Source organism: Schistocerca gregaria, chromosome 1, assembly GCF_023897955.1.
Source record: "Schistocerca gregaria isolate iqSchGreg1 chromosome 1, iqSchGreg1.2, whole genome shotgun sequence".
NCBI lineage: Eukaryota > Metazoa > Arthropoda > Insecta > Orthoptera > Acrididae > Schistocerca > Schistocerca gregaria.
Window position 1 is genome coordinate 1167302845 of NC_064920.1, and position 72089 is coordinate 1167374933.

The window sequence follows — 72089 nt, forward strand, 5'->3', positions numbered from 1 at the left end:
CCTCATGTCAGCACGTTGTAGGTGTCGCCACCGGCGCCAACCTTGTGTGAATGCTCTGAAAAGCTAATAATTTGCATATCACAGCATCTTCTTCCTGTCGGTTAAATTTCGCGTCTGCAACAAGTCATCTTCTTCGTGTAACAATTTTAATGGCCAGTAGTGTACATTTTTGTTTTACTTAGGTTGTGATATTGCAGAGATTAGTTATATTGAAGGGCGTACTACGTTCAAGGTATCTTTTGTGTAACCCACGGAACCTGTTAATTTATCAGAATTTAGAGGAAACTGTAAATAGACACGTTTGTTACCAGTGAGATGTACGAGGGCTATTCAGAATGTAGGGAACGTTTCCGTCTGACGCCGTTAGGCGCGCGCCGATCGCTTATATTTCGGTATGGCAGCTCAGTCGGCATCCATCCGTGACAGCAGGCACATCTAGTTGTTTCGATATTTGAATTTGAAATGTGCGCTACAATCGAAAATCCCGCCAGTTGTGACTTGTGGTCTGTGATACTGTTTTTGTTGGCAAAAACCTATACAAATTTACCGTGTACTGTGCTGAGTGTGCGGAAACAACGTAATGAGTGAATGTTCCGTCCGGAAACGATGCATTCGGTTTAAAAATGGCCGAACCATCGCTCATGATGAAGCGAATAGTGGACGCCCGAGCACTGCGGCTAACGGTCTTGTCGCTAAAGTTGATGAAACGATTCGTGAAAACCGTCGCTTCACAATAACGGAGCTTTTGATTTCTTTTCCACAACTTTGTTGTTTGAAACTGTCACTCTAAAAATAGGTTGCAACAAATTTTGTGCACGATGGATGCCCAAAATGCTTACAGAGCATCATAAAGAACAGCGAATGGGGGTAACGTTGACGTTTCTGGAGGCCTACCACAAACATGGTGATTCATTACTGGATCGAATGATAATTGATGCGAGACAACCATAAATTCTGCCCGTTATTGTCAAACAGCCTTAGAAGAGCAGTTCAGAACAAACACCGAGGAAAGCTGACGTCCAAAATTTCGTTTTTTGCACGACAATGCCTGAACTCACACGGCAAACCGCACTAAAGAACTCCTTACTTCATTCAAATGGCAAGTTTTCCGTCATCCGCCCTACAGCCGCGCTCTTGCACCAAGCGACTTCCTCTTGTTTCCGAAGATGAAGAACTGGCTTGCAAAGCAGCGCTTTGATGACGACGCGGAACTCCAGACTGGAGTGACTCACTGGCTGAAGTCTCAGGCGACAATATTTTACAAATAAGGTCTTTCAAAGAATGTCCACCGCTATGATAAGTGCCTCAATGTGTTTGGTTACTATGTGGAAAAGTAGTATGTCAGACGCTCTTTCAGATAGTAAAATGTATTTATTGTACTTAGTTAGTGCCAAAACGTTTCCGACTTTCTGAATTGGACTCGTACTATATGTAATTTAGCGGGTCATAGTGAATCATGCAGTAAGTTCGTACCAGTAACTTGTTCTACTTGTAGACTGTGTAGTCACCAGCAGACAAATGTAGTGAGTGTCGCCAGGCGATGATCATACGAAAGAAGTAGTTGAATTTAGTTTCGTATATTGGAAGCTGTATTTTGTCGTTTGGTATATGTTGCCGTGTTAGAGGCACGTATTTTCAGTATAAAATTAAGTTAGTGGTATATTGTACAAAAATGTTGAGCTCAACGTCAGCCAATACCAGTCAAAGTACAACCGCTCTGACGGAGCAAGTGTCACAATTGTTAGAGAAAATGCTCAACAAGAAATTCGCCATAATCAATTAATGGTTCAGTTAGAATATTTGCGGCCTTTAGAAGATCACAGTTGGGTTCGAGTGAATTGAAGGTTTCAATGTCCCACTTTTTAGTAGATCCTACAGTTGCTACCCTGATCACACCCTTCTCCGGCAAAACAACAGAGGACGTAACAATATTCATTAGTAACATATTGACTCCAGCAGGACGAGTATAGGTCAAATGAAGTTACTCTGGGGAAGGCCAAATAAGCCTTACAGGTGATGTATCACGAAACTCCGAGCAACGCAAATATATTTGACTAATTAGTGGAAGGTCTGCGTCAGAGATACTGTAATAAACATAGTGCTAGGTTTTTTATAGTAAAGTTGAGTGGGTTCACACAGGAGGCAAATGAGACTGTAGAAACTTTTTCAGACACAATCTGTAAAGTAAATGCGCAAACAGATGAGTTGACAGGGAATCCAGAAGCGGATCACAGCCTACTCAGGGAGGCAGAAAACAGAGCATTCGAGATGTTTTTGAGAGGAATTCCTGCGGATTTTTCACTAAGAGTACACATGGAAAATCCAGAGCATCTGGCTACAGCACGTTGTGCTTCCATGCACTTGCAGGAAACAGGTATTGCTACACGAGTATGCAATGATAAACAAATTCTTGCTTCCGAAAAGCATTGTTATCGTTGTGGGAAGAAAGGGTATCTGAAAGGCGCGGTGCAGTCAACCACCACGCTACAGTTATGGGTGTTTTGGCTAAAAGGTAAACGAAAGTGGGACTAGAAAGCAGGGTAACGTGAACAAGCAACGGAAAACAGTAATCATAAACAGGGGTGTTTGTCCACCGGAAAACATTTCTAGTAAGTCAGAGTACTGCAGACACTAATCCAGAGACGGATTGTTGTTTGATGGGCTTTGTAAATGGTAAAGAATGAAAATTTTTAGTCGATGCGGGTGCACGTGTATCTGTGATTAGTGTAGACATCGTGGGTAGGAGAAGGTTAGGGATTACACTATAAATTACGCAGAGTGGGAAATAACGATCTTGTGTCGTTGGGGACGTCTTAGTTCGTTTTTAGCGTTAACTACAGAGTTTCTTGAGCACGTGGAAGTATTTCCAACTGTGCGACAAGGGTACTGCGCGATTCTTGGAGTTGACTTGCTGGATATCGAGCAAAAATTAATCTTTCACAGCAGAAAGTTGGTGGGAAATTGTTTCCGATGAGTCCAATAGCCGTAAATGTTTCAGTGTCATGTGGTACACCGATTGCTAAGGTGTCACCAACTGAACTGTGTACACGTGCGTTAAAGATAATTACACATGGCAAAGTACCTGCTGGTACAGGGAAGTTTTGGTATCTGTGGAACTGTAGGTGCCGACGTGCCACAACCGAGATTATCAGAGATTATATGTGGTTGAGCCACTGCACAACAATGAAGCATTAGATGAAATGCATTGTAGTATATGAAGAAACTTAGTGCACGTAACTAGCGTTGATGGGGAACTGATGATTCTGATATGCTTTGATAGTTTCGGGACAGATGAAGCGAATATCTGGAAAGGGTTAAGTATAACGTGTTGAGAGAGACTGGATGATGAGGATGTAGACGAGTCACGAGATGATCGAAGCATCAAACAAGCCTTTAGTGCATCTATACATTGTGCCAAGCTTCGTCACTTGAAAGACAGTCAACAGGAAGCCATGGAAACGTTGTTGTTAGGTTATTAAGATTTATTCAATTCAGATGGTCCACTATCAGCAGCTCCTGCAACACAAAACCGCATACCAGCAGGCGATAATCCACCGGTCTATAGAAAACCATACAGAATAGCAAAACACTTACAGCCGCTAGTAGACGAATTTATAGATCAACAATTACGTAAGGGTACTACCGAGCACAGAACCCATGGTCAGCAAATACTGTTACTGTACCAAAGAAGTCAGATGATGGTACTCGAAAACATCAATTTTGTTGTGACTATCATTACTTGATAGCATGAATCACAATGGATGCTTATCCGATCCCGCACATCACAGATACATTAGACAAACTAAAACGAGCACTTTCCTAACAGACCTCGAAGGCCCAACGGTACCGATCGATCGCCATGTCGTCCTCAGCTCTTAGACGTCCCCAGATGCAGTTACCGAGGGGAATGTGATCAACACAGCACTCTCCCGGCCGTTGTCAGATTTCGTGACCGGTGCCGCTACTTCTTAATCCAGAAGCTCCTCAATTGGCTTCACAGGGGACGAGTGCACCCCACTTGCCAATAGCACTCGGCAGCCCAGGACGGTGACCCATCCAAGTGCTGGCCAAGCTTAACTTCAGTGATCTGATGGGAACCAGTGGTACCACTGTGCCAACGCTTGTTGGACGACCTAGGAAGATGTAAAGATTTTTCAGTGATTTGTCTTTCGTTGTCGCCAACTGAAAGTGTTTCCCGAAGACAGCCCAAGTTCCAACACCTGTTAGATGGAATACTTTGTGGATTAAAACTAAGAATCCTCTGCGGTACACCATGACGATACAATTGTCTATTCAAGAAATATAGAAGATCATGTTAAACGACTAAATGAAGTATTTAGTAGATGGAGGGCAGCACATCGTACGCTTAGTGTGGAGGAATACCATTTTTGTCAAAGTAAGTTATCTTGGGTATATCATCACCCATGACGGAGTGAGGACAGATCCTCGACTAGCTTCTGCTATATGTGATTTTCTGACGTCACAAATTACTAAACAGTTCCAGTCTTTTATAGGATTATCCATTTATTATCTTCAGATGGTGAAGAGATTTGTTGAAATTTCACAGCCATTAACTAAATTATTACGTGAGATACTAGTTTTCAGTGAACAATACAGTGCTAGAAACATTTTAGAAGCTCAAGAAGATATTAACATCAGATTCTGTATTCCCCAAATTTCAACAGGAATTCATAATTGGGGTGTATTTTAAGTCAGAATATCGATGGGACAGAACATTCAGTGGAATTTGCCTCCAGAGAGTCTAATAAGGCTGTAGGTAATTGTTTGACAGTTGAAAGAAATGTAACAGCTATCTACGGAATCTCTTATTTTCCTTGTTGTTTGTATGGTTGGAAATTCAAAGTGATTACAGACAATGAATGTTTACAATGGCTGTTAGTTTTGAAAGATACAACAAGTCGGTTGACGTGATGGGCATTAAAATTAAATGAGATTGACTATAAAGTAAGGCATAAGCCAGGAGTCAAACACACTAATGCAGATGCGCTAAGTAGGAAGACATGAGTTTCACAAGTAGTAGGTGGAAGCCAGAAAGATTGGATAAAGGCAAAATCAGCTGACAGTGAGTGTCAATTTTTCCAAATGCAACCTCAATTTGAGGCGCAAGAAAGCTTAGTATGCAGATCAACGAAGTGCAGACTTTGCGTTGTAGTTCCTGCAACGCTGAGAATGGTATTATATCAAGCAGATAACCACGTTTTATCAAGTTACAGAGGGAAAAGAACAACTGATAGAGGTGTAGCTGAAAGATTTTGATGTAAAATGCATCGCTGTGATGTAGAACAATGTGTAATAAACTGCACTCCATGTACGCAAAATCCGGCCGGTGTGGCCGAGCGGTTATGGGCGCTTCAGTCTGGAACCGCGCGACCGCTACGGTCACAGGTTCGAATCCTGACTGTATGTGTAGTCCTTAGGTTAGTTAGGTTTAAGTAGTTCTAAGTTCTAGGGGACTGATGACCTAAGACGTTAAGTCCCACAGTGCTCAGAGCCATTTGAACCATTTTAATTTTTATGCAAAGAAGAGATTGGATTCATTAGAAAATTCAGTTAGAGAGACTATCAGAAGCTGACAAACCATTTTCTATGTTAGGGTTGGATGTTTGAGAAACTTTTAATAGAACACAAGTGGGTAATAAATATGCCCTTACAACGTTAGGTCATTTTCCACAGTGTTTAATTATGGTGATTATCCCAGATCATAAGATGAATGCACCTAGGTAAACAATTGGTGACTGAAATTTCGCATGCCAGAATCCATTATTACGGACCAGGATACTAATTTTGTACCGAAACTAATGAAACATGTATGTCGCTTACTGAAATTAATAAGTTACATACCAGCCTACTCTGTCCTCAAACAAATGGATGGACAAAACGAGATCATCATACTTTATCCAAAATGTCAAGCCATTACATAAATTCATAGCATTCAGATTGGGACATATACTGTGTAAGTAGGCTGTTTAGGTTTTTTTATTGGTAACGCCGCCGCCACGTAGCGCTCTGTATGAAAATCACTGGCTGTGCCATGTGCAGCCTGTGGCTGGTTTGCATTGTTGTCTGCCATTGTAGTGTTGGGCAGTGGCAGCTGGATGCTAACAGCGTGTAGTGTTGTGCAGTTGGAGGTGAGCCGCCAGCAGTGGTGGATGTGGGGGGAGAGATGGTGGAGTTTTGAAATTTGTAAGACTGGATGTCGTGAACTGATATATATATATATATATATATATATATATATATATATATATATATATATATATATATATATAATGACTCTTAAGGTAAATACATTGTTTGTTCTGTATTAAAATCTTTCATTCGCTAACTATGCCTATCAGTAGTTAGTGCCTTCCGTAGTTTGATTTTTTTTTTTTTTAGCTCGCAGTAGTGGCGCTCGCTGTATTGCAGTAGTTCGAGTAACGAAGATTTTTGTGAGGTAAGTGATTTGTGAAACGTATAGGTTAATTTAGTCAGGGCCATTCTCTTGTAGGGATTATTGAAAGTCAGATTGCGTTGCGCTAAAAATATTGTGTGTCAGTTTAAGGACAGTTATGTATAATTGTTCTAAGGGGACGTTTCATATGGCGACCGTGCCAGGAAACTCCCCCCCACCTGATACCTCATAGGTCGCAAGTAATGTCACTGGACAAAAAAGTTGGGCGCCAAAGCTAGCAGTGGAATCTCAGCTACTGCTGCTACATTAAAACTGAACTTCAAACTCTGAAGATACCATGCAGTATGTACCACCAAGAGGTCCTCTTGTGAAGCTTCATTTGGTTGTAACACCTTATCCTCTTATAGGTGCAGCTCATCTTTCAGGTACTTGAATATATTACCCCATTTATTATATATTGGTCAGAAAGTTCTGATTAAAGCTCATTCATTGTCACATAAGAAGAAACACTTGAGTCACAAATTCTTTCTAGTTTACAATGGACCTTACAGAATCCGACGTATACCACATGATAATTGCGTTGAAGTTGAAACTCTGCGTACTAGGAAAAGTAAAGGTTTACACCACGTTTCACATGTAAAACCGTTTATTGAAAGATAATCTGCTTTTTAACTTTGTCTTTGCCATAAAACATTTCACTTCACATCTCTAGTATGCTTTGTCACACTGAGAAACTGTTTACATGCAACAATGTTTTGAAGTTAACTATCCAGTCTAGAACCTAGGGAACATTTTTAAACAGAAATTACAAATGCATTGTTATAGTGAACAGACGACACATTGTTGTTATTTGTACATTCTTACTTGTTAGTTGCACGATTATGTAACGACTATAAGGCTTACATACTTAGAATATATACTGTTAATGAGATTTTAATGCAACGTTTTGGTTTAGTTGAAAAGACGTTCTTTATTTGAAGTACTTTCTGTGAGATTAAAGATGACTTAGCATTTGGTTTCTTTGATAGCTACATGATTATATCACGACGCTACTAATGTGTGACACAATTTACATTTTGCTTTTGCGGTGTATCTGTTTCATATCTGCACAGTTTTTCTGAATTCTTCTGGAAAGGAAAACATGTTTTAGTAGTAACTTTGTGGTATAGCTACAATGAGACAGCCTTTTCTGTAGCACAACAATACGTTACAGTACAGCACTTACTTCATCACTGCAATAAGCGTAGTAACTACGATATCTATACGCAAGGCGTTTCACTTTTGTTTATCATGAGGTAAGTACATTGACTTCTGTAGAACTTAGCTTTCGGAGGACGATAACTACGACACTTCCACAGAGATTATCTTACAATACGACGCACAGTTTAGCGCTACAGTACGCGTATTTGAGTGACTAATTTTGTACTTAAACCATTTATTTTTAAAGATATTTGAAGTACAATGATACAAAGGTTTTCCGTGATACATTTCATTCCCTTGCTGTAATCTGTAACACCTAAGGATATAATTACATTAATCCTCAGGGGGGACACGCTTACTTTGTGTACCATGTGTGTGGCAAGCACAAGGAGCCCTAGCTAATATGGCATTTGCATATACAACTTTACACATCCGTACCATATTTCTCTAACACATAAATTACACAGTGATCTGATTATTTAACAGAGAAACAAACTTTTTTTTACTACGTCAGTGACACATGTTTACGCAATTACGCAGGTGGATAACTTCACACTTATGAAATTGTACATTGTCTGTACTTTGTGCACTGTTCATACTTTTTCGGAACCATTGTTATACTATGAGAGCTTTGAATGATGTATTTGCTATGGGATCATGAATTTTAAAGTACGTTTGAGGCAGATGACACTTTGACATGAGTAGAGAATTTTTTTTTTGGTTTTGAAATTATTGCAGAAAGCTATGACGTTTTTGAGATTTGACTGAGGTGTTATTATATTATTACGACGACGATGTGAATTATGCTGCTGAGGTATGTTTAAACTGATGCTATATGAGTTATTTGGTTATGCTATGTATCTGTTATGATGAAATATTGAAGAAGTGTCGACGAATATGTATATGTGTAAAAAGGTAAGGAATAATGAGTAGTGGTTAGGGACTCTGGTTTGTGAAAAAGGATGTTGGAAACCGAGAATCGTACTTTAAGAGTCATGAAATGTATGTAAATACGTGAATGTATTACAATGCCGACCATAATTTTTTGTGCACTATTATATTTAAAGGAATTTGTTTCTACAGATTAGTAACGCAAATTCTTGACCTGTGCAATATTTTTATATGAGACTGTCACTGTGGCGGAAACTGCTGTCGTAAATATTTCGGTAAGAAAGTTAAGTGACTACCTGCACGTAATGCGTCGTGGGCACCCAGCTGCGCGACTGACGCCTTGAAAAAAGCCATTAGTGTGTGCCTGTCAGAGGCACAGGTGGAGAAAAAAAAAGGAGGCCATTATCCTCGCTATTGACATTCCTTTGTACAAAGCACCGCAAATACGACACGCTCATTACTTGGAAACATTCTTACATCTGCACACCTGCTAATGACAAGCGTCTTTCTACGAGAGTTGAGAGAATTTGTACTAACTTATGAAATGTCACATGACTATTGAATGATATTTTTATGCTTTGCCTTTCATAGTTGCTTATTTCATTTGATATCTGGTTTCCAGCTGTGTTGCAGCATTGGTTTTATAAAATAAAATTAAATGCATTTGCTAATGTGAACACTTTCTGTCAACAGATCTATTAATAATCATTTTATGATCCACGTTCTTCGAAAAAGGAGCACTTGGAAGGGAAAGAACATTAAGAAGGGATTAATAACAGTTACTGCATACTTAATTTTCTTTTCAACTACTTGGTAATGTCTTTTGTAGAATTAGTTTTGTGGTGCACCACTTTAATGACATAGATATTAATATGTGAATAGACATTTCCCTTTTCTGCATTGTTGTCTTTACTGTAATATTTTTTCTGCTTGAGCTTTGTCATGTTTAGATATAAGTTATTGCATTTGCTGCTGCTGTTTGCCAGGCATAGTGTTACTGAATTTTACTTTGTATTACTCTGTTAAGCCAGTTTTACTACTGATTTATTTTTCTTGTTGCTGTTCATTGCTTCATATTAGTTGTAATGTTGCATATGCTTTGCTAAGTCCTATATTGCTGCCTTCTTTGCCAATTTGCATTTTTTTGTCATTGCGATTTGTGTTAATTGTTTTGTGCTGCTGCATTGCTTGGTCCCTTAGTTTAGCATCTGAGCTCAGTAGGTTTAAGTTAGCTTAAGAGGGGGTAGACTATATAAGAAAGTAACTATGATGAATTGGAAGAAAAGCATTGAGAAGCTATAAGAAAATGGTTTGGCAAAAAAGTATTGTACAGTGGAGAAAAACTATTTTTGAAAGAGGATGTGAACAGAATACAGAAAACATGCTTGGATAGGATTTTTTTTGGCTGGAGAAAATGTTGAAATAAGAGGGAACGATCCATGGAATGAAGTTTTGGGTTGGACTGCAGAACCAAATGTTACACTGAAAAGAAATGCTACCCTTTCTTTTGTGTTATCCCACTATGTGTTTGTGTACCCTTGTGTATTTGTTTTCTTCCTGTCTCTGTGTACTGTTTCATACAATTTTGTCTCTTCTAATATTAAGCTACATTCACTATGATGAGGAATACCGTTATCCTCAAATATAATTTGCATTAATAACATGTTATTTACTTTGTAAAGATGTTTACACATAATTTAGTCTGTTTTGTTCTAATGCTCATGTGTGAAGTTAATGTTTCAAAAGTTATTCTGATCTTTTATGTATGTACTTATGTCATAATTTTTGTAACCCTGATGTAATTGTTATTTCGATTCTTTTGTAAAGCCTGTATTACTGCAAATGTTATCTGTACTATTATGTTCTTTAATGATATATTTTGTACCTTTGTTATTGTATCCTCATTTTATAAAACTGTAATTGACACCAGTTCATCAAATTAAGTAGCTTGTAAATTACATTTCACTGCACACGTTTCTGTTGGTCATAGTATATGGACAATATGTGAGAAGTAGGGACTGATAGCGTTTGCACGTATGTTAATAATTCAGCAAGGGACTGGATAACAGCATTGCTGGTTCTAAGGATAATTCCAAAAATTTGTGAGTGGACAAGTGGTGGTTTATGGACTTGCTATATTCTGCGCAAGACTCTTTGATGGGGATTGTGCACTTGCACAGTCGCAACAGATGGCTGCTGGCCGTCTCTACATGGACTACATTGGGTCTGCATCTTTGATGGTCCACCAATACCACTATTTCTACAAGGACTGCAGTGGGCCTGCACCTCTGGTGGCCCACCATACCATAATCTCTACCAGGACTACAATGAGTCTGCTCTGTGATGATCTACCTACCAATAGTCTTCAACTTCGACTGACTGTGCTGTGGGTTTGCTTTGTTGTTACCTGTCTGCATGTCAAGAGTTAGCACTGTCTGTCCGTTGGAAGGACAACACTATTTCTTCAAGACTGCATGTAAATCCACTACTTCCGTGTGCATTCTCTTTTACTGCTCAGATTTTGAGAAAAACTCTGCAGTTTTACTGTGATGAATGATCAGGACTGTCTTTATGGACTGTGAAAAAATTTTAGCTTTTGACCAACATTGTATCGATAAGTGTGTGCATTTCATTTCTTTTTTATTGTAATTATGAAAATTTTTTTCAAATCTGTATTGGCCACTGCTCAAAACAATTTGTAATTTTTTTTGTGGGGAGCATGGGGCTATGTATGTAGGCTGTTTAGGTTTTTTTTATTGGTAACGCCGGCGCCACATAGCGCTCTGTATGAAAATCACTGGCTGTGCCATGTGCAGCCTGTGGCTGGTTTGCATTGTTGTCTGCCATTGTAGTGTTGGGCAGCGGCAGTTGGATGCTAACAGCGCGTAGCGTTGCGCAGTTGGAAGTGAGCCGCCAGCAGTGGTGGATGTGGGGAGAGAGATGGAGGAGTTTTGAAATTTGTAAGACTGGATGTCATGAACTGGTATATATATTATGACTCTTAAGGTAAATACATTGTTTGTTCTGTATTAAAATCTTTCATTCGCTAACTATGCCTATCAGTAGTTAGTGCCTTCCGTAGTTTGAATCTTTTTTTTAGCTGGCAGTAGTGGCGCTCGCTGTATTGCAGTAGTTCGAGTAACGAAGATTTTTGTGAGGTAAGTGATTTGTGAAACGTATAGGTTAATTCAGTCAGGGCCATTCTCTTGTAGGGATTATTGAAAGTCAGATTGCGTTACGCTAAAAATATTGTGTGTCAGTTTAAGCACAGTTATGTATAATTGTTCTAAGAGGACGTTTCACACTTCAGTTTTGTCTTTTGCGCATATAATCCAAAATATCATGGTGGACTGGCCTCTCGTCATACGATGTAGTACAGACTGAACCAGTGATCAATTTTGAGACGAAACTGAGAGTTATTTGGCAAAGGGTAGCACAGACACTTTAGAGAAAGAAGAACATATTTGACAATGGATAATTAAACTGCCACAATATAAAATAAGACAGTGGGTATTGCTAGCTAATCCATATACTCCAGAGGGCAACAATAAAAAGTTTTTAACGAAATACCGTGGACCTTACCAAGTTATAGAAATGGCTACGCCAGCCAACGTAAAATTACAGTTGCCAACTAGAGGTTCTACAGTCTATGCGAGTAGAATCAAACCATTTATAGGTGAGATTGATGCTTTGAGACAGATTATTTCAACCATGGCGAAAATATTATAATTATCAAGGCAAAAGGAACATCAGAGAAACATACCTTTTGCACTTAGGTCTAGGAAATAGCATAAATTTCATGTAAATACAGATATGGTATTTGCTAGTTACTTAGGTTGTTTTAATTTTATTTACATCTCATGTCCTGTGTTTATGCACCTGTATAAAGGAGGGAGGGTGTTTACGGTACTTCCTTTTCTGTCAGGTGGCATATGAAAATGTTACCCAGAAACTTTTTTCTGAGTATAGCACTCTTATACTATAGCAGAGGAAATGTGAAAAGGGATCGGCCTCTGTACAATGGAAATTTATTTGCTATGCAGTCAGATATTCGACTGAAGAGACAGAGATGGACATTCGCGTTTACATCAAATGTGGGAAGACGGGAATGACGTACAAAGACCACAGGATAGGTTCACAGCGTTACAACAAGAAGGAGAGAAAGAAGGATTATTGGAAGATATGCAGCAGTATTAAAATTCTTGTATGAGAAATTGAGGACTCAGTTGCAACAGTTAACAGAAGTAATACGAAGAATGCTAATACGTAAAAAACGAAGTTGGTTAGGTGCAGGAGGAAAACTGTTAAAAACAGTGTTTGGAACAGCGGATAATGATGTTATAAAAAATTTTAACAGCACACTTGGAAAAGTACAAGAGTTAGCGGAAGATACAAAAGTAGATTGACACACAACAGTCGCAGGAAACGCAGACCAAGGAATACTCCAACTTACTAAAACAGAACGGAACTCAACGATAGAACTAGAACAATACGTGAAGAACAGAAGCAACGTTTTAAATAGTTATCTAGAGAAAACAAAAACCCTGCTAAGCACAATAGATGAGAAAGTGGTAACAGCTTCATTGCTACGAACCTTACTAAACAAGTAAGATAATGCAAGATTGGAGATCATTGAGGTTGAAACTATGCATGAAGCAGTGCAACACGCTTCTCCTGTACAACTGAATGCAACGTTATTAAATCCACAGTATATTTTGATGGAATTACAAAAAGAACAGAGAGACCTTCCAGAGGAACTGTAAAACGTAGTGCCTATAGCCAGTAATAATGTTGTTGTATTTTATTACGTACCTAGTGTAAGGCTGAATACTGTTCAAGCCAGATTGCACATTAAAATACAATTTCAAGTTGCTGATATAAATGCGCATTGCCAATGTTACACGATATATTCATATCCTATTAAATGGAATACAATTGGAAAATGGGTACAGATACAAACTCACAAACAGCTTTTAGTTTCTAAACAGACAGAAGCTCTGGCATTATGTCTGTAGCAGATTTTAAAGATTATGTTACTATTTATCCACCGAGGGCGATACAAACAAACAACCAGTCATGTGGAATGCAATATTCTCAGGGGAAACAGAAGTAGTAGAGTGCGAGAAAAAAGTATTATTCCTCAGCCAAAATTGTAGAAAATTGGAGATCATTGGATTTATTCCATATTTACATCTGAGATAGTAATTTTCATGCTATAAAATCGGTAAGCCAACCGGGATGATGAAACTAGAATTTCGGGACAGTGGATTGTTAACCAATGGAACTAGGTGTGAAATAGCAAGGAGACAATTTCACCTCCGAGCTACCATCATGAGCGCAACAATGATTAACGTGTTCCGACCAATGCTGTATTGGCCGGAAGAAACATCACAAATACTAACAAAACCTAACCTTCATTAACGATACCTCAGACTCGACTTAGCTACAGTCCCTAGAATAATTATTAACTTCAGAAAATAGACGAATTTCAGTCAGTCGAATAATGCAATATGTGATGCAATTTCGTGAGAAACGTGGAAAAATACAGTTATTTTCAATGTATCACCGGCAAAGATAATGTTGATTCTAGTGTTCATTTGTACAACTTAATTTCGTGTAAAGCGTAAGAAGTCTCATTCAATTGATGCCACCATCCAGCAAATATCTGCGGAATGGATACGAGCTAGCAATAAGTAATGTAAGTGGAAAGTGTAAATAGTGTATTCAACCAGCAGAATACTAGTCAAAGTAAGACACTATTGCAGTCAGTAAATACTTTTGAAACTGTAATTAGTAGACGCTTTTGCCATTCTTTGTATGACTTACAGGTCAGAAGGTATGTGACGACGGGTAGATAAGAAAGCTGACCGCATATCACATTTTTCTCGTCGTGACTGCTGTGCAAGTTAAGGTTTCTGGTTTCTAGGTAGAAAGTGTTCAGTTAACAGACTGGGCCACGTAAGCCCATTGCACATAATTGAAGTGAGATGGTTAGAAGTGATGAGTACCATAAAATTCATTTAAATATTCATTACACCCGCTGGTCTTTCCCTTGCGTCTTTCTGTCTTTCTGACTGTTAAAAATCTCCTTTTCTCAGATGTTTGGACGTATCGGGTTGAAATTTATGTCTCTTGATGGTACAAAAAAATCTAAGCTTTTAAGTCAGTTCAGTCAAAAGATACGGTCTTTATCTCACATAGTTTGATACTTGCAAACTCGCACATCGAAAACTATTGGGTATTTCTTGTTGACTTAGAACCATGTTATCTGGCAATAAGCAAGATTTCACAGTACATCTAAAGGAAAAAATCCGAAAACTTAATTTTTAATTATACCCCAAGACATTTTTTGTCATTTGTTATCTGACTGATTGTCTGTCCGTCAATAACGAGCAGAAATATAGAGTTGAAATTTATGTCACTTACTAGTGATGACCTTGCTATGGACTGAGAGTAAATCGAAGAACGACGAAAGTAATGAGGAGCAGTAAAAATGCGAACCGCGAGAAACTTAACATCAGACTTGGGAATAGCGAAGTAAGCAAAGTTAAGGAAATTTTGCTATCTGGGCAGCAAAATAACCCATGATGGACGGAGCAAGGAGGACATAAAACGCCGACTAGCTCTGCAAAAAGGACATTCCTGTCCAAGGGAAATCCACTAGTTTCAAACTAGAGGAAGAAATTTCTGGCAATGCACGTTTGGGGCACAGCATTGTATGGTAGTGAAACATGGAGCGTGGAAAAATCGGAACGGAAGAAAGTCGAAGCTACAGACGATACAGAAGAATGTTGAAAATTAGATGGACTGATAAGGTAAAGAATGAGGTGGTTCTCGGCAGAATTGGCGAGGAGAATAATACGTGGAAACCACCGACAAGAAGAAGGGACAGGATGATAGGAGACCTGTTGAGACATGAGGGAATGACTTCCATGGTAGTAGAGGGAGCAGTAGTTGGTAGAAGCAGTAGGGAAAGACAGAGATTGGAATACAGCCATAAAATAATTGAGGAGGTTGCAACTGCTACTCTCAGGTGGAGAGGTTGGCGCAGGAGAAGAGTTCGCGGCGGGCCGGTTAACCAGTCAGAAGACTGATGAAAAAGAAAAAGAGATTTTACACAGGATAAGTGACTTATTTCCGTCATCGTGAATTTTTAAACAGCACTAGTGGAGTATTTCCCCGGGAGAAATCTAGGTTTGCACAAGACGAGGCAATGGTGAAGAGAAGAGGGGATGTGGAAATCTGGCGACATTGCAACGCTGGAACCTCCCAAAGATAACTACTTGGATTATTAAGTCTGTGCGATCTATGTGCTACTATGGGCATTATTTTGTTCTATTGGCTGTCTTTACGAAGTACCGAAGCATCTTAGGTTCTTTTGCAAGATCTGACGTGATTTGACGTGAAATGAGAACATCTAAGCAAACCTGCCTAAAAAGTTAGTCATCCTTAGAAGACATAACGCAAATACCGCCTTACATCACATATAGACTAGGTAATAGCCTTATTTCGGCAAGGAAGGGAGTGCACAAGATTATTTGTGTGTGCCACATCTAACCGAAGCTATGCGTTAATGACCAGATGCCGTAGAACTACCAATTTGCTACGCTGCACCTGCTATTTCAAATAGCCCCAGATGTTTCCCACGGGATTAAAATGGGATGCTTTAGGGGGCTAGTCGAAGTATGACAGGCTGCTTAATTGTTCGTCACACAAGGAACATCACGTACAGGAATGAGAACGCGGCTGTCATTTTTGGAAGATGGGAATTTCCACAGCATACTCATCATGATTATGTAGAACAACTGGCGGATTGCGAGTAGATTTCGCGCACTGTTTATTCATTCATGCTGGGAATTGAGAATCTCAGCGATTTTCGTCTTTTATCGATATCGATGTTGGCAAGTAAAGCGTTTCTGAAGAAGAGAAATTTGTTAACATCGAGTATAGATTTAAGTGTCAGGAAGTCGTTTCTGAAAGTATTTGTATGGAGTGTAGCCGTGTATGGAAGTGAAACGTTGACGATAAATAGTTTAGACAAGAAGAGAATAGAAGCTTTCGAAATGTGGTGCTACAGAAGAATGCTGAAGATTAGATGGGTAGATCACATAACTAATGAGGAGGTATTGAACGGAATTGGAGAGAAGAGAAATTTGTGGCACAACTTGAGTAGAAGAAGGGATCGGGTGGTAGGGCATATTCTGAGGCATCAACGGTTCACCAATTTAGAATTGGAGGGTAGCGTGGAGGGTAAAAATCGAAGAGGGAGGCCAAGGGATGAGTACATTAAACAGACTGAGAAGGATGTGTGTTGCAGCAGGTACTGGGAGATGAAGAAGCTTGCACAGGATAGAGTCGCATGGAGAGCTGCATCAAAGCAGGCTCAGGACTGAAGACCACAACAACAACATTGGCAAAATATTGGTCTTGGGAATTCCAAGACCGTGTCAGAATCTGTACAGCAGTTCCCCAAACTAGCCCGGCCATAGAGAAAAGATTTAACAAATGTTTTTTATTTGCTTACTAAAACCTGACTACAACTTACAATTTATATTTGCATGCTGTAATGTTTGGTTCAAATGGCTCTGAGCACTATGGGACTTAACTTCTGAGGTCATCGGTCCCCTAGAACTTAGAATTACTTAAACCTAACTAACCTAAGGACATCACAAACATCCATGCCCGAGGCAGGATTCGAACCTGCGACCGTAGCGGTCGCGCGCTTCCATACTGTAGCGCCTAGAACCGCTCGGCCACCCTGGCCGGCAGGGAAGAACAGGTAACAGGATTGTGGAAAGAGTCAAGGGTTGAGATCGGTTAATGTTTCTAATTGTCATTTATTGTAATTTAGCAGCTCTTTCACAGCTGAAGACCTCCAACAATAAATCTTAACAAGATAAAAATGCAATTAAGATAGCAATAAATTAATTCAAAAACAAAATATGCAAAGTGCAATACAAATGGCTGAGGGCCACAATTAATTTCCAAAATTTTGGAATATATTACCACAGATATTTAAAGGCAAAAGGCCAACAAGAATTTCTAAAAAAATCGAAATTCAATTAAGATAGCAATAAAATAATTTAAAACCTAAAAGGCAACATATGCAAGGTGCAACACAAATGACTGAGGGCCACAATTAAACTTCAAAATTTCAAAATATGTCACCATAATCTTTAAAGGCAGAAGGCCGCAGTGTTTAAGGTTAAAAGATAAATTTAAAAATTAATTTATCAAAATTTTATGAAACCAAGCAAATAAGCGTAAGCCTAAAATTTAAAATAGCTGACAACAAATAATTAAACACCGGTGGCACTCAGAAGGCCTCCAGGGAGGATGGTCTGTCCTCGTTCACTTAGGTGAGACAGGTGGTGAGCCCAACTACACTTGATCCGTTGGAACCCAACCAGGGGGCAACCATGGACCGACCGACACAACAACTTGCTTCCCGTCAATCAGTATATGAGAACCCCAACCGGCAATGTTACAAACGTGGTAATCCACAATGGAGTCTGTTCTAGGCGCGCAGTCCGGAACCGTGCGACTGCTACGGTCGCAGGTTCGAATCCTGCCTCGGGCATGGATGTGTGTGATGTCCTTAGGTTAGTTAGGGTTAAGTAGTTCTAAGTTCTAGAGGACTAATGAGCACAGCAGTTGAGTCCCATAGTGCTCAGAGCCATTTGAACCACAATGGAGTACGTATTTGCTTTCAAAATTACACACTATGTTGGACAGCGACAATAGGTGAGGAAAGGACGCTGCCTGAATTTACGTTAGTGGCCAGGTTAGGCAGCCGGAACGCTAAAGGCCACTACACAGAAAATTCCACTGGTGCACTCAAATCATAGTCGACCAAAATAGAGAACTGCACAGAATGGCGGCTTAATCTCAGCAGTATAACCTCTCGGCGTTGCCCACCGGAAAACCTCCCCAACAGCAAACCACCGAAACGAACCACCACAACAGGAATGGACGTGGCTTGGGTAGTTCAAACCACTACTCAACTTTGACGTCATGAGTCGGCGAACCACGAAGCTCGTAACGATCGGACAGCTCCACAGACGCTTCGACACTGCGCAGGGGCTGCCAGCGGCCCCAGCCGACTGCACCACGTGGAGAACTTCCCTCGTCCGCAACCACCGACCGACTCCTCTCATAATGCCGACAACATCTCATAGAGTCATCAGTGGAAATAACACCAACTATGCACACAACCTGACAAACACCTGCACGAAGACCTGAAAAATTCGCGACAGTAACTGAACACGCACGAAGACAAATCGGGAGTCGATGCACACACACACGCAGCCGACTCATGAACGATCGACGAGCCACTACGCGTCGTCCGGTAGGACGACCGACCGACGATCCACCAAGACCGTGGCCCGGCTCGAGCGATGCGTGGCGGCAGTGGTCGGGCGAGCCATGTCGACGCAGACCTCACTGCTCCAACCCGACTGCACCAGTGACGCATTGCAACTCCCCGACTGGCAGGTCCGGACTGCGCTCCAGACACGTTCCAACTCACTGGCAGCCCCAACTCTAGACCCGAAATCCCTTACGACAGACTATCACTGGGTAATAATAGCAGTCGAGCAAAGATACTACTTGAGGGGATGAATCGATACGCGCTGCTAACGCCGCTTACAGTCAGGAAAAGCAGTAACTCAGTGACAGTAGTAATTTAAATTAACGTAGTGAGGTGGAAGTACATTTAAAACAGGGTGTAAAATAGATGATGGCGGGAAGATGAGCCATTCACGGCTCAATATCTGCTCAACTTCGCGTCGTACAGTGATATAATTTCTCAGGGACATCCAGAGACATATGTGGATACTATCTGCGAAATGTGTTCCGAATAGACTTAGTAGTAAAGAAGTAAGAAATTAAAACGTCGTGGATTATGCAACTGTATTCCACGCATCTCATTATTTGACGTCATATCTCCTGAACTATGTGTCGTACAATGATATCTTTTGGTAGGTATATTCAGTGTCATATGTGGATACAGTCTGCGAAATGCGTCGCGAATGCAGTTATTAGTAAAGGAGTGATAAATTTAAACAGTATTCCTTGTATGAACAGCAAAAATGTAGTAAGCGATGAACTTTTTTCCTTTCATCATCCTGTGGGGGTTGTCAGCGAGAAAAAGTGTGGTAAAAGTTCGAAATTATGTCTAAAGTTTGCTGCAAATCACTGAGTGCTCTCATACTCCAGTAATGGGTGAATGTAGTGTGGGTGCGTGCGAGCCAAGAACTACTCTGCTTTTTTTTCCCCACCCTACCTCAACCCTTTTTGGAAGGCCCACAGCGACTCTATCCACACGGTAAGTGATATGTGTACCAAGTTTGGTTGACATGGGTCTAGTGGTTTAGGAGGAGATTTGGGCCATAGATAGATATATACATACTTAAATAAAGACATCAGTTTTTATAATATATATGGATATATTACAGAAGAATTTCTTCTGGATTATGCATATGTCTGTCATCATTTTTAATTTAAGACAGTCACAACAGGAAACTGTTCTACTAGTCAAAATATCCACGGGTGTACTGCCGGTCTATAGTGTCCAACGGGCACAATATTTCGGCGATCAAACATGTCGCCATCATCAGGTGAACTGACGGCACGTTCACAGGAGCTCAGTCCGTCAGTTCACCTGATGATGGCGACATGTTTGACCGCCGAAATATTGTGCCCGTTGGACACTATAGACCGGCAGTACACCCGTGGATATTTTGATTATCAAATACGCCGGGAGAAACTAAAGAATGTTCTACTAGTATTTATGAAGTGTAGAATGATTATGTACTGTTGATATTGTAGTTTCTCGAAAGATGAGCGATGATTAAAAATGTGGTGGTTGATATTAAAGTTTCCCGAAAGATGAGCGATGATTAAAACCGGAAATATTTCGCCCCCAAAAGTATTACAGGGTGCTTAAACTATCAATTTTCTGCAGGCCATAGCTACAAATTAGACGTTTTCTGGACGCTTTCACTTTAGCGTACATGGAAGTCATTTCACAATGCCTCAGCAGTGTACATTATTGAATCGGATTTGTTGAAACAGAGGTTGTATAAATTTCAGTTGACCAAAGACTTTCGAATGAAACGCGCTGCTGAACGCGCGGAATAATCTGCTTTGGGAACAAATGAAATTAGTGAATGCGTTGCCTGAAATCAGCTCCTGGTCGTACTGAAATCCAGCGGTGGTGCTCTTCCGACCGCACCATGTGGTGGTTCATCGTTTCCGTCTTGGCTGGTTATCTCATTACTTTCATTATCCTCGAGGTGGTGAGTGTGCACATAATTGAACTTACCCATTAAGAGATGAACAGAAACTTGAAAACTGACTAATATATTTCATTACGTATTGTCAAGTGTGAAACTTATTTTTATATTTAGATTCATGTGTTTGTGTTGCCATCAAACCTTTAAGGTCAAAATCGTACACAAAGTATCGAATTCTAAGTTGTGTGTTTCGATGTAAGGTATCATTAGGAAGAAACGAGTGTCAGGTGGCGCGACGCCTTGAATGAGCAACGCATATGAGACAGGTTTAGAAAGAGCTTCTGCTTTACAAAAACTCTCCTCATTCGTGTGTGATGTATCCAGGACGAAGTTTACCGCCGCGGAAGAGCACAAGAACTAGCAGACTTGCAATTAATCCATGTTGTAGCAGGATGTAATGTCTGGAATACCGAACGCATTTTAGGAGAATAATTTCGGAAAAACCGTCACCCTAATTGGAAGAACTTTACCGCCATGGGCAGAAACAGAGCGAAACTGGGTTCTTAAAGCCACATAAAGCTGACCAAGGATGTCGACAATGAATTGATCGCGCAGTCGAATTGTAAAAGTTGGCGTTATATGATGTGTGAGAAAGCGTGCTAGTAAATTGAACTAGCTATTTCTAATATTAATGTGAACCGTAAGGTGAAAGAAAGTATGATAGGAGAGTGTATTTTCGGTACCGTTGATTGCTGTTGTTGATAATGGTTTGATTGATAAACGATGTTGATAATTGTTTAATTGATAAAAGTTGCGAAATGGTCAAATCGTTAGTGGCACCTAATGGGAAAGTGTATTTACGATACCGTTGATTGCTGTTGTTGATAATCGTTTGCTTCATAAATGATGTTGATAATGGTTTATTCGATAAATGATACGAAGTGAATGCACAAATCGTGAGTGGCACCTGGGTAGCCAATCACATTACTTGTTCGTAATTTTCTATGTTTTGTTAATGAAGTTAACAGATATTTTGTTTCACTCATAGCAATTTAAACTGAGCCGTTGCGTGTCACCCTAACCAACACCTTGGAAATGGTAACATATTCCGAATAAACAGTGAAATATTTATGACAATAATGACTAGAAATATCATTGCTGCCAGTTTCAGTCATAATAATTTAAGCTGTGTTATTACGACCGAGCATAACCACAACCTCAGAATTCGTGACATGTTCGCAAGAAGCAGCCAAATATTCGTGGCAACCAAGATGAGAAATTTCATGACGATTCTGACTGCCTGCCGTATACTATCACCTCATGGACAAAGATCAAAGATAATGAAATTCCAACAGCAGCAAGCAAATGGAGAGTCTGAAGTGCACTTTAGCAAAGTGTTTTGAGATGATGTGGTAGAACGTCCAGAAGGATTTTAATGAGTGACACCGATCGTGGAGGTTTACATATTTGTATCGAATGAGGAAAGTTTCATTAGTAAAAATATTGCAACTTTCCCATCAGATACACAATTCGGAGAATATATTGTGATGAGTATTGATGTATCAGCAGTTACACCGCAATCACAAAAAAAAGTGAGCAAGTAACACGGCGCGGATTCAGGGTTCGTTTCTCAATAGGGGAGGGGGTCTCAGTTTGTTGTTACGTTTTAATATAATAATGATAATAATTGTTTGCATCAGTACTTAGTAGGTCGCTTTACGATAAAACGGCTCGTAGGTCCGGCGACCCGAGTAGCCCCTTACACAAGCAACTGGAAAGTATGTTATTTGTGTTAAATGTAGCTTGTAATCTAGAGAATTTCTTGCCAATTTCGATACCCTTAGTTTTAATAATACTTTATTTTTCGAAAGGTAGCAGTGAAAATTGGAAATTGATAGATATAAACATATATACGCTTCTGCTGAAACGTGCGCGGATCCGCCCTGCTAGCAGTAGAGACAAATGATTTTTGAAAGCACAGTTTATTTCTGTCAGTGGATTAGTTACAACTCATGCATTGAGACTGGCCGTATCTCAGAGTACTTTACGATACTCTGCCACATTTCAGACAGCTGAGAGTACAAGGAAAGGAAGCTTTTCTCACGTACTTTTCAAAGATTTAACATTCGACACTGACTGTAGAACATATTTATTTTCACAATTGCAATTTTCACTTTAAGGCTTTTGTCAATTGGTATCATGCAGACGACTGTGCTTCAGCGTATCTCAAACTTAAAAATCCTCCAACATGTACACATGTCATTGCCATACCCAAGCCTTTTGCCGACGTTAACATCCTTAATATAAATTCCAATAAACTACTGTCCTTTTACATTGTTTACATGTGAACATCTCTTTTTACTGAAACTATGAAACGAAAGTCAGTTTATTGTTTCTCAGAATTTTCGCCTGTAATATTTTTACATCTCTGCATGCGTACGAACCATTTTTCGAACAATTTTTTCCACTTGAAAGTAGCCAAATAATTTCTACTTTTATTTTTTGCCTACAATGTTTTTGTTTTTGTTTTACTACGAGCTTATTTTGGCAATGCTTTGCGTGTTTGTGCTATAGTCACCTTCGATTGTTCGAAACAAGCTCTTTGAATTATCTCTTGCGTCCCCCCTGACATTCGTATCTTTGGAAGCATATTGAAGCCATCAGCCAACGGGAAACGTTCGCGAGTGTTGTACCACTAGAAGATACAGTTTCGTTTTCTGTTTGGAAGTTAGTCTGATCAATTCTGTTTCTTCTTTTGCTGGTGTCGATGCGAAATGGTTTGAAGTTTCTGCAATTATTAAGACTGTGGATGAGATCTTTGCAGTTACTTGCCGTGGTGTCAATAGGCGTTATGCAGATTCTTTCAGTCGTGCTCTCTAAATGTTTGTACGGTTACTTTACGATCATTACGCGTACAGAACTTGTAAAGGTATGATTCCGCGTGGTGAAACCAATTTTCACCTTTCTCGAAATGGAAGCTCATTGTAGGATCAAACGATATCTTTTCACTCTGAGGCCTAAGCCGAAGTGGAAACTGCCTGAATAACACACACACGTTGTCCACAGTACCACCCCAATAATCATTATAATCTTCCGCGCGAATTTGTTCCGGGTGTAGCTCACCTCGCTGTCTCGAAAGCTAGATCACTGTGCGTTAAGCTATGCGAAATGGTCGGTCACTGATGACTAAAAAAACAGGAGTGACGCGGTTAACACTTATGAAGTCGAGTGCCAAAATCCGTGTCGGCTAATACCTAAGACCGGTATTTTGCCTGGAAGCCGTGTATGTGACTCACACAAGAAAACTTAATCTGCTTGGGGTATTACTTTGAGCATGACGTGTTAAAACATTTTTGCTTAATTCGCTGTAACTGCGCGCACGCTCTTCAAAGCACCATCGCGAGTAACGTTTTCATCTGCGCCTTTTTTTTTCGGAAGAGGAGGGAGCTCATCTGGTAGTTACCTTAATGAATCCACCTGTGTGAAACAGATTACGGCTCCTTAATTAGGGGAGTGGCGGCTCGTGAAGGGGGGATGAGCGACACCGGCTTTTGTTATTTGGCAGACCCTCCCACTGGCGTGGTCCGCCCCTCACGACTCGTTCCCTCTCGGTATGTGACGCCGGTGGGCCGCTGGCCCCTCTGTGGTTTAACATATTGCTTCGCATTCCGGCCCAGCGTCGTACCAGTGGAGGGTGCGGGCTGTCACATGTGAGGTGCCAAGGCGCATCGGAGAACTTTATTGCATACGGTCTATTGATGACGCTGGACATCTCCCCATCGACTGCAGGGGTGACGATGTATTGCGTCTCGGTGAATGCGCCGAGCCGCGACGGATGCGATCTGTACAAAAGGCACAATATCACCGATAAGTGTGGATATGTAAATCTTCGTGCTTTCACGGCGTACTGCTTGTTCTATAAAATCTCACGGAATGCTGCTGTATCCAGTAGCCCTCCACTGCTGATTAGCCGGGCGGTTATCGCTGAAACAACCGCTTTTCGTTATATCGTTTTTTTCATCGCTAGCTTAACCAGACCACTAAAACCTCTCAAATAACCGGTTTCTAAAATAACCGATTTTCCTTTTTTTTAGTCCTATTATTTCCTATATTAAACATAGAAATCGAACGAAGACGGAAAAGTGTTGACTCACTCAGTTTTAAGATACATAGAATGTATATATTAACTTAACGCCTTGGAAGGCCCAACGGTACCGACTGGCCGCCGTGTCATCCTCAGCCCACAGACTTCACTAGGAGGGATATGTGGTCAACACACCGCTCTCCCTGCCACATGTCAGTTTACGAGATCGGAGCCGCTACTTCTCAATGAAGTTTTTTTTTGGTCATCAGTCTACTGACTGGTTTGTTGCGGCCCGCCACGAATCCCTTTCCTGTGCTAACCTCTTCATCTCAGAGTAGCACTTGCAACCTACGTCCTCAATTATTTGCTTGACGTATTCCGATCTCTGTCTTCCTCTACAGTTTTTACCCTCTACAGCTCCCTCTAGTACCATGGAAGTCATTCCCTCATGCCTTAGCAGATGTCCTATCATCCTGCCCCTTCTCCTTATCAGTGTTTTCCACATATTCCTTTCCTCTCCGATTCTGCGTAGAACCTCCTCATTCCTTACCTTATCCGTCCACCTAATTTTCAACATTCGTCTATAGCACCACATCTCAAATGCTTCGATTCTCTTCGGTTCCGGTTTTCCCACAGTCCATGTTTCACTACCATACAACGCTGTACTCCAGACGTACATCCTCAGAAATTTCTTCCTCAAATTAAGGCCGGTATTTGATATTAGTAGACTTCTCTTGTCCAGAAATGCCTTTTTTGCCATAGCGAGTCTGCTTTTGATGTCCTCCTTGCTCCGCACGTCATTGGTTATTTTACTGCCTAGGTAGCAGAATTCCTTAACTTCATTGACTTCGTGACCATCAATCCTGATGTTAAGTTTCTCGCTGCTCTCATTTCTACTACCTTCGTCTTTCTCCGATTTACTCTCAAACCATACTGTGTACTCATTAGACTATTCATTCTGTTCAGCAGATCATTTAATTCTTCTTCACTTTCACTCAGGATAGCAATGTCATCAGCGAATTGTATCACTGATATCCTTTCACCTTGTATTTTAATTCCACTCCTGAACCTTTCTTTTATTTCCATCATTGCATCCTCGATGTACAGATTGAAGAGCAGGGGCGAAAGGCTACAGCCTTGTCTTACACCCTTCTTAATACGAGCACTTTGTTCTTGATCGTCCACTCATATTATTCCCTCTTGGTTGTTGTACATATTGTATACGACCCTTCTCTCCCTATAGCTTACCCCTACTTTTTTCAGAATCTCGAACAGCTTGCACCATTTTATATTGTCGAACGCTTTTTCCAGGTCGACAAATCCTATGAACGTGTCTTGATTTTTCTTTAGCCTTGCTTCCATTATTAGCCGTAACGTCAGAATTGCCTCTCTCGTGCCTTTACTTTTCCTAAAGCCAAACTGATCGTCACCTAGCGCATTATCAATTTTCTTTTCCATTCTTCAGTATATTATTCTTGTAAGCAGCTTCGATGCATGAGCTGTTAAGCTGATTGTGCGATAATTCTCGCACTTGTCAGCTCTTGCCGTCTTCGGAATTGTGTGAATGATGCTTTTCCGAAAGTCAGATGGTATGTTGCCAGACTCATATATTCTACACACCAACGTGAATAGTCGTTTTGTTGCCACTTCCCCTAATGATTTTAGAAATTCTGATGGAATGTTATCTATCCCTTCTGCCTTATTTGACCGTAAGTCCTCCAAAGCTCTTTTAAACTCCGATTCTAACACTGGATCCCCAATCTCTTCTTAATCGACTCCTGTTTCTTCTTCTATCACATCAGACAAATTTTCTCCCTCATAGAGGCTTTCAATGTATTCTTTCCACCTACCTGGTCTCTCCTCTGCATTTAACAGTGGAATTCCCGTTGCACTCTTAATGTTACCACCGTTGCTTTTAATGTCACCAAAGGTTGTTTTGACTTTCCTGTATGCTAAGTCTGTCCTTCCGAGAATCATATCTTTTTCGATGTCTTCACATTTTTCCTGCAGCCATTTCGTCTTAGCTTCCCTGCACTTCCTATTTATTTCATTCCTCAGCGACTTGTATTTCTGTATTCCTGATTTTCCCGGAACATGTTTGTACTTCCTCCTTTCATCAATCAACTGACGTATTTCTTCTGTTACCCATGGTTTCTTAGCAGCTACCTTCTTTGTACCTATGTTTTCCTTCCCAACTTCTGTGATGGCCCTTTTTAGAGATGTCCATTCCTCTTCAACTGTGCTGCCTACTGCGCTATTCCTTATTGCTGTATCTATAGCGTTAGAGAACTTCAAACGTATCTCGTCATTCCTTAGAACTTCCGTATCCCACTTCTTTGCGTATTGACTCTTCCTGACTAATGTCTTGAACTTCAGCCTACTCTTCATCACTACTATATTGTGATCTGAGTCTATATCTGCTCCTGGGTACGCCTTACAATCCAGTATCTGATTTCGGAATCTCTGTCTGACCATGATGTAATCTAATTGAAACCTTCCCGTATCTCCCGGCCTTTTCCAAGTATACCTCCTCCTCTTGTGATTCTTGAACAGGGTATTCAAGTAGCTCCTCAGTTTGCCTCACAAGGGCTGAGTGCCCGAGCTTGCCAACAACGCTCGGCAGACCGTATGGTAACCCACCCAAGCGCTAACCCAGCCCGACAGCGCTTAAATCCGATGATCTGACGGTAACTGGTGTTACCACTGCGTCAAGGCCGTTGCCATTAAATTAAATAGGCAAATAAAAGCAACCTTTTCTCGAAAAGTGATAAGTGGTTAACTACCACAAAGAATCACCAGTACTCTCTCATTGATTCCAATTTTTTGATTCACTGTTAAAAAAAAAGGTTCCAATGTATGTGAAATCTTATGGGACTTAACTGCTAAGGTCATCTGTCCCTAAGCTTACACACTACTTAACTTAAATTATCCTAAGGACAAAAACACACACCCATGCCCGAGGGAGGACTCGAACCTCCGCCAGGACCAGACGCACAGTCCATGACTGCAGCGCCGTAGACCGCTCGGCTAATCCTGCGCGGCCACCGTTCAAAAATCATGTTGTAATCGGACTTCACGAGTTGTCACTACTAAGGAGAGAAAACTGAGACCAAAGTATTTTATTTTTAGCGTTAATTTGTCCGTTTTAAGGGTTACAAGCAGCTAATACATTTCATTTTACTGATACCGCGCTTCGCAAAAAATTCGTGACTAGGGATGATGCCATACTGTAATACAACTGACGTGCAGCGACGACAGTCAGAAACTACCATACAGACCAAATGGGGCTAGTTATGCACACCGCATGTACACCTTACTATCTAAAACGTCACATCACAAGGTAACAGGTATATTATTGCCTTAGCAATGCTGTACCAATTCTTGTCATGTGTTTGTAGCTCATTTCTGTCGGATTTATAATTAAAATAGTACTCATCGATTTTGCCATTTTCCATAATAACGCAGTATTTCAAGGCAGTGCAAATTTTACTGACAAAACTTACTCGTTCTTTAAAAAATATTTATTTAAAAACGAAAAATTTTAGCACTGCTGCTATGACTAATTGGTATTTCGATTCCAGAAAGACATTTTCACTATGCAGCGGAGCGTGCGCTGGTTTGACTATTTTACCGAGTTATAGCAAAAAATACTGTAAAAACACTTTTTATAACCGAGAGAAAAAAAATCAAAGAATACCGGATATTCCGAACTCAACAGTTTTAACCAGTCGGTCTGTTTTTCCCATCCCTACTACAGACATTTGGTTTGAGAAGCATCCATCTGTCTTCGGAGCCGTAGGATTGACGGTGATCTCGCCCATGGATTGCCTTGTTTGTATTACAGAAGCAGTTATATCTCATGAGACCCTACAAACACCATTTCATTAAAACCGTTTATATTTTTTACACATATTTTTTCCAGATTACTCAGCTAGCTTTCGGAAATTAATATTATTCATTTTTCGGATGTGAGGTAGGTGCACCTTAAGAGTGTGGCCACACCTGCTGCCAGCTACAAATTTTACGTAGTTCGTGTGCCCACAGATGGAGCCAACAAAGCACAGCGAGTCGAGTAAAGTAAGGACGAACGGAGAAGACGTCTCACTAAGAAAAAAATTGAAATGGGGCAGGTACTAGAAGATGAAGTTCAATTTTGTACCAGGAAAGCCTTTTTTTTCAAGGTTCAAATACCTAATTTTATTGTTAATAATGCCCTAACCAATTATAAGAATTTCAGTGATACCAGTTTACAGAAAACTCGAAAGTAACTTTACGCTTTGAATTACACAAACACCTAAGATCTATAGCAATATATAAACCCAACAGATATCTTTCTGTCTGAAGCCTTTGAATTATGCGAACACATAAGACTTAAACAGAAGGAAAAGGGTCATTAATACATTTCCAAGAACACAAAATGGAAACCGAACAATTAGTTCAGATCAGGTAATTATAGATCATGAGAACAGTGGGGAAAAAAAACCAACATTTATAAATTACAATCAAGCAATGGCGCCCCCTTAATTGAAAAACCCACATAACGGGCAGTAAAGTCTTAACACCATATCTCTGTCCCTAATGATTAATACAATCAAAATGTGTCATGTGCACTTTTGAACAACCAGACATGTGCCATGTCTTAAGTTTCCAATCAATAGCCTAAGAAGAAAGAGTCTTTTAACTCTGTGCACTTGATTCAAACGAAACAAAACGCCCCTGTAGGCTCACTTTATACAGCGAGAAGACATTGCACTCTGCTTCACAAACGATCGTGGTTTGTGCATAACACACGGGGCTCAATCCGCTGTCGCTCTATAACCACAGGCTGAATTCAAATTCACCAATATAGCCACGGGAAAACCCATCTTATGAGTTGGGGCTTGCTCCGCGGGCTACAGTCAGCTCCACAGCACTGAATGCGATGCGCACCAGATACGCCCTCTTGTTTGTACCACTCTACCCTGCCGTCGCTGCTGCAGGTAACCGACCACACGGGCAAGGAGAACTATCTTGCGGTACTGCCGATGTCTTTTTCGGCCGAGCTCTGCAACCTGGACTCGCACTTTGGACGCGGTTGGTGACTCACAACCACACCTCCCCACCAAGGCGCTGCTTTATCTTACTGGACGTAAGCACCGAGTAACTTCTTCAGCCAGCCTAGAGAGACCTTAGGCCAGCTCGGCAGGACACAAGTGCGCTACATTGAGCCAGAGGTCGCGAGTCAGGGGCTAAAGAAGTTATCTCGTACTTCGATGTATCGAAGCTGCGCACGGTTCAAAAATGATTGAAAGACTGATTTACCGAAGGTAGGCTGAAACGGTTGCAAGACCCAGCTTCCCCCCCCCCCCCCCCCCATTTACATGCGCACAACACTATAGTCTGCAGATCTGTGTCCTCATTCTTAGTGCTACATGAAATACAGATAAAGGCGGATGCATAATTCAATTTTATCTACGCGTGTTATAAATTACAGTCCCCCCGCCCATTTTTCAGTCTGTATGCTACGGTTAATCTCAAGAACTAATACAGCGATTTTGAAACTGTTTTCACTAACACATATACTGATTCATGACTAAGGATTGTCTACATCATTTATTCTTTATAGTAATGACGAATGTGCAATATATGTTTTGTGATGTGTACCACATTTAATTGGCGTTTGCAGTGACATTTCGAATCAGTGACGGGAGCTATAGGCTAGTCAGCTGCCTGACGAGAAAAGCAATAATCTGAACAACCTGCGCAGCTCCAGAGAGGCGTGAAACTTTCAAAAAAAAAAAAAAAAAAAGGTTCTAATGGCTCTGAGCACTATGGGACTTAACATCTGAGGTCATCAGTCCCCTAGTACTTAGAACAATTTGAACCTAATTAACCTCAGGACATCACACACATCCTTGCCCGAGGCAGGATCCGAACCTGCGACGGTAGTGAACGCGCAGTTCCAGACTGAAGCGCCTAGAACCGCTTGGCCACACCGGCCTGCAGGTGAAACTTTACCAGAATCAGTACATACAGGGTGTTTATAAATTAGTTATACAAAAGTAAACTTTAATTGTGAAAAGGCTAAATAACTTATCGACATGTTTGATACAGCAAGGAACGCATTATGTCTTCAACTTTTATTCCCGCCTAACACTCTTCGTTCTCTGTGGCAAGGGCAAATGTATTTTTCCAACAGTCATCGCGGAGTCGTATGACAGCGCGGAAAGTGCGCAGTACCTGAAATTGTACCACTGATATTGCCTAGGTCAAAGAAAAGTTGCAGTAATACATAGTATTAGTCAGTAGTAAGCAAATTAACATAATTGACATTAGGTCACCTATTCTTACAATTGAATTTTCAAATAATTTTTTTTATATTTGCAGAAATTCTTTTACAAAATAGATACAGTGCTTTGCAAGAAATGCTTTTAGTTTAATTTTAAATATTGGTTACGTGGAATTTCTATTCTTCTGGTATCTTATTATCTAGAGTTTCACTAGTGTTAATTATGCTCCTCTTGTAGGCTGTTGTTCAGTGATATTTGATTTCCCTCTCGTACGGTAATTGTGTACCTTTTTGCCCTGCAGTAGTTTGGCTGTTTTCAAGAAGTAGTCTCTAATGAACAAGACAATTTTATAAATGAATGAACTTGGAGCATTCAGAAAACCAAGCTCAGTAAAATGAAATTTAGTGGACTCCATCTTTTTAAAGCCACAAATTATACTTAGAGCTCTTTTTTGCATTCTGAAATCCTTTATGCTATGGACTGTGTGTTCCCAGAAAATGATGCCATACCGAAGTAGTGAGTAGAACTTCACATATTTTGTCTGGAGCACTGTTATTTTGCTTCTAGTCGACTTTAATATTCTTAGACCACAGCACACATATGAGAGTTTCCTAGAAAAGTTATTTATGTATGTGTCCCATTTTAAACTTTGCTGAATTCACAGACCCAAAAACTTTGTGACACAATTTGTAGGAGATCATTTGTTAATTGTGCTTGAATAGACATTTGATTAGCTGGAGGAAATAAATGAAAGTTGACACAGAAAATTTTCTTAGTATTTATAATGAGTTTGTTTTTGGTGAACCACTCAGAAACTCTTTTCATGGCACTTTCTGCTGTTCGCTGCAAGGTTTCTGGGCTGGATTTAGAAAGCAATATGCTGGTGTCATCAACAAATAGGTTAGGTTTTTGGGGACTCAAATATTCAACAAAGTCGTCCACATAATTCAAGAGGAGTAACGGACCTAAGATTGAGCCCTGCAGTACGCCATATTTCATTGGTAATTCAGTGTAAAGGAATAAGTTGTTTCTCATTTCATTCTTAGTGTTGAATTCATATTGAAGTGAAACCTTCTGCCTGCAGTTTCTTAGTTACAAACGCAATGAGCTATGTGCTACAACTCTTGCTCTTTGTCTTAATTTTTCGAGCAGAATTTTATGATCCAGGACGTCTAAAGCTTTTGACAAGCCTAGGAAAAAACGTGCAGCCGATTATGTTGATGAAGGGATTTTAAAGCACAGTCTAAGAATTCAAAAGTCGCTGTATGTGCGCATTTAGAATTTTCAAAACATGTTATAGTACGTGTTAAAGTGCTACATACTCATGAAATACTGTAGGAATTTTGATATGGGTATCATTAACAGAGAGACTGATTCACAAGGAAGGTCTATATATATCAATACATATTACAAACAAGTCGTCCAGTCGTATACACTTAATGCTATCCATGGGCTGGGTCCCTACTGCATTGTAATTTATGAAGGTATAACATTTGTAAGAATGATTACAGTCCTTAAATAATTGCGTGACACAAGTACTTTTTAATTTTTGTTTGTAATTGTACATTTTTCTGAACTGCAGTTGCTTGGAAGTTATGTTAAAGTGATGTGTTAAATATTCTGCAGTGATGTAAGTGAGTGGGGGGGGGGGGGGCGGTGCAATAGTGGTGGTTGAGTTCAGGAGGGGGATATTAATTATAGGGATATCAACTGGGAGAAGATGGTGGTCTTGGTGAATGAGGGATGGATTGGGAGAGGAGGTTGATTGGATAGTGAGTGGGTCACATAGTTAGAGGCATGCTCATATGTCTGTAGACAATATTGTACTAAGTGGTTTATTAACTTCAAAAGTGTACCGGTTTCCAGGCAGATCTGATCATTTATGAGTTGCTCATTTCCTGTTATCGTTTTAGGAATGAGGTAGATTTCTTGTACTGTGAGATGGTGTTTTTTGTTGTTTATCTTCATGATTCCCATGTTTATGTCTCTGGTGGTAGTTTCGTGTGAATATTGGAGTAAGAATTCAACAAACTCTCACAAACAAGTAGCACTTACATACAAATTCATTAAACGGAAATGCAGATGGTTTTTCGTTATAGTGTGGTACAGGTGAGTATTTTTGTTGTTCTCAAACCCAGATGGCTTGTTGTAACAAATTTCGCAAGTGGATAAATGTGCTATGAGTCTGTTTTTAATATTTCTTGTTGCTTAAAGACATGCCTACAAAATGCAAATGTGTGAACCATAGTTATATTTTGCAGTGCAATGAATACTTGTTGCGAAAGTGAGGAGTTCTTCCAGACCGTTGTCCTCATAAGACCTCACTGGAAGAAATTTAGCAAAACCTCGTTAACTATTTTCTCTATTTATGCTTCTTTGCTTGACTTTAACAGTATACCCCTCTGAGGGACAGTCTCCTTCCCTTCAGGAGGGTAAAGCCATCCCTAGATTTAAGTGGATTTGCACCTTGTGTTCCTGGGGCATATATAGTTTTCGTCAAGCTGAAGAAAACTTGAATGTTGTTAGTTTCTGCTGGATGTTGCATTTTTTGAAATATCGTCGTCCACCACTTCTTTTTCAGAGCACGAGTTTCCCTCTGCACTTCGACCTTCGCTTTTCGATATTCTCTTTGATTGGTGATTGACTTAGGATTGCTCTACCAACACTGGTGTGCCTTTCTCTATTTGTTTAGCAGTGTCTGAATTTCTTGCCATTTTCGTCAAACCAGTTTTTGGCGTTTGGACTTGCAGTACCCATCCGATATTTCAGCAGCCGACGTTACTGCATCCTTCAGTGTCTCCCAGTGTTTTTCAGTGCTTCCAGGATATTAATCCGGTAGCCTTTCATTCAAGAGTTTCTGGAATTTTTCTTCGTTTCTACTATCCTTAAGACGGCCTGCATTCATTTTAGGTCTTGCAAGTTCTTTCTGAATGTGAAGGGCCATCACAGACCGAATTAGTCAGTGGTCCGTCCAGCAGTCATCAGATCTTGTCAATGCTTTCGTGATAATGACATCGCGTTAGTCTCTGGCGCGCAAAATTACGTAATAAATCATGTTCCGGTTTTTTGACCGTGGATGTTGCCATGAGGTCTTAAATTTTTCCTTCTGCCTGAAGATTGTATTAGTGATAATTCAGTTGTGGTCAGAGCATTTCGTGAGCAGAAGCGTTCCGTTTGAATTGCACTTCCCTACCCCCATTTTTCCATTTAGTTTGGGCCATAGTGTTGAATCTCTAAGTCTCTACCAACTTGTGCATTGAATCTCCCAAGAGAATGGTTTCGACAGCTTTGGGTATTCTTCTTCGAAGCATTTCAAGTTGGGAGTAGAAGGCTTCCTTTTATCGTCTCCGTGCGCGCTCGAATCTCTCTAATTTTACATTCGTGATATCCTCGGGAGGTAGGAGTAGGAGGAAGCAATATATTCGACACCTCATCCAGAAACGCACCTTCTCGCGACCTGGACAGCAAGCTACACCGCGATGCAGAGCGCTTTTCTCGCAGAGTCTGCCCCTTGAGTTTGCTAAACACCTCCGTAACGCTATCACGCTTACCAAATAACCCTGTGACGAAATGCGCCGCTCTTCTTTGGATCTTCTCTCTCTGTCAACCCGACCTGGTACGGATCCCACACCGATGAGCAATACTCGAGTATAGGTCGAACGAGTGTTTTGTAAGCCTCCTCCTTTGTTAATGGACTACAGTTTCTAAGGACTCTCCCAATGAATCTCAACCTGATACCCGCCTTACCAACAATTAATTTTAGATGGTCATTCCTCTTCAAATCGTTCCGTACGCATATTCCCAGATATTTTACAGAAGTAGCTGCTACCAGTGTTTGTTCCGGTATCATATAATCATAGAATAAAGGATTCTTCTTTCTATGTATCCCCAATACATTAAATTTCTCCATGTTAAGGGTCAGTTGCCACTCCCTGCACCAAGTGCCTATCCTCTGCAGATCTTCCTGCATTTCTCTGCAATTTTTTAATGCTGCAACTTCTCTGTATACTGCAGCATCATCCGCGAAAACCGCATGGAACTTCCGACACTATCTACTAGGTCATTTATATATATCGTGAAAAGCAATGGTCCCATAACACTCGCCTGTGGCACGCCAGAGGTTACTTTAACGTCTGTAGACGTCTCTCCATTGAGAACAACATGCTGTGTTCTGTTTGCTAAGAACTCTTCAATCCGGCCACACAGCTGGTCTGATATTCCGAGGCTCTTACTTTGTTTATCAGGCGACAGTGCGGAACTGTATCGAACGCCTTCCGGAAATCAAGGAAAATGGCATCTACCTGGGAGCCTGTATCTAATATTTTCTGGGTCTTATGAACAAATAAAGCGAGATGGGTCTCACGCGATCGCTGTTTCCGGAATGCATGTTGATTCCTACAAGTAGATTTTACCTTTCCAGAAATGACATAATACGCGAGCAGAAAACATGTTCCAAAATTCTACAACAGATCGATGTCAGAGATACGGGTCTATAGTTTTGCGCATCTGCTCGACAACCCTTGTTGAAAACTGGGACTACCTGTGCTCTTTTCCAATCATCTGGAACCTTCCGTTCGTCTAGAGACTTGCGGTGCACGGCTGTTAGAAGGGGGGCAAGTTCTTTCGCGTAGAATCGAATTAGTACCCCGTCAGGCCCAGTGGACCAGAACAGAGCTTCCACGCTCGGTTCTGTGTTGACCTCCACGCGAATACGGGTTACGGCGCGTTCGCAGGACGAGAAGGCGCGGGAGCTGGACCGGCTGCAGGAGGAGGCGTCGGCGAGCAGCTGCCGCTGCGACCCCCGCACGCCAGAGCGAGCCGACGTCCCCGCCACGGAGGCCTGGGCCGTAGAGACGGCGCTCACCCGCATCGCTCAGCTCGTCTCCAACGTGAGTCTGCCACGCAAACTCTTACCACTTACCCACTACCTGTCTGTGGACGGGCCACTGCTGGTGGAGTGGCAATCATCCACACCAGTAGCCCTTCACGGATAGAACTATGAAGCAATAAAGAGAAAATATTCGAAGTGCTATATTTGTGTTCCTTAAGCGTCACAATTAAGTTACGTTTGTACATTTTGTACCGTTACCTATTTCTTACATTAGACATTTAAGGAAGCAGATGAATTAAATGTTGGACTGCGAATAATTACACTGCTGGCCATTACAGTTGCTACATTACGAAGATGACGTGCTACTGACGCGAAATTTAACCGACAGGAAGAAGATGTGATATGCAAATGATTAGCTTTTCAGAGCATTCACACAAGGTTGGTGCCGCAGATGACACCTACAGCGTGCTGACATGAGGAAAGTATCCAACCGATTTCTCATATACAAACAGCAGTTGACCGGCGCTGCCTGGTGAAACGTTGTTATGATGCCTCGTGAAAGGAGGAGAAATGGTTACCATCACGTTTCCGACTCTGATAAAGGTCGGATTGTAGCCTATTGCGATTGCGGTTTATCGTATGGCGACATTGCTGCTCGCGTTGGTGGAGATCCAATGACTGTTAGCAGAATATGGAATCGGTGGGTACGGGAGGGTAATACGGAACGCCGTGCTGGAACCCAACGATATCGAATCACTAGCAGTCGAGATGACAGGCATCTTATCCGCATGGATCGTGCAGCCACGTCTCGATCCCTGTGTCAACAGATGGGGACGTTTGCAAGACGACAACCATCTGCACGAACAGTTCGACGACGTTTGCAGAAGCATGGACTATCAGCTCGGAGACCGTGGCTGCGGTTGCCCTTGACGCTTCATCACACACAGGAGCGCCTGCCACGGGGCATTCAACGACTAACTTGGGTGCACGAACGGCAGAACGTCATTGCTTCGGATGAATCCTGGTTCTGTTTACAGCATCATAATGGTCGCATCCGTGTTTGGCGACATCGCGCTGAACGCACGTTGGAAGCGTGTGTTCATCGTCGCTATACTGGCGCATCATCCGGCGTGATCGTACGGGGTGTCATTGGTTACACGTCTCGGTCACCTCTTGTTCGCATTGACGGCACTTTGGACAGTGTACGTTACATTTCGGATCTGTTACGACCCGTGGCTCTACCCTTCATTCGATCCCTGCGAAACCCCACATTTCAGCAGGATAATGCACGACCGCATGTTCCAGGTCCTGTACGGGCCTTTCTGGATACAGAAAATGTTCGACTGCTGTCATGGCCAGCACATTCTCCAGGTCTCTCATCAATTGAAAACATCTGGTCAATGGCGGCCGAGCAGCTGGCTCGTCACAATACACCAGTCAGTTCTCTTGATGTACTGTGGTATCGTGTTGGAGCTGCATGGGCAGCTGTACCAGTACACTCCATCCAAGCTCTGTTTGACTCAATGCCCAGGAGTATCAAGGCCGTTATTACGGCCAGAGGTGGTTGTTCTGGGTACTGATTTCTTAGGATCTATGCACCCAAATTGCGTGAAAATGTAATCACATATCAGTTCTAGTATAATATATTTGTCCAATAAATACCCGTTTATCATCTTCATTCCTTCTCGGTGTAGCAATTTTAATGACCAGTAGTGTACATATATGGTCATTAAGCTGCGCCTATCGCTGTCGTTTTATGCAGCACGTAATGTTATAGCTGGCCTTCATAAACCACCCTCGAGACTGTCATACGCTCTCATTCGCTACGCGAGACCTATAAGTCCTACAGAAAAAATGAGTAGGACCTTTTTGTGGGAAATTTAATGTAATTAAATTTTGTGCAGGGATACATTTTCGTTCGATGCCGTAGTTTTCGAGTTATTAAAGAAAAACGTACAAAAGCGACCTTCAAACGCACCTCCAATCCCCAGTCATCCCTCAACAGTCACAATTTGTAGTATGCTTTTCGTGGCATTTCCTCCTGTGCAAAAGTTTCTGGTTACAAGAACTATTCCCGATATTTCACCTTTTTTCCTCTCTTTTGTTTGGGCTGTTGCGCCACCATCTTGGTCGGCTACTACTTTAACATTAAATGGGAATGAGCGTATGTCATCGTTGGCCGGGAGGCCCCTGTTCGGGGAAGTTCGGCCGCCAGGTGGAAGTCTTATTTCATTCGACGCCACAATGGGCGACTTACGCGTCGGTGGTGAGGATGACATGATAGTGAGGACAATACAACACCCAGTCCCTGAGCGGGGTAAATCCCCGCCTTGGCCGGGAATCGAACCCGGGCCCGCTTCCATTGGAGGCGAGCGTGTTACCACCCAGCTAAGTAGGTTCACTTGTTTAACATTATTAATTATCCGTGCCCGTGAGGGTAATAGCGAGAAAAACAACTTTGTAAACGTTACGCTAAAAGTAAGAAGGTTGTCAATTCGATCCAAACTTTATCCTTACAAGCACAGTGCTTTCGTAGTCAGAAGTCATGACGAATAAACGATGTAATTCTTTATTTTATGCCGTTAAAATTCACAAAATTGATAGGTAAAACTACACAGACCAACAAATGTCGAATGTGCGTTTGAACGTCGCTTTGGTATGTTTTTCTTGAATAACTCGAAAACTACGGCCTAGAGCAGTTACATATCCCAGTATAAAATTTAACAACATTAAATGTCTTACAAAAAGATCTTGTTAATTTTTTCCTTAGGGCTAATAGTCTGCTCGTAGAGAGCGAGAGTGTGAAAATCTCGCACGTTGTTTATGTATGCCAGGTATAACATTGCGGGTTGCATAAAATGACGGCGGTAAGGTCAGCTGAATTACCCTGTATATATTTTTCTGACCTATGAAAATATTTTAGAATTTGTAACTACTGACACTTATTGTTTTTATTCTTTATGAAATTCCAGAAAGTAGTTCATTTTTCTCTCAATACACAAATTAACGTTACACTTTTGGTAGAAAATTGATGGACTTCTTTTGCAGTTTTACATCTTGCACCTACCTGTCTTCACAGACACAACTGGCCAATGTCCAACACTGTCCTGGCGCACAACCCTTTGGGGGCTTGGCTTTTGATGCATGCCCTGTTTTCTTCTTCTCTGCATTTTCAGTATCTACATATGAAGAAGGTCTTACCTCTGTCTCCCTCGTAAGTCCTTGTTCATGTTGCACAGGGCGTAAACTGTTTCACCATTGAGCCGACAAAGTGGCCTCCTCTTATTTGCATATACAACAAAAGAGTCACTGTCCCTTCTGCCTTATACGTATGCATTTGCTACCACCATACCAAGGAAGTGAAAAAAAATAGCCGCTGGTAATTTTTCTCAATCGCATGTAGATTCAGTTTAATAAAGTTAATGAATTAAAAAGATCCACTCGTCTCATAAAGTTACTGTAGAGAAGAATAATCGATGGACAGCCAAGTTAAAGCCTTTCTCTGGCCTTCTTGTCCAATCACAACTTACTTAGTTGTTTCGCCAGAGGAGACACCGGTGCTACTTTCATCACTCTCTCCACCAGCTTCACGAGCGACAACACTCCTCTTATTTCCATAAAATACTGCAACACCCATCATGTAAAAGAAAAGTACAGTTTGCTTGACAAATTTGTAACATTAAAAAAATATACTCCCAGATTCTGGGAGTAATTTCTACTATAATCTTTTTTTTATCCAGATACACCTCAAAATTATCTCTGTCACGGAATACTTATTTAAAGTTGATAATTTACGTTTTTTAATATCGGTAATAATAAACATCAACAGCTGAAATACACTCATTCACACTACACAGAAATCTCAAGATGGAACTTTTCAAGTATTTGAAAATAGTCTCGCAGTACAGCGCAACTTCCTGCACTTGTGGCCTGAAACAATTCAAATCTGCAACGCACGGAGACCGCGAGGAAGTGCTTCTCACAGTGCAGATAGAGGAATGTATTGTAAACGTTCCATATATGTCAAACTGGTCCATATAGGAAGCGATGTTAAAACAAGAATAGTTTGACTTTATTTCTCTGTAATGTACTAAAGCATGGACATGTTATTACTCTAACTAAAATTTTCATTACGCCTTTCAGTGAAACAACTAAGACAACTTTTCTTTAACTATTGCTCAATTAAAAATATTTATGAACTCTTTAACTTCATGATGCCAAATTACGTTCAAATTCACCCTATTCAGTTTACACTTTTCACTACTGAGACGTAATTTCATTATTACAGGATTTAGTCCCTCACACATATATCTCTTTATTTACAGAAAACAATTTAAATGGTGCCTCTTTATTTTAACTTGGCACTTCGTAAATCTGTAAAACAGGATACTCGATTTAATAAAACACCAGGAAGGAATCCTGTGTAGGTGGATGATTAGGATGAAATGACAGCGTGAACCAGTTCCTTTAAATTTCAAGAACGATTATTAACTAATACAACACAGTTTATTAATGGTTCACGTTGTACAAAAGTAAAATACCAAAACAATATCTTATCTGGTGACTGTAGGCCTGAGTGTGGCGAACAATTATGACGGCTACACTACCCACAGTACGGCCTGCAAGTATCTTGCTGTATCGGCTCAATTACTCTGCTTGGCGTCCTTCACTTTTACATACAGTAGCCCAACAACACGTAGCTACGGCGTAAGCTGTTTGCAGTCTTCACCCGAGGCATTTTTAGCTTCTCCTTATCCAAAAGGGTGTCGCCTCAATCACTGCTGCCTATAGACTGTGTGACTTACTTCCCGCGCTTGCTGTAGGTAGCGCGCCAGTTCGCCATCGACACCTTTCCCACTCCCCAGAGCCACTTTCGTTTCAAACAAAAGCGCACTGCCTTTAAATAGAACCTATTTCTTACACAGTCCCTAAGCGTGGCCATTTCTTACAATTGTCAAATTTACATCAACATGAACAGTTTATACACACAAATATTTTTAAATACAAATTGTTATCAGAAAATTATTTAACGTAATAAACAATTTACATAGTATTTTACATACATTACTTACATACAATGCAAAGAGCTTCAACCCCAAATATAGCACACTTTATATTTACAGAAAATGTAGTACCAATATGCGAAAATTTTAAAGCAAAAAATTATAAAAATTTAGGTGAACCTTAAACGAATAGTGTTATAATATGTCGGTGTTAAGACGTAGCTACGTCATAACATCAAAGTCGTAACATGTGCTGACCTTGAACCAATAGTAATAAGTGGTCAGCGCCAAAAATCACTGTCCGCTGTCAGGAAAAGAGGTATTACTAAGGTCTGCTGTGCTGTGCCAAATGTAAGCAACCACGCAACTAAATCACGGTTCGGATATTCACCTGTGCGCTAGAACCCCATTAGTCTGTGCTCTGGTATTGTAGCAGCAAGATAGCTTGATCGTGTAGCATTTCAGACTTTCTAAGGAAAAGAGAAATGGCGCACCAGGAAGAAGTTACACAAAATGGCCACAGACCGATATTCATACTCGTATCGATTGAAAATATATTATTGTAAATTCTGGCGGACGGTGGATGAATGTGTGACGCTGTAGTGCATTTTTTTCTTGGGACGGACTGTCCTGTCCAGAATCCCTACATAAACTAGGGGGAATGCACTTGGAAGGAGTCAGAACTCGTCTTAACTTCAGACTTCAGCATCCAATCACTACCTTTTCTAGCTGCGACTCTAGATGAAGAATGGGTAGCTGTTCATCAACGGGCGTTCAGACAACTCACTGAAAGTGTTCCCTGTGGAATTCAAGGCAGCATAGAGGATAAGAGTGTACACTTTCCATGTTAATGCCCATTAACAGGTATCCAAAATTTTTAAATCAGATAGTGTAGTTATTCATGTGTCATGTATAATCTTCTTCTCGTACTTATCAGTTTTTCGACTTATTTTATCTGTTATAACAGTTCTTTCTATAGCATGACAAACGTCATATCTCTGCATACCTGTTCTCAGTAAACATTTGGATTCGTCAGTATATGTCCAGCGAAACTCTCGCTACTTCCCTGTCCTAATTTTATGTTGTGCACGTCGGCCAGTCAATTTAATTATATCATGTCCAATATCTTCTTATATTGTTCACTTATAAGTCATTATGGCTTTGTGCTAAGTAATATCTTCACTTCGGCGGAGGCTGTTTGTTTCCCTGGACTGCTGACAACGAATCTGTCCCTGTACACTCGCTGTGCACAGCCATTAATGCCAGAAGGAGAGGAATCACATGTTGACCGCTGACCCACGTCGAAGATCGACGCCTCAAGAGGCAGGATCTTTCTTTCACCTCCACCCAGCGACTCAGGTCGTGTTTCCTTCCTGATTCCTTTGTGTACTCAGCTCATAAATGGGCAAACTTACATATCCAGCTTAAACATCTCTTGGTCCGGTAAAAAATCCGTGCAAGTAATAAATTTCTTATTATACATGTGAATCTTAATATTCTCCTTGAACGTTCCTTGAAGATGCCCACACCTTGTCGATACTGAGCAGGCCCTCTCTGCATCTGGTCCATGTGGACTACTATATATCCTTGACTTCCTCCTTTTCTTCACCTCATCAATCTTTCTATTGGTTTGTTGTTGTGTTTCACCTTTCCCTCTCATTTGCTAATCCTTTTCTTCTACTTACATACATCACACAACATCTTGTACGATCATATAGGCACTAAATATACTCAGACATTCTAGTTGTTATTATCATTGTGTGTACATTCCACTTCAACTGACACTTAATGTTCGCCCTTGAGAAATTTATGTGTTTGTTACTTAATTGCATTCACAGAGTGGACATACCCAGTCTCATTACTGGGTGCATACCAGGCGTATTGACAACATCTTCAGCTGCTTTCAGTGGAACACAACCTTCAGTTGCCCGTCGTTTGTTGGCAGGTGCCGCAGCAGCACGAGCGCATCGTGGCTGAGATGCAGCGGGCCGTGGACCGCAGGAATGTAAGTGTGCGCAGCCTCCAACTGGCGAGCGTCCATAGAATTTGCCTTCTACAAGTAATAATAAGCAGGACACTTCGTGCTCCCTAGCATGCTGGACGATGTGTTAGCTGGAGCAGTTCAATCGTTGTAATAGAGTGGCGGAGATGAAACTTTCACCACATGCACCTTGACCCAATGCTACCAAACAGGTACTCCAGAATTTACATGCCTGTGGGCTGTGTTGATCAAAATTTCATCCACACGACAGGACACTTTTAGTAAAGAAAAAAAAAATATTCCTATTGATAAAGAATCGTATGAGTACCTGATATCTGTTGGGTGTGTTTAAAGTTACTGGAGTTCCTCAGATGGAAATCGCTGCACAACATCTACATTCAGTTTATCGCCATCTTTGAGAAATGCCGAATTTTTAAATGTGGGGCATGACAACCGATATATCGAACGCTGAGTTGGCTGTAGTGCTTTGACTGGGAAATGGGTGTTGTACGGTGTGGGACGGGATTGACGGAGGACATCGAAGAAGTTCAAAGAAGGGCAGCTAGTTTTCTGCTGCAGCGAAACAGGGGAGACAGCGCCACATATCATCTTGTTCGGCAAGACTCAGCGGAGCAGCGCCTCTGAGGAAGTCCAGCGCAGTCGTGGACGAAACGTAAGGAGCAGAAAAGTTCTTGGACCACGACCTCACATCCCGAAAAGTGTATCAACAATCATGTCACCCGGTCGTGAAAGCCTTCATTCTACAATGACAAAAGCTGTTTTCACTATTGATGACCAGGATATCAAAGGACATATTCCAGCAGGCTAATGTGAAACCCCACGCTGCAGTTCACACCGCAAATCTCTTTGGAGACTGTATATATTCCTGACTGACATGCATGGTTCTGTGATTTGTCTCCCACTGAGCATGTCAGGGATGCAATGTGAAGAACTGTTGCACCTTAAGCCAGCAGTTTGATGAGCTGATGCACCATGTGTTTCAGTTGTGGCAGGAAATTCCTCAAGATGACCTTCAAAGGCTGTTCGTTTCCGAGCCACAACGAACAGATGAATGTGTTCCTCCCTGTGGACTGCTGATGATGGACGCCAGTTCTGAATGAAATGAAAGTTTGATTAATGAATACCCGTCATATGATGAACGTATTCACACAGTGTGCTAAATATCGTGATGGTGCTTAACGACGTAACATCTTCGGTTTCCGTCAGTGCTTTTCGACGGGGTACGTGCTCATTATCTATCGGTAATGATGCTGAATGTTGGTGGAAGGATGCAGTAGTACGGTGATAGTCCTGATAGAGTAGCATGTGCAAAGCGACAGGTTTTTCGCCCTGGCGCTTCTTTTGTCGCGTTATTTTCTGTTGTGTGGTCATAGTAATACATGAAACTTGTGGAATATAGCTTTCAGTTCAACATACACTCCTGGAAATTGAAATAAGAACACCGTGAATTCATTGTCCCAGGAAGGGGAAACTTTATTGACACATTCCTGGGGTCAGATACATCACATGATCACACTGACAGAACCACAGGCACATAGGCACAGGCAACAGAGCATGCACAATGTCGGCACTAGTACAGTGTATATCCACCTTTCGCAGCAATGCAGGCTGCTATTCTCCCATGGAGACGATCGTAGAGATGCTGGATGTAGTCCTGTGGAACGGCTTGCCATGCCATTTCCACCTGGCGCCTCAGTTGGACCAGCGTTCGTGCTGGACGTGCAGACCGCGTGAGACGACGCTTCATCCAGTCCCAAACATGCTCAATGGGGGACAGATCCGGAGATCTAGCTGGCCAGGGTAGTTGACTTACACCTTCTTGAGCACGTTGGGTGGCACGGGATACATGCGGACGTTCATTGTCCTGTTGGAACAGCAAGTTCCCTTGCCGGTCTAGGAATGGTAGAACAATGGGTTCGATGACGGTTTGGATGTACTGTGCACTATTCAGTGTCCCCTCGACGATCACCAGAGGTGTACGGTCAGTGTAGGAGATCGCTCCCCACACCATGATGCCGGGTGTTGGCCCTGTGTGCCTCGGTCGTATGCAGTCCTGATTGTGGCGCTCACCTGCACGGCGCCAAACATGCATACGACCATCATTGGCACCAAGGCAGAAGCGACTCTCATCGCTGAAGACGACACGTCTCCATTCGTCCCTCCATTCAAGCCTGTCGCGACACCACTGGAGGCGGGCTGCACGATGTTGGGGCGTGAGCGGAAGACGGCCTAACGGTGTGCGGGACCGTAGCCCAGCTTCATGGAGACGGTTGCGAATGGTCCTCGCCGATACCCCAGGAGCAACAGTGTCCCTAATTTGCGGGGAAGTGGCGGTGCGGTCCCCTAGGGCACTGCGTAGGATCCTATAGTCTTGGCGTGCATCCGTGCGTCGCTGCGGTCCGGTCCCAGGTCGACGGGCACGTGCACCTTCCGCCGACCACTGGCGACAACATCGATGTACTGTGGAGACCTCACGCCCCACGTGTTGAGCAATTCGGCGGTACGTCCACCCGGCCTCCCGCATGCCCACTTTACGCCCTCGCTCAAAGTCCGTCAACTGCACATACGGTTCACGTCCACGCTGTCGCGGCATGCTACCAGTGTTAAAGACTGCGATGGAGCTCCGTATGCCACGGCAAACTGGCTGACACTGACGGCGGCGGTGCACAAATGCTGCGCAGCTAGCGCCATTCGACGGCCAACACCGCGGTTCCTGGTGTGTCCGCTGTGCCGTGCGTGTGATCATTGCTTGTACAGTCCTCTCGCAGTGTCCGGAGCAAGTATGGTGGGTCTGACACACCGGTGTCAATGTGTTCTTTTTTTCCATTTCCAGGAGTGTATTTTAACTACATGTGCTTCATCTACTGACAAAAGGGTCTGAGACGTGCCCATCAACATAATATCTTCTAATATTTCCATCATATCTATACCATCATAACATCATCTAATCTTTTTTAGTGAGGCTTCAGTTCAAAGTGTTTTAATTACGTCTGATAACTTTTCTTTATTAATATGGGGCCGTTATTTACGTAATTCCCGGTCCAACGAGCATATTCAAAGAATGGTCAGCAACATATCTGTCGGAATCGTAGAAGACGCGCTCGTTTGTTTCAGCAGAAACTAGCTTAAAAAAGAATCGTCTGTTTGCTCATAAACCATCGCCAGATCACACATAGATTACGTGTTTGTCGCTATTGTAATCGCTGCATTTATTGTGTTTCTGTCGACTAACTTTTCCCAAATTCGAATTGAGAAGGGATCATGTCGTACAATACTACGGGGTCTTGTAGACTTGAACGTAATTTTTCTTCAATGTCTTGTTGAGAGTAGAATACTTCACATTTCGACACTCCTCTTGCTGGGCATGAAACCAGCATCATTCCATTTCTGCGCCACTTGTACCTGGCATTCAACACCTACTTGTTACTCTGCAACTCAGTTGAAAAATTATAGTAATTTCAACCTAAATTTCAGTACCTCTGGCAGTGCTTCAAACAGAGGGAGGTACACTACTTTCTCAGTTTTTTGAACGTATCTTTGTACTTTGAGACACAATGACGAACACTCAGGCATTGGTTCGCACCCCGACTGGCCCACTAAATTACCTCAGCTTAATTCTGTGGGAAAACCCTGGGATTATTCGATCATTGGGTGAAACATATCAGTCAACATCTTCACAATCTGGTTGCTTGCGAGCTGTGTCCTGGATCGCATGCCCAAGCCCTCAGCCAGGATGCACACTTCCCTCACCACTATGGCACGCTGTCCGAGCGTGGGGAGACAGGACAGGGAGGAACGGTGAACACGCCGTATTTAGATGGCAGTGCAGTGGCACTGCAAACGACGTCATTTCGTGTTTCACATTTCTCAACGACAAAGATCAGTATTATTTAATTATTTGTGGCGTGATGACATCACAATACAATTTTTATCTGGTATAAACTGTCGGTACACCAACAGACACAGAACATTTCACAGATATTCGCACTTTGGTTGCCCATTTCGTGACTTAGTTTCATAATCGGAAAAGGCTTTTCATCCACATATGGCGATTAAAATATTTTATAGCTTTTGCCAACTCATTACGGAGATATGGAAACTCTTTCTGAGGAATACAATGTAGAAGTCCTGGAGAGTACTTTTAACGTAAATTTATTTGTCCATAAAACGGGAATTACTTTGCAGATCAGTCAGTTCCAGGTGCACATATACAGGGATCCTTTCAGCTAAACAGCAAATGGTCTCTAAAATAGCTTGTAAACAAGTGCAAGAATAGCAGTGGCCTCAAAACCTTTAGCAAACTATCTTTGTAATTCTTTCAAGGCCACAATGAATTATTCAGACCTTGAGTTTTCTTCAACAACAGTGAGCTTAGTGTGACGTCCCTTCCCTCCTTCTTCACTCGCCGGGAGGAGACGAGACTCGTATCGATGTTCGTCCCCGTCGGTAGGACGTGGAACAGCACCTGTAATTCTCATAGGAACACAACTCCTTGCGCGGTTTCGAAATATTCTGTTACCTGTCCGCGACAGTCTTCTCAGCTTGTGCGAACTGGTAAACTGCAATCGTTTATTTTTATTTTATGCCCGGTTATTTCCGTGATAAAATAAAACCTTGATTCTTGATTTCATCATTACGGTCGTTTTTCAAATCATACATATCGAGGATGAAATTTTGCTGTCTACTATTCAGTTGCTATGCCGTTGCTACGTCAAGTTATTAACAACGGTCCGACGTAACTCCAGAGATAACTTATGTTGGAGTAAATGTTTTTTTTAATACGCCGTCACCCTTTGTGGCCGAGCGGCTCTTCCTTAGGTTAGTTATTTTTAACTAGTTCTAAGTTCTAGGGGACTGATGACCTCAGATGTTAAGTCCCAAAGTGCTCAGAGCAATTTGAACCATTTTTAATACGCCGTAATACTGGTTTAAACTAATCACAGTTCACTGTCCATTATTCATGTACTCACTCAGTCACTTAAAGAGTCAATCAGCTTGCATTAATACGCATTGTATAGTCTGTTTAATGAGTTAGGCGACAGGTAAGACTTACCTTTTGGCTCAGATTTTATTGTTCTTTCTGTAATTAATTGTTTGTCCATACAACACACGCACACCGATATGTCACTCGAGATTAACTTCTGTTCAGTTCAGTAATCGCTGACGACAACTTTTGACTAGTCGGCGTACTTGTCTTTCTTCGTGTCTTCGTTTTATTGTGTCCTCCTCAAGCCTACGAATTGTTTTTCTGTGGTTGATCCATTGCTCTCGAGGTTTGTAACTGATCATCAGTACGAAGGCTACGTCCGATAGACCAATGTCACTCAACTGAAGTCTAACACTTGTCTTACTATACCGTCGCGTTGAGAACGGTAAAGATTAACTTTCTTCGGTCGAAAGATTGAGCAATACTTCAATGTCTATCTCACTAATTATGAAACTTTCAAAACTGAAATAATCTAATAGAGTTTGCATCCTAGACAACTATCGCAAAAGTGCTCTAGAGCGACAGAAGAGCAACTAACTAACTGAACATTTCCATATCCGAGTTGCATTTGAATTTCATTTTCGATGCTGCTGCAACTCTCTTCCACGGTAAATGTTATATTAGACCGAATTCCTTTTTGGTGTTGTTGTTGTTGTGGTCTTCAGTCCTGAGACTGGTTTGATGCAGCTCTCCATGCTACTCTATCCTGTGCAAGATTCTTCATCTCCCAGTACCTACTGCAACCTACATCCTTCTGAATCTGCTTAGTGTAGTCATCTCTTGGTCTCCATCTACGATTTTTACCCTCTACGCTGCCCTCCAATACTGAATTGGTGATCCCTTGATGCCTCAGAACATGTCCGACCAGCCGATCCCTTTTTCTAGTCAAGTTGTGCCACAAACTTCTCTTCTACCCAATCCTATTCAACACCTCCTCATTAGTTATGTTATCTACCCATCTAATCTTCAACATTCTTCTGTGGCACCACATTTCGAAAGCTTCTATTCTCTTCTTGACCAAACTATTTATCGTCCATGATTCACTTCCATACATGGCTACACTCCATACAAATACTTTCAGTAATGTCTTCCTGACACTTAAATCTATACTCGATGTTAACAAATTTCTCTTCTTCAGAAACGCTTTTCTTGCCATTGCCAGTCTACATGTTATATCCTCTCTACTTCGACCATCATCAGTTATTTTGCTCCCCAAATAGCAAAACTCGTTTACCACTTTAAGTGTCTCATTTCCTAATCTAATTCCCTCAGCATCGCCCTATTTAATTCGACTACATTCCATTATCCTAGTTTTGCTTTTGTTGATGTTCATCTTATATCCTCCTTTCAAGACACTATCCATTCCGTTTAACTGCTCTTCCAAGTCCTTTACTGCCTCTGACAGAATTACGATGTCATCGGCAAACCACAGAGTTTTTATTTCTTCCCCATGGATTTTAATACCTACCCCAAATTTTTCTTTTGTTTCCTTTACTGCTAGCTCAATATACAAATTGAATAACATCGGGGAGAGACTACAACCCTGTCTCACTCCCTTCCCAACCACTGCTTCCCTTTCGTGTCCCTCGACTCTTATAACTGCCATCTGGTTTCGGTACAAATTGTAAATAGCCTTTCGCTCCCTGTATTTTACCCCTGCCACCTTCGGAATTTGAAAGAGAGTATTCCAGTCAACATTGTCAAAAGCTTTCTCTAAGTCTACAAATGCTAGAAACATAGGTTTGCCCTTCCTTAATCTAGCTTCTAAGATAAGTCGTAGGGTCAGTATTGCCTCACGTGTTCCAACATTTCTACGGAATCCAAACTGATCTTCCCCGAGCTCGGCTTCTACCAGTTTTTCCATTCGTCTCTAAAGAATTCGTGTTAGTATTTTGCAACTGTGACTTATTAAACTGATAGTTCGGTAATTTTCACATCTGTCAACACCTGCTTTCTTTGGGATTGGAATTATTATATTCTTCTTGAAGTCTCAGGGTATTTCGCCTGTTTCATACATTTTGCTCACCAGATGGTAGAGTTCTGTCGGGACTGGCTCTCCCAAGGCCGTCAGTAGTTCCAATGGAATGTTGTCTATTACGGGGAGGGGGGGGGGGGGGGCGGGGCTTGTTTGGAATCAGGTCTTTCAGTGGTCTGTCAAACTCTTCACGTAGTATCGTATCTCCCATTTCATCTTCGTTCATATGATTTTGAATTTTTTCTATAGATGTTTGATGAAGGATCTATGATAATCCTTTCCTTTTATCTCACCTTTTTCTATGTTTTTCTCAATATTTGAATGATATAGGTGTTAATCAAAATATTACCAGTGTAGATTTTATCGTAAATAGTTGCCGTCACTGTCAACATGACTGGCTTCCCTACTTTAAGTTTCCACAAAGTTTGTTAATTGGGGTTTTCTGTCCTTGGGGCGTTACACTAGGGAACTGGACATGTTTTTTGTCAGAATTCGTCCCTTCTAAACGGCGATTTTGTTCCTAAATTCATCCCCATAAAATCAGAAATAAGGTGTTTCACACCTCGCATTGTCGTACTATGGACACTGAGCAGTCTAGGCCACTTAAAATGGCCGTGTGAAATTTATTCCAGGTGTTTTAATTTTCGTCCCTGTAGCCCTTTTTCCTTCGTAAATACATCACCAGACGGTTTTAAATCGAAAAATCGTTAAATACATGCCACTTGTTTTAACGAACGTACTTTGCAGTAGTGTGCAACTTCAGAAATTTTTCTATTTGTACTAGCAAGTTCTTCACGTGCTCGTTGCCAGAAGATTTAGCACAAAGTGGTTTGTACCACATTTGCAGTACCCTTTGCTAATGTGAGCGCATAATATTTATTGAGAATTCTCGTTCCTCTCTTCTGTCATTCCCATTCATTTTGAAAGGCTTATGACGACAGATCGCTACGCTCTCTCTTTTTGTGGAAACAGTCTGTGGACGTGTGAACGTCGCTTATACCACAAACAAACAGTGAGGGTAAACACTGCTGACACCGCGATTCTGTCGAAATGAGACAGTCGTGTCGACGGAGCACCGCGATACTAAACGAAATGTCGCGCTTTACCGAATACTTCTGAGGAGAACCGATCAAAGCAGAGAAAGGCCAAGCCCCGGTCTGTGTATCGGCTCGTGTGCGGTTTGCCACGCTGTGGCCGACGCTGCATCTCCATTGTGCAATGGCGCTCCCAGCTACGCTTCTTCATGCTTCCAAACAGGTGCAGGAAGTCTGCCCGCCAGATGGCCCTAATGCACGTGCTCAGTGCATGTGCAAGCCTCTCGTCCACCGAGATTAGATTACATGAGATTAGTTTTTCGTTCCATAGATCTGTGTTGAGGAGATCCTCGTGGATGTGGAATTTCTTTTTCTTTTTAAGCTAAAATAACAATACTAATAGTATGAGTATATACACTCATGGAAATGGAAAAAAAAACACATTGACACCGGTGTGTCAGACCCACCCTACTTGCTCCGGACACTGCGAGAGGGCTGTACAAGCAATGATCACACGCACGGCACAGCGGACACACCAGGAACCGCGGTGTTGGCCGTCAAATGGCGCTAGCTGCGCAGCATTTGTGCACCGCCGCCGTCAGTGTCAGCCAGTTTGCCGTGGCATACGGAGCTCCATCGCAGTCTTTAACACTGGTAGCATGCCGCGACAGCGTGGACGTGAACCGTATGTGCAGTTGACGGACTTTGAGCGAGGGCGTATAGTGGGCATGCGGGAGGCCGGGTGGACGTACCGCCGAATTGCTCAACACGTGGGGCGTGAGGTCTCCACAGTACATCGATGTTGTCGCCAGTGGTCGGCGGAAGGTGCACGTGCCCGTCGACCTGGGACCGGACCGCAGCGTCGCACGGATACACGCCAAGACCGTAGGATCCTACACAGTGCCGTAGGGGACCGCACCGCCACTTCCCAGCAAATTAGGGACACTGTTGCTCCTGGGGTATCGGCGAGGACCATTCGCAACCGTCTCCATGAAGCTGGGCTACGGTCCCGCACACCGTTAGGCCGTCTTCCGCTCACGCCCCAACATCGTGCAGATCGCCTCCAGTGGTGTCGTGACAGGCGTGAATGGAGGGACGAATGGAGACGTGTCTTCTTGAGCGATGAGAGTCGCTTCTGCCTTGGTGCCAATGATGGTCGTATGCATGTTTGGCGCCGTGCAGGTGAGCGCCACAATCAGGACTGCATATGACCGAGGCACACAGGGCCAACACCCGGCATCATGGTGTGGGGAGCGATCTCCTAGACTGGCCGTACACCTCTGGTGATCGTCGAGGGGACACTGAATAGTGCACGGTACATCCAAACCGTCATCGAACCCATCGTTCTACCATTCCTAGACCGGCAAGGGAACTTGCTGTTCCAACAGGACAATGCACGTCCGCATGTATCCCGTGCCACCCAACGTGCTCTAGAAGGTGTAAGTCAACTACCCTGGCCAGCAAGATCTCCGGATCTGTCCCCCATTGAGCATGTTTGGGACTGGATGAAGCGTCGTCTCACGCGGTCTGCACGTCCAGCACGAACGCTGGTCCAACTGAGGCGCCAGGTGGAAATGGCATGGCAAGCCGTTCCACAGGACTACATCCAGCATCTCTACGATCGTCTCCATGGGAGAACAGCAGCCTGCATTGCTGCGAAAGGTGGATATACACTGTACTAGTGCCGACATTGTGCATGCTCTGTTGCCTGTGTCTATGTGCCTGTGGTTCTGTCAGTGTGATCATGTGATGTATCTGACCCCAGGAATGTGTCAATAAAGTTTCCACTTCCTGGGACAATGAATTCACGGTGTTCTTATTTCAGTTTCCAGGAGTGTACAATACATTATTTGTTTCTATTAAAAAATTCGTCAATGGAGTAGGAGGAGTTGGCCACTAGTAAGTCTTTCAGGCTCCTTTTAAACTGATCTTTATTTGTAACTAATTTTTTTATGTTTGCTGGCAAATTACTGAAGATGAGTATTCCTGAGTAGTGGACCCCTTTTTGAACTAAAGTAAGTGCTTTTAAGTCCTTGTGCAGATCATTTTTGATCCTTGTATTGTATGTATGAACTGAGCTGTTTGTTGGAAAAAGAGATAAATTATTTAGGACACATTTCATTAAGGAGTAAATATACTGAGAGGCAGTAGTTAGTATACCTAGTCCTCTGAAGAGGTTTCTACAGGACGTTCGTCAATTTACTCCACAAATAATACGTATTACACGCTTTTGGACTCTGAAAACTTTTGTTTGACTTGAAGAGTTACCCCAAAATATTATACCATATGACATTATGGAATGAAAGCAGGCAAAGTATGCAAGCTTTTTCATTTTTATGTCGCCTGTGTCTGGTAACACTCGAATTGCAAATACAGACTTGTTAAGGCGTTTCTGCAGTTCTCCTCCCAACTGAATTTATTATCAAGTTGTAATCCCCGGAATTTAAGACTGTCAACCTCTTCTATCTGCTCTTCTTCTTACTTTATGCATATGCTGGGTGGAAACCTCTTACAGGTTCTGAATTGCATATAGTGAGTCTTTTCGAAGTTTAATGTCAGTGAGTTGGCTTTAAACCATTTATTAATGTCCATGAAAATATCATTAGCAGATCTTTCTAGAACTGCACTCGACATACTATTTATTGCAATACTTGTGTCATCTGCAAACAAAACGAACTGTGCTTCTGGCAGTGTAACTGATGAGAGATTGTTAATGTACACAAGAAAAAGAAATGGCCCTAAGATGGATCCTTGTAGGACACCACATGTAATTTCTTACCATTCTGATGATGACTGATGACTTAATCCACTAGTCCCTTGCAGTGACACCCTTTGTTTGCTGCCCACATTTGCTCGTTCTGTGGAATACGATCGTGTTTGCTATGGCCTGGCTGCAAGACTGTCAATACATCTTCTGTTTATCCATCCCAGCCACATTTGCCAGGGCTGCCAATGCACGAGCTTTTTGACCGTAAATACTCGCCTGGACCTGCACGGCTGTCCCTGGTGGACATGAGAACTGCAACAGCCTCATATGAGATTTGATCGTGATTGAATGATTAGAACTGAATGTGGCATACCAGTGTTTCTTTAGTTGTGACTAGACGTGATGTTTACAGTATATTAGTATTTTGTATTTCTGGACTTGGAACACTTGTGTTGAGAACGTGGTGTTGGACAGGCAGAGCTAATGGCCGAGCGATCCCGCCAGCTGATGGAGTGCCACAAGCAGCTGCGTGCGGCGCTGGTGTCGCAGGGAGACAGCCCTGTGAAGCGCCAGCAGGGGGCGGTCGTTTCCAGTCCGCAGAGCCAGATGCAGCAGCTCCAGCAGAAGCCGACGGCCGGCGAAGTTGTCTTCGACCAGAAGCTGCGTCCGTGACGCAGCACATTTCGTAGCAGTACAGAGACGTCGGAGGCCACTTAAAATTCGCACAGTCTACCAAACGCTGAACGAAACTACGTGAAATAAATAAATGGTACTTCATTATCTTCTTTGTTTACAGCATATGTACGTTCTAATTCTATAAGGAAAAAAGAAATAACATAGCGAACCTATGCAAAGTATGCTGGCAATATGTAGGAGTTTATTTACATTAGAATTATCATATCAATAGTACAAGGTGCGCCCACTGGAAATTATTACACTAAGTAATAGCTCAAACACCTTACAATGTCACTGATTACAATAATAGCGGCATGAAGTGTGTAACTACTGTGAGTTTACAGGATATTTAACACTGTGAGTCAATAAACTCATTGATTTAAACAACAGATACAAAGAATGTATACTTAAACGAGCTGCATAATATATTACAATATATGGAAAATGCTCGCTTATACAAATAGTTGGTTCAGACCACCTCCCACATAACTGACTAGATCAGAACTTGTATCTAATGTACCACTAAGATAAATATTTTAAAAACTAGTGAAAAACACGTTGTTGAAAACTACGTTGTATACAGTGTACCACTAACATAAATTCACTGAATGTTTCACGCAGTAACAGAAGTAATTTGATATCTTACCTGGATAGATTGGGCTCTAAAACGAAGTGGGGTAACATAAAAGTAAGTAGTTCTATAATTACATCTTAATTGCCGAATTGCGTAGGCCTTTGTAATCAGTACATATGGTCCATTGAACTGAGCAAATGGTTCAAATGACTCTGAGCACTACGCGACTTAACATCTGAGTTTACCAGTCCCCTAGAACTTAGAACTACTTAAACCTAACTAATCTAAGGACATCACACACATCCATGCCCGAGGCAGGATTCGAACCTGCGACCGTAGCGGTCACACGGTTCCAGACCGAAGCGCCTAGAACCGCTCGGCCACACCGGCCGGCTGAACTGAGCACCTAGCTACTTAGAATGACCCCTTCTTACGGCATCATCATACAAAAGTAACGTATCTACTGTCTAAAATAATAATAGATTCTCCATTTCGTCATACTGACCCTTACTGATTTCTATCGCTCATTCTGTCCCTTCTCGTGCTACTTGATATGCTTCGAGCATTATAGATTGCAACAGATGGGGATGATCTTCATAATTATACTCAACAGTTTTTTACCCTTTCTGTAGGGCTCCTGGAATGTTTGCTTTTCCCTCAAATATTACCTCAAACTGTGTGTAACCAATGCCACTATGCGGCGTTGTACTACATACAAAAATACTGCTTGGTATCCACAAATCCCAATTACTGTGGTCCCCATTTGAAGCGTTGCATGTGTTCTAGCACTGTTGTATGTACCATTTGCCTGTGGGTGAAACACTGTAGTCTGGATTTTCCAGTCCCTTAATGATCTACACGCCCTCACCAACACTCTGCTTAAAAAAATCAACTCCTGAGCAGCCAATAGTGCTGACAGGATTATTGCCTTAATGTAATTTCTTCTACAAATTTCTGTGCCACTATCTCAGCATGCTGTTTCTCCAATGGCACTGCTACCGTCTTAGTGTGGTAAATGTTTTGACTTGATGAGAGTTAACATTTTCCCAACCTTCAATAACATAATGGTGTTTTATTATGTCTTTGACTTTTAACAGCTGTACAAAGTACATGTATAGCAAACTCATTTGAAATTTTAGAATGCAGACTTGACTAAGAACACAGTGATGGGTATAAAATGTTAAAAATCAACCTAGAGCCATAATGGCGGTCTAAGCTTGAAGACGGTTGAGGAAAGTGTCGAAACCGTTGCCTTCCTTGTAAGACCTTTCTACAACAGCTCAGATCCTTCTTGTATCAAGCTTTGTATATATTCCTTCATAGCATTTGCAGACTGGCTTGGGCTGTTTGCACATGCAGATACTCTATCACTAGGAAGGAGTTTTAAAGTCTGATACAAAAAGTCATTTTTGACTCCTTGTATTATTTAAAAGGACCTTGCCATCAATTTCTGTTTACTTTCTGCTTCTGTACATCAGTTCTTGTTTCTGATGCATGTCGATTCCCTGTAGCTACTACTTACTTAACTTCATTGTCGCTTGTTTCCCTATGCATACCTCTCATCATCCTCAACACCCTCTCTACACTGATTCAAGACTTTAGTCTCAACAATTTAGAATCAGAAGGACTGTTTCTCTGTCTTTTACTTATTTTAATGATCTGGATAATGATTCTAGTCATTGATGCAGTACGGTTTTGTCCTGCAGTGACAGTCTACTCTTCTATTTCTTACCTCACCTTTCAGCAGGGTTTTCACAAAGACGGATGCTTCGTTCTACAAAGTGAAGAACTTTGTCAATGTCACCATTTCAAAATGATGCTTCTGCTGCTCTATAATATGCCTTCACATATTCTTTATCTTTTTAAATGCTCCAACAGCATGCGATTCTGCTTCATAAAACTAGTTTATACACGAGTAAGCCTGGGAATATTACAGTGCAGGCTAAAGTTGTCACCTGTCAGACATGTATTATAGAAGTATTGAGCTCTGTGATAGGGTTCTTGGTTGAAGACTATGTTCCCTTTACGTCAGACCACTGTAAGCTATCCATGACCCATGCCACCTTCTCCATATGCTCCCTGGTCCTGGCCATCACAGTGTCAATAGCAGTTTCCCAGCAGCTCATGCTCATCACTCGTTGTTGGTATCATAGGTGCAACACATCATGCATTCCAATATTGTTTGTCACCAAGCCTACCACTCGCCCTCCCTCCAGGATCTCACATCCAACATCCACTGTTTCTAAGAGATTTTGAAATTTTAACATATTATCGATGAGTTAACTCAGTTTTTTCGATACGTCTGGTTACTACATATGTAGTTTCATACACTGCCAGAAAAAAATTTGTACACTCTGTCAGAGATTTCCAGTTCACTCAAGATTTACTGTTGCAACAGCGCATGTGGAGCACATGAAGTGATTACATTTTTGGATCAATAGCACAAGCGCTTCTTAGGTGCCAGGTATCGACCAATGCTGAAGCACTCATTTTAGTATGTGGTGCAGCCCCCACCAGCGACAATGCAGGCGCATCCAGTCGATCTTACAGTTGGAGAGTATTTTCCTGGAATACCTTATTCCATGCCTATGCGACCTGTTCACGTAGTTCTGTTTGCATTGTTGATTGATGAGTCACATAGAGTCACTTCTCGTCCCATCATCTCCCACACATGCCTGATTGAAGAAAAGTCCAGAGATTTTACTGACCAGGAAAATTGCTGTATGTCTTGCAGAGCACCTTGAGTTTCATGAGCAATGGTGGGTGAGTATTATCTCCTTTGAACAACAAATCACCTACCTGCTTGCAGTGGTATGTGAGCCTCACTGCCATTTTCTTAACTAATTTGTGCCTAATTTTATTATGAGAAGCTGAGTAATGTATGTAAATACCAAGTGAAGCGCAGTTGGACAGCAAGAAACTCTTTAGCGCGCAATCCCCGAACTATAAAAGTTGTTAATCTTTGAGTATGGACTTTAAAATTTAAAAAAAAAGAGGACTGTTAATCTGTATCTTGTGGAAAGAAGGCGTGTTGTTAGGCCGTTGTTCAGAACATCTTGTTACATCTTATTTACTTACAACAGTGGTCCCTTCAGTATGATAAGCTGCGAAAACGTGGGCTCAAAGCTGTCTGCAATACGGCCAAGGAACCAACAGAGTCGTATTTTAAATCTTAAAGAACAATAACGTCCTCCAAATTATAATACATCAGCAACCGGTGCAGAAGCTGATCATTTGAGGTAGCAACCAGAATTCAGGTACCGATTACGACTTAAAGTAAAGCCTCAATCAAAGTCTCTCTCTCTCTCTCTCTCTCTCTCTCTCTCTCTCTCTCTCTCTCTCTCTCTCTCTCTCTCTATATATATATATATATATATATATATATATATATATATATATAACTCATTTTATATGTTACAATAATGACAAAGAACAGGTATAATAACGTTCTGCAGATACCGTGTACTGGTTAACGTTCTCTCCATAAACACCAAAGGCCAACGAGAGTTGTAGCTTATCACATTCCATACCATAAGCCCTGATGGGGCCAATTTGCCTTGGACGAATACTCTCTATGAGATAGCAGTCAATCGGTCTAATGTCACTTATGTGCAGGCAGAACTTGCATCCATTGTTGAAGGCCAGAGAAGAACACCACACCTTGATATGTATGCATCCTTTGACTTATTTGATTCATGTCAAATTAATGGTTAGATGAATATTTTCACATGAACTTGAAAAACAGTGTTATATCACAAAAGGTTACAATAAAAAATTTCACAATATCTCCCCCTAAATTGATAAAAACTCACAACAAAATTTTAAAAACAAAGCTAGAGTATCATTACAAAGATTGCTTAATACATATGCACTTTCAGAAAACTAAAAGTAAATGAACTGACTGCAAAAGTAAAGGTGTATACTGTGAACTGTACAAAACAGCATTGTGCAATAACTGAACTGGGCACAATCAAAAATGTGGAATGTAAACTATGTACTGTGCACTGAGGCAAAATGTATAGAAGTCAGTACTGGGACAAACTGCAAATAACTGAATTCTGGGGCGTTTTTGACTACTATTTATAATCTGTGTGTATGTGTGTGTGTGTGTGTGTGTGTGTGTGTGTCAGAATATTCTGGAAACCTCCATTGTCATGTTAATTATTATATTATCATGCTGTTTTCTTAACATTACCAACTACACAAAATTATGTGTTGTTATTAACAGAAAAAAATTGTAAAGTGAAAAGAATTATAAAAGATAGCCAGAATAACCATGGACTGAAAATTGAAGTTTCTGCTGTAAAACAAGTGAAAAAGTTTGCTTGCACTTAGAAGTATTGCAACTACATATCAAGTGAAATACTATGTTTTTGTAATGAAGATGTGGCTCTTTTCATAATGAATAATTAATGACAGTATGAAACAAATTAACTTTGAGGATTTTGGAAGCACACACAATATTTTTTATTACTTGACGAACTTCAATGACATGGAGATCCTGTTTCTTTTGAAAATTATATTTCTGTGTATAAATGAAGACCACAACATTCTGGATGTTTTACATGATTAATTTATTCAGTTCCTGTGTTTTCTGTTAACAAGGCCTTGAACAAACTTTGACTATAATCATCAAAGAAGTTATATCTAGACTGAGGAGACGAAAAGATAATACTGAACATTAAATAAATATAATGGAAACAAGACAGGAATAGCATTAAACATTAACTCCAAATCCAATGCCTGTATAACAGTTTAAATTGAATTAACATCCACAATAAAATAAAATTAGTTCTAGAAAAGAGTACTGAAGAATAGATTGCAGAGATGTCGCCTATAGAAAATTATAGAAACAAAGTAAAATACAGAATTCACAATTGTAACAACAGATTATAAGGAGTACTTAGGCAATCACAATAAAATGATTAGATATTAGAAAATGGAGGAATATAAAAGAACGGTCTTTAAGGGAAGCAATGGAAACTGTGTGCATTAAGTGAAGTTTAGTAGAGGGTAAATATTGATATTAAATCACGAGTGTGGGGCTCAGATATTTGTAGATTTCAAGGGCTTACATTACATTGCTTTTGCGGCCTTTGGTTGCTGAGTCGAGGACATGTGACTGTGGCTGGTACCTGTGGCTTTCACTCAGTACCTGCTCACCAAATAAGGAGTCATAATCATAATTCTACTCCCACCAACTATATTCACGTTCAGTCAACATTTCTGACATGTCTCTGGGTTACTGATCAACATAAAACTTGTCACAACCAGGACAATTAATATTGTGTACACCACTGCTGGTCAGGAATCGAGGCAAAAAACTGTATTGCATCTAACTCTGCTTTGAAACCTCGTTTGCAGGTAAGAACTGATGTGAGAAGGAGCACCATTTGGTAGCATTCATGTATTGCTGCATACTGTGAGGAAGGAGGTATTACTGTGTATGTTGTAGTTTTATATAAATTTTGAAACAGTGTATTCGTGTACTGATGTCAATGGTTAGATCTAGTAAGTTTATGAATTTTCTGCTGATCTTGAATGTGAACTGAATATTTTTACCTAGACTAAGTTATAACAAGATGTGTTGAGCTTACTTGTAGTGCATGTTCGTATACATTACACATCTACTTATCTGTGCCAGTAGTCTCAAAGGTTCTTTATTCAAAAAACGTTGTTCAACATTGTGCATGAATATTTCACCCAAATGTGGGCGAACAGGGGACCATATGGCTTGTAAGCCTTCTAATGTTTACACAGAGTCCCTTGGAACTGGAAATAATTTTAAGCTAAGCATGTCTTTGCTACTCCTTCCACTGTGTGCAGGAATTGATGTACAATACAATAACTATGATACCTATCACAAAGTAAAGCAAAAACCCAGAAATCGTGTAAATATAGCATTTCCTTTTTTGTGAGGAATACCACAGTCAAGTGTACTTTGAACAGCAGAGATAAGCTGAAGTGACTATTTAACAGTATACAAAATTAATTGTCCTAATTTTGATATGTTTTGTGTTCATAAATCAGGTACAGATATCTACATTTGTGCTCTGCAAACCACAGTGAGATGCGTGGTAGATGGTACAACCCATTGTACCAATTATTAGGTTTTCGTCCTGTTCCATTCATGTTTGGAGCTTGGGAAGAATGAGTGTTTGAATGCCTCTGTGAGTGCAGTAATTATTCTAATGTTATCCTCACGATCCCTATGTTAGCAATATGTAGGTGGTTGTAGTATATTTCTAGAGTAATCATTTAAAGGCAGGTCTTGAAACTTTGTTAACAGACTTCCTCAGGATAGTTTACATCTATCTTCAAAAGCCTTCTACTTCAGTTCCTCCAGTATCTCTGTGACACTCTCCCATGGCTTCAGCAAAACTGTGACCATTTGTGTCGCACTTCTCTGTATACATTCCATATCCCCTGTTAGTCCCATTTGGTATGGGTTCACACAATTGAGCAATATTCTAGAAATGGTCGCATGAGTGATTTGTAAGCAGTCTCCTTTGTAGATTAATTGCATTTCCCCAGTACACGTGCTGTTCCCACTACTGAACTTACGGATCATTCCATTTCATAACCTTACAAAGTGTTGCACCTAGGTATTTGTATGAGTTAACCGATTCCAACAGCGACTCGTTGATCAATGTTAGCTGAACATGAATACATTTGGAAGTCGCAGAAATATGACTCAACATAAGCTGAGCACAGACTGAGTGACTACCACAGATACCAGCCACAGTCCTATGTCCTCCACTTAGTAAACAAAGGCCAAAATCTCAACTTATTAGAATTCGTGGAAATCGAGGAACAAATGGAGTCCTGATCTGATATTATATGACCAACATAGCTGAAGACCTCCACTGTTGAAAACTTCTCTTAACCCTCACAGTTTTTTAGTGCTTTTCACACCATCTCTTCCTTTCTTTTCTACCATTTTCCTATACTTAATTTGATATTTTATTGTACTCCACATATTCTGTTGTTACAGTTGTCAGTTCTACATTTTACTCATTTTATGCATACCTCTACGTATGTAATAACTTTTCATGCTAGTTTTACTACACTTGTGAGGTACTAATTTTATTTTATAGGAATTCTTAATAGAATTTAATTGTTGTCTAGGCATTGTTTATAGGTCAGGTGTTAATGTTTTCTTCCTAGTTTGCTCCCTTTACACTTATTTACTTTTTCATCTTTTTCATTGCATACCACTGCACTGCTGATGACTTTTACTGTGTATCCATGCCTCCATCTATATGAGTCTTTTCCAATTTTGTTTACAAATATTTTAACTTCTTTGATGAATATTGTTGAAGTTTAATAATGATCTCGTAAGTTGAAAACGAGTTTGCTAAATAAATGAACCATGCAAAAGGTACACAATATTTTGTTCTTCATTCGAAATTGTGTTGATCTACAAAGAAGTGATGAAAGAAGTAGTTAACATGCATTTGTTTACTTTTCTCTATTTCTGGCATGAAATTGCCACAAAGACTGTCTTTCCGCGATTTCATGTTTTTGAATATTAAAATTCAAAATGTTCATGTTGATGTCAAACAAATAAGGAAACTCCAATTGCTGGAAAGTACTTTAATATACCAAGTTCCTATGCAAAAACCATGTATCATGTATTTTCAAACTAATGTGGCATTAAATTCTTAAAAATAGAAAGTGATAGTGGAGAGCTAAACTTTTGCTACATTATTAGACCCACTTCAAAGAATGTCATGGATAACATATGTCTGACATTTTGTGACCCTACAGAACATATCTTTAAAAAATGTAGCCATCCCATGTATTATAGAAATAAGATTTTTGTGGAAAGATAAATGTTATTTATCAGGTTCTTTCAAAGCAAACAGATGGTTAATATGAAATGTGATAAAGAAATGTCTTAATAGACAAATTACAAAAATGAAGCTATAATATTCTGGAGCAAGATAAAATAATGAATTTAAATAAAAGTTAAGTAAAATTTCCCATTGGATACATGTCACCTTAAAAACAGAAGCAGTTTCAAAGTTGTAAGCTATACACAACGATTTGAATATTGTAACTTGAAACACAATAATGCTGTTAATACCTTATAAGTGTTCAAGAGACAAATCACAAAGATACAAAAATTTGCAAGGTATGATAAAAATTGTCTTCAAATGGAAGTGAAATGTACCAAAAGTGTAACTTTCTAATGGGTGCACCTACATATAAAGTGTGCCAACCACAACTAACATTGTCTTCTGTGTTCCATTTTTGTTTTACAACTGCAACCCCATATAGTCCATCATTATTCCTTCATCCAACATAGTGTAAGTTGTGCTGTCATGTAACCAAATGAGCAGCAGTTTTATAAAACAAATAGCAAGCTAGGATAGTCAAATTTACCATCTGTACAAGAAAATACCCCATATTCTGAGCTAGTGAGACAATCCGCCAATGAGGCAGTTATTTCAGAGATAATTAGCAACTGCACAAGTGTCCTTCTGGGATCTTTGCAACCACACTGTTTAATGTTTTGGCTTGTAGATTACTGAGGGGTAACACTTGTATATAGCAGCAGAGTGATATTATGAAAGATTATTTTAGTATTCTTTAATGAAATAGCGATTTTGCTCATATAGTGTAAGTTTATTATATCAGTATTTACTTAAATTAAGATTAAACTATGATGCTGACCTTGTAACATAAATGCAGCTATTCCTTACACATGTGCAGACATCACACACATGCTTGTGTTATAAAAAATGGTGCACCCTTGCAAGGATTAATTATAAAATTTTTCAAAATATCCTTTTAAAGAAAATAAGTTCAGAAATGGTTTTTTATTGAATGTTAAATTGAATCACAAATTTATATAGGCTTCATTGAATGGAAAGTTAAGGTACCATTATATCATTGATATCTTTTTAGGCTGATCCATCTACTCTTAATTTTATGCAGTACTTTTTGAAAGGTCGTTTGCTTTTTGTGTAAAGTTCCTATCAATATCACTGTCATCAGCATCAGTGAAATCATATCTTTCCTGTGAGTCACGTTTTAAGTGTATTTCATTTTCCTCTTTTTCTTCAGCACCCTGTTTACTACACTGAGCTTTCTTGAACTTGTATACGTAAATATATGACGCAGTACTATTTCTGAATCAGTATTTAAGAATTAACATACATAAATGTGTTTGCATTATACCTCAATTTGAATTTAAACTTAAATTGGAAAAATTGGTATAGTATCTACTTCTAGAATTTTCACATATGACATAAACATAATAGACCACTAAAACATAGTTCTGAACACACAGTTACAAGATGAAACTTTTACACTGTTTCATATAATATTCCAACTATATTTATTCATATTCTAAGACAGGGATTTCGCTCCAAAAACTAGAAATATTATATAGGTTATTTACTATATAGAATTTTTCCATACATTTTGGATCTAAAAGATATGTTTATCTTATAAACAAATTGGACTACTAATCATTTACAGAGAACTGATTGACAAGAGTAGTGATTAACAATTCAGCTAACTTTTGCAGTATTCAAAAACAGTAAGAAAGATCACACAATGGAGTACCTTTAGAAAATTGGGACTGACTATTAAATTACTGCATTTTTCAGAAATAGCAGTAAAATTTTCACTTAGGAGTTTACTCCCATCACAGGACATGACACTGAAAACCACAATGGCATATTTACATATGACATTAGTAAAACCTTTTTTACATATGTAACTTCTTCACATCTAATGTACTTGCAAATCACTTCTTTCACATCAAATTTAGGATTTATCACAACAGTTATTACAGAAAAAATAATACCTAAATTGGGAAGGCATATTTGAGTTAAAAACTCATGACAAGAATTTTTTCATTAAATACATAGGAATTCAAGGCATATTTTGTCTCATAAATATGTAGAGCACAGAAAATCTTAGACAAGAAATTTTCTAAAATACCTATGTATAAACACATTTGACTGAAAATAAATAATAAGTACTTCATTGTAAGAGCGCCCTGTTCATATGACAGTTACCCTAGCTGTGTGTAAACTGTCCATTTTGCTTATGCAGCATCTGACAAATTTATATTGAACTGGTAGGTCAATAGAAGGATACATGTGAATGAATATCTGTAATATAAATAAAAGCATAAAAGACATGTCACACAGCACTTAATGTTTAGTAAAGAAATAGCAGTAAATAATCACAGAATTTTCTTGTGATCTATTGATAGAAAAGTAGAAGCAGATAGTGAACCAGAAAATGAAGGATGGTTTTGCCCAGTGGGGATAGCTCTACTTGCCACTACAACATCAATCTAGATTGTGTTATTCATTATAAGTTTTTTGACTTCGTGTTATTTGATAAGTACAACAAACAAAGGTATATTATAAATGAAATAAAAAACAGTTTTGAACTACCAAGAATTTTCGTACACACTCTGATGAAGAGCAAAAACATTCATTCCGAGTAATAAAAACCGTTTGAGATTGATACATCACATATCCTCCCAAGCTGTTTCAAACATTATTTTTATAATTTTTCACTTTGTCTTTTCTGATAAATAAAACAATTGAAATTTTGTTAAAAATTTTAGTCTTTGCAGATGGTATTCAGTTCAGTCCACACCAAAGAGAGACCATAGCACCTATAACACTCCTAATGAAATTTACATCTAATGTTTTTAGTTTAAGCAAGTACATGAGAATAAAGCTATAGTTCCTGTGGCAGTGGATGTAAATATAAAAGGAGTATTTGTCAAATTTTGACATCTAAATGTAAAAATAAGATTTCAAATGCTCTCCATTTGACATTTATACGAAGTATAATGTCAGTGAACAATAAAAAATTTTAGAATGCAAAGTATGCCAACAGTGAAACTTGTATGAATCATATGAAATACACATATACATTTTTAGTAGGTGATAAACTGATTTCTGACAGTGTTTTGTACAGAATGAAATAAGATGGCGTAAAATACCATGGTTGTTTCATCAAAAAGAATTCTAATGTGTGCACTGAAGGTGAAAAAGAAATATTTGGGATGGAAAAGACTGGCAGATTTTTTCTTATTAATGAAGTAATTTTCAACATTTAGAACATGTGACCTGAATTCCATTGTTTAATAGACAAGATAACATTTTTTATAATTAAGAAAATTTGATCAAACAGGTAAAAAAAGAATTGCTTTTCATGGTGACAAATAAGCCTGAATTTTATGTTCATTTCCAAATTTTGACACAAAGCTTCAAATGTTATTTGTAGTAAAAAGTTTTTCTTGATGTTTATTGCCATAGTTCAACAATTTAATTTTGTGAAAAATCTAAACAATATATGGATTAATGAGGTTTTATGCTTGTAGGGCTTTCATTCAGTAATATTACCTAATGCAAACAGTTTTCTAGGTTTTGGGAAAATTAATCTATGTGTAGCAGGATGTGAATTCTCTTTTATTTCAAAAGGGGCTATGTAGACATAAAAAAATTCTTGAATTTGGTAGTCATTTTCAATCTGTTTTTTCATGACTTCTCCAACAATTTTCTCTCTTTTTTGGGCATTGTATCAACAAACTGGGTATTCAGTGCTTTCAGAAATGAAGTTAGCTGGCTTTCTGTTATACATTGTTTTAGGTGGTGAAATTCCAGTGCTTTCACAAATGAAGTTAGATGGCTTTCTGTTATATATTGTTTTAGGTGGTGAAATTCCAGTGCAAGAATTCTGCAGGCTATTCATTAGATCTTCAACTATTGACATATTCTATCCAACTGGTATAGTTCCTCATACAAAATGCTTTAAAAGGCCTTCGTCTTTCTTTAATATATCTTTCACCTGGATTAGAAGAAAGGTGGTACATAGAACTAAAATGTGCTTTTTTGGTTAAAGAAATAGTTAGTGTGCCAACATTAAAAAGTAATTCACTGTAATTTTGAGAGTAATTTGTTTACTTACGGCCTTCTTGGGAGGATACAGATTTCTGAACATTGAGAAAATGTGAAACATTGCGAAAATATAGCAAGATCGTCTATGGGTTTTGCCAGAGGAAGATATATCCACCACTACAAGATTACTAGATCTAACTGTTTGTTTTGCAAAATATTTTGCATTAACCCCCAGGGAGTGTGATTGGTAGCCTGTAATAATTGGCATCTGTCACAGCCAGCAAGCTTTTTTTTTTAAAATTTAAACCAGTGTTATAGAAGTAAATATTATTTTCTATCATTTGGATGAATTTTATTGGGCCGTAATGACCAAAACTTACATGTACATATTTTATTAAGGTGTCGATGTGATGCTCTGTTCAGCTTAATTTCTAGTCTGAACAGGGTCCTTTTAGCAAAACCCCTACAAGTACATTGTACTGTTTTTCAACATTTTCTTTTCGGTTTTTAACTAAATACCTTGCCCCAGCTTCTAGGTTTCATTATGATTTTAAGTCTTCCTAACATAATTACAAATTTTCATTGTTTCTAGCTCTTCCTTTACCCCCTGAAATACACAACTTTGAACTCCCATTCCCTTTCGCCAGTGTAGTTTCCTTAACTGACACCAGCAGTACCCTAGAATTGTGTCAGCAACATCTTTGTCTCTTCCATGAATATATGTGATTTCATAGTTGAATTGTTTTACAAACATAACCAAGCTGGTTATCTTACTGTGATGTAATTTGCATTCTTGTAAATAGCTTAGTGCTCTGTTATCAGAATAAATAATTTGTAATAAAAAATTTAACTTTTAAATTTACTGAATGTCCAATGTATCACCAGGAGATCTTTCTCAGTTTCATTTTTTCATGCTTTTCAACATCCTACTTGCATATCCAATAGACCTCTTTAAATTTTTCCATCTATTTCTCTTTCCTGAAATAACTTTGCACCCAAAACAATGATCTACTGTCAGTAATTAGAAACAAAGGAAGAGCCATATTTGGTCTGTATACCTTTTAACTCTGATGAAGGTGATTTTTAATTTCATCCTCACAAACTTCCTTCCAATCCCAAACTGTATTTTTCCTTAACAGGTTGCTTAGGTAAGGTGCATTTAAAACTGATTACAAATAAACTTTCCATAAAATCCTGTTAGCCCACAGTATGGCTTTAATTGCTCTTTATTTCCAGGTGCTGAAAATTTTGTAACAGTTTCGATTTTGTCCTTATCTGGTTACCTTTTCTGAAACATTGTGCCCAGAACAAAACGTAATACTATAATAAATTGTGTTCCAGCAGCACATAGTTCAAAAGGAACAATAAAATACTAGTAACAGTTATCCCCATATAAACATGCAGTATATTTTCTGAGGTCAGGGCAAATGGTATTTGATGAAAACCTGAATCTTACAACATCCACCACAGATTATGTACATGTGTATATTAAGCTTTTTCTGAACTATTCCACAAGGCATTGTATTACCATGCTGGACAAAATAACTGAGCTTTTTGTATGTCAGAAGTCACTATTTTTCCATCAAATCATTTTCTGTTGCTCTGGAACACCAGAAGTCGGTGTTTTCCTATTAATTCCTGTCTCCATCGAATATTTTTACATTGCTAATTGCGGGTCACATTTTATGTTCTCTCAGATCTCATCCACACACTTATACCTTCTCACACCAGCAATTTTATAACCACTTTCGCGAGCTCTTATATGGAATATATTAGAAAACAAGAAACCCGCCTCGATTGCGAAAAAAGCACCAAGCGTTAACCTAGGTTTCGGTGTAGATAACTACACCTTCTTCAAAAGGTTCTGGAGAAGGTGTAGTTATCAACGCCGAAACCTAGGTTAATATTAGGTGCTTTTTTCGCAATCGAGGTGGGTTTCTTGTTTTTTAATGTATTAACCAACGATTGCTGACGCGCTGCGATGTTGAAGGTTCTTATACGGAACCTTGCTTCAGTATTACTACACTTAGAAAAGTTTTCAAGAAGATTCTTCTATATTTACAGTATTGAATACGATTTTCCCATTTCGAGGGTTATTCACAGTTGCGAATATGGACTACCATCAGCTGTATAAGGGAATGACGTCAATGAAATTTGTGCCGGACGGAACTCGAACCCGGATTTCCCGCTTAGAGCAAGCGATCACCTTACTGTTTCGCTATCCGAGCGCGACTGACGACTAGACCCAAACCGCAACCGCCCCCTACAACCTGTACTCGTACATCCGTTATATATACAGAGTGTTACAAAAAGATACGGCCAAACTTTCAGCAAACATTCCTCACACATAAAGAAAGAAAATATGTTATGTGGACATGTGTCCAGAAACGCTTACTTTCCATGATAGAGCTCATTTTATGACTTCTCTTCAAATCATATTAATCATGGAATGGAAACACACAGCAACAGAACGTACCAGCGTGACTTCAAACACTTTGTTACAGGAAATGTTCAAAATGTCCTCCGTTAGCGAGGATACATGCATCCACCCTCCGAAGCATGGAATCCCTGATGCGCTGATGCATCCCTGGAGAATGGCGTGTTGTATCACAGCCGTCCACAATACGAGCACGAAGAGTCTCTACATTTGCTAGCGGGGTTGCGTAGACAAGAGCTTTCAAATGCCCCCATAAATGAAAGTCAAGAGGGTTGAGCTCAGGAGAGCGTGGAGGCCATGGAATTGGTCCGCCTCTACCATTCCATCGGTCACCGAATCCGTTGTTGAGAAGCGTACGAACATTTCGACTGAAACTTGCAGGAGCTCCATCGTGCATGAAGTACATGTTGTGTCGTACTTGTTAAGGCACATGTTCTAGCAGCACACGTAAAGTATCCCGTATGAAATCATGATAACGTGCTCTATTGAGCGTAGGTGGAAGAACATGGGGCCCAATCAAGACATCACCAACGATGCCTGCCCAAACGTTCACAGAAAATCTGTGTTGATGACGTGATTGCACAATTGCGTGCGGATTCTCGTCAGCCCACACATGTTGATCGTGAAAATTTACAATTTGATCACGTTGGAATGAAGCCTCATCCGTAAAGAGAACATTTGCACTGAAATGAGGATTGACACATTGTTGGATGGACCATTCGCAGAAGTGTACCCGTGGAGGCCAATCAGCTGCTGACAGTGCCTGCACACGCTGTAGATGATACGGAAACAACTGATTCTCCATACAGTGATGCGGTTAACGTTACCTTGTACAGCAGCATTTTCTCTGGCGCTGACATAAGGGTTATCGTCAACTGCACGAAGAATTGCCTCGTCCATTGCAGGTGTCCTCGTCGTTCTAGGTCTTCCCCAGTCAAGAGTAATAGGCTGGAATGTTCCGTGCTCCCTAAGACGCGGATCAGTTGCTTCGAACATCTTCCTGTCGGGACACCTTCGTTCTGGAAATACAAACGTACCGCGCCACGGCTATTGCCCCGTGCTAACCCATACATCAAATGGGCATCTGCCAACTCCGCAATTGTAAACATTGCACTGACTGACGAAACTAAAATGATCTCTAACATGGAAATGAAGTGTTTCCGGACACATGTCCACATAACATCTTTTCTTTATTTGTGTGTGAGGAATGTTTCCTGAAAGTTTGCCGGTACCTTTTTGTAACACCCTGTATTCCCGTACAGAGGAAACTTTTACTTGAAAGTCGCTCGTCCGTTGTCAGCGAATAAATACTATATTATAATGCCTGAATTCTTCCGAATTAGAATGCAATGTCTCTTCGGACATGCATGGATGTGTGAAGGAACAGACACTGCAGCAACTACAGCGCCATGAAATATCAAAAATTTTAATTTTGGTCGTTCTATTGTACAGGTGATGGTTGTTCATATTCGCAACTATGATTGTATTTCACGTATTTCATGACGACTGTAATCGCTGCAGTGCCTGTTCCTTCAGACAAGTCCGAAGGAACTTTGCATCGTAATTCGGAATAACACTAGCACTGCACTGCCGTAACCCCCTCTCTCTGTCCATATCCTCCTATTTCCTTTCTGTGTTCAGCTCCTCCTTCCCTTCTCTGTCTGTCCATTTCTCCTCACTCCTTCTCTCTCTACGTTATCACCGCCACCCGAATAGAAGTTCCATAGTTTTCCTTTCCTGGCAGTAAGTAATATATATGCAAAGTTTGGTTGAAATTGCTCCAGGGATTTGGAAGGAGCTTTTTACCTGCGGCTTTGCGTGCATACACACGTACAACATGTATTTCACAAGTATTTGGCATAATTCATACGTATTTGTATACATATTTCACCTGCGTCTCTAGCGGATTTCGACCTGCAGTTTCTTTACCACGCACCTCAATGTTTATCACCTGAACTAAGTGATGTATAGTGATAAAATTTTGCAGGTCAATTCAGCAGTAGCATACATGTAGATACTGTCTACGAAACGTGTTGCGAATAGTCTTAGTAACAACGAAGTAATAATGTGCATTTTCAACTTCTCGCTGCGTAGTGAATAGTCCATTAAATTTCGGTAATGCAGCCGCCCAAATAAAATTTCCTCCACTGATATTTCGGCCGCGTATCGTGCGGCCATCCTCAGAGTGAGTCACAAGACTGACGACAAGATGCCAAGCGGGGCCTTATATGCTCCACCGCGGCGGTACTACGTATGCGGGTAACAGGTGCTGGTCGGCGGCAAAGACATACGTTTACACATGCGCCGGCTGTGGCGAAGGCGTACAGACATTCGATTGACTTTTCGATGTGTGATCGTCGGTGGTGACACCATGACGACTTCTCTGCAGTTTAATTACCCCAAGGGCCGGATTCCAGGCTTTGTCCAAATTAAAACCATTATCTCTATTTGTTAAATTATTGGCTTATCTAATTTCTATAGCTTTCTTGAAGACAGATTCCCAAAACGAAGAGGTGGATGTTAAAATCTTCACATCACTGTAATTCATGGGATGTCCTGTATCAATAGAATGTACGGCCACAGCTGACTTGTCTAGCTGTAATAAGCGTGTGTCTCTTCGATGCTCCACACATCTCTCATGAACGGTGAGTGTTGTTTGATCTATGTACGACTTCTCACAGTTTCCGCAATGAATCTGATACACACCCCCTTTACGAAGCTGTAAATCGTCCTTCACAGAGGCGAGTGAAGCTACAATCTTAGTGGGGGGCCGGAAGATCATCTTAATACAATGTTTCTCAAGAATATTGCCTATCTTCGAGGAAAGAGCACCCACATAGGGCAAAAAACGCACTAGATCTGAAGGAATTACTATCTTCTTGCCCATCAC

General features: G+C 40.5%; 1 protein-coding gene across 1 annotated transcript; it reads left to right on the forward strand.

Moving 5' to 3' along the window:
• The first annotated feature begins 20661 nt into the window (after nucleotides 1–20661).
• On the forward strand, nucleotides 20662–54423 carry LOC126316859 (uncharacterized). Its single transcript, XM_049992936.1, has 4 exons — nucleotides 20662–20805; nucleotides 35829–35984; nucleotides 42875–42934; nucleotides 54109–54423. Exons 1-4 carry the CDS (start codon nucleotides 20677–20679, stop codon nucleotides 54304–54306), a joined length of 543 nt encoding a protein of 180 aa, XP_049848893.1. The 5' UTR covers nucleotides 20662–20676; the 3' UTR covers nucleotides 54307–54423.
• Nucleotides 54424–72089: the final 17666 nt, after the last annotated feature.

Bases quoted from the DNA above. Each gene is read 5' to 3' on its own strand.
- LOC126316859 (XM_049992936.1), top strand. From the start codon at position 20,677: ATGCGTTGCCTGAAATCAGCTCCTGGTCGTACTGAAATCCAGCGGTGG. The intron at 20,806-35,828 runs GTGAGTGTGCAC...GCGCGTTCGCAG, and splicing joins CTTTCATTATCCTCGAGGTG to GACGAGAAGGCGCGGGAGCT. The intron at 42,935-54,108 runs GTAAGTGTGCGC...GGTGTTGGACAG, and splicing joins GGGCCGTGGACCGCAGGAAT to GCAGAGCTAATGGCCGAGCG.